Below are 72,089 nucleotides of genomic sequence, written 5' to 3'. Positions count from 1 at the left end.
ATACTTTGTATTTCTCTATGCTGCTTTGCAACATAATTTTCTGCAAAGCCAACGTTAATTAGGTATTCGTCTTCCTTCATGTTACTTAATATTTGTAGTGACCTATCTGGTTGAAAATATTGAAATGGCGCCTTTTATAATAGCTGAACATTTTCTCGTTTAGTTTTCGGCAAAGTGCTGCTACAGTACCTGTTTGTATACCTTTAATTGTAAGTTGTATTTGTTTACTTTCACCCTTAATTTGTCTCTCCTCTTTAGATGCTATCCACTCAGGCCATTTCACTTCTGAATCTGGGTCTTCTATTATCATGGGTTTTTCTTTTTTTGGAACATTTGTCGCACGAACTATACATGCAGCTCTTGTTTTCAGTATTACAAGCGGTATGTTTTACCAAACTTTCAAGTTTACTTGTTCCTATTACGGCCCTTTTCTCTAAGACCTCTGCCATCATCTTGACATTCTCGCACTTCTTACACAAGCAGGTATCTCGGTCAGTATCCTTTGGTTGTTTCACCCAAAAAGGAGGCGCTCTTGTAAAGCTGGTATAGCTTATTTTGATGTTTGTTTATGACATGTATCTAACGTGTAAATTTTCTAACGAATCCAATCTAACCTTTTCTGATGTTTGTATTTCTGCTGTGTAACTGTATTTTTGTAACAGTTGACTATTCTAGACACATCATCTCTTTCATAGAAATCTTGAATACTTTTCTTTTTCTCAACCTAAGTATCATAGACCATTTCCTTTTTCTATCCTGTTTTGTTGCGGGCCGAACTGCTTAATGGCAATCGTTTTTAGCTTGTACTTTCTAAGTATGCTTTCGCAACAAATTTCAATAACTGTTTTCTTATGTGCAGTTTTCTGTCTGTATTTGCGCTTTATTTGGTCAATAAGACAGTTGTGAAACATCAAGTTTTTTTGACCTCCATTGATGACAGCGAAAAAATCTGTAGAAGTTTTTTGTTCTAGATCTTGGTGTTATATACTGGCTGACACTGACTTTCTTTGATCTTTCTCTTTCCCTTCTCTTCCTGTTCATTTCTGTTTTCTTTTGAGCTGTATCCAGCTGCCTTTGCATATGACTTAATTCTACCGTCTGCTTGTATTTCAGCTTTGACAATGATTTTCTGCGCTTAGAGCCTGTATCTGTGTACGTTGACGCGACATTGTGGTGGTCTGTAGAACTGGCGGGTGTTTGTAAACATTGAGCATTAATTTCTGCTGATCGCTTTCTTGCAGGGTTTTGACGTTGCCTCCATTTCTTTCTTTGTAACCGCTCTCCAAGCTCGTTTAAGTCACCTATCAATTTCTTCTTGCCAACAGCTTTATCTGCAATATATTTTTGATTTTATATCTGTAAATAAGCCTGGTCCCTTTATTTATCCTCGTCCCGACTTTGCCGATATCGCCTTTGCTTTTCTGCTGCTGATAGGGCCATATTTTCTGAAATGAAAATTTGACAGTGTTATTATTTTCATATCATTACGATCAATAGAAGTGTAACGGTCATTCAACACTGAATAGAAGTGTAAAGGTTATGTAACGATAAATAGATCATGTAATGATCATGCAATGATCAATATAAGTGTACAAGTCAAGGAACGATCAATATATATGTAAAGGTCAAGCAACGATCAATAGATGTGTAAATATCATGCAACGACAGATAGAGGTTTAAAGGTCAAGCAAGGATTAATAGAAGTACAAAGGTCAATTAGAGGTGTAAATATCACGTAAGGACCAATAGAGGTGTAAAGGTCATGTAACGATCAATACATATTTAAAGGTCATACATCGATCATATTATCATATGTAATTTGATGTGTCATCATTTATAATTGATTTAGTGGACATAGCTAATAGCAGCATATTGGTCAGTGATCAGAGCCTCGAGATATGGCAAAATTAATAATGCGATCTTTTCAAAACAGAGGAAATGTCGCAATATCCAATAGTTCATTTTCATTACAAAGACACTTGCGGGTTCAGAGTAATGAATAATTTTCTATATCCATTTTCCATATCACCTCTTTAATTCCTTCCAACATTATTTGTTTTTCACAAATTATTAAATAACGTCAGCAATATTCAGGCCTACGACCTCCTTATCGTTTGCTTCCATTCGCTGCTTCTCTTTCTTTTGCCAATCAAAAACGTGTTACATCAACCATCGATGGATGAAGCATTCAGGATCACTAGGGTGAATTGACTGATAGGGGATTTGTGTATAAGGCCATAAGAAAACATTGCCTAGGGGCTTATCTCCAATGGCGGATAAAATAGCGCTAATCCACTTTTGAGGGGAAGTGTACTGTGGGCCCCTTCATTAGAGAAACATTGCAGTTGGTCCATTAATAAAAACAATCCTAACTTGACAGCCAGTGGGGGTTGGGGGCGGGCCCCATGCCACCCCCCACTGCGTAAGGACCTGTTGTTAACTGTGCCAAAACGATACCGTCGGCGACAATTGCACGCCAAGAACAAAACAACAAACACTAATTTATATACAAAATAATGCTGCATCCTTCGTAACTCAAATACATGAAGAAGAACACACCAAACTAATGTGATGAGTGAAATAATGAAAACTTCTGTTATCTTGATACGAATAGATACATACTAATAATGTGGAGCCGCCGATGTCGCGCAATGTTTCATGTGCATCACTCAATTATGATATAATTTGATTTTTAAATGCACGGACAGACATTTTTCTGTCTTCACACGCACAGTCATATTCGGAACTCCGGACAGGTGCGTGTTTCTCCGGGTGCTCCGGCTTCCCCCAACAAATAGCCAAATATTGCAGCTATAATTCAAATTTCGTCCAAACTTTCGTGACTCAAGTAAGTTACTGGAACACACTGCTGGTCCACTCATAATTTAGCCTCATGCTCGGATGGACTAAATACAGTTCGAAGAACGAGTGGACTCAAGGCTGAATGGAGCCCACTTCCTTATACCTTATACGTCTCCTAAAATTTGAGCGATATTTCCAATAACAATTGAGATTGATATGATTTGACCAACAAAACAGGCTACTTTTCTCACAGAAAGAGATCTAAATAATGTAGATTCTTCAATCAATGAAGAGCATGTGCATAATGCCTTAATTTTCCTTTGCTCGGCAATCTGAATCTCACCCTTGAAAGAATCAAGCACAGCTCCCAAAAGCTGAACGACTTGAACTGGTATCCAAATGCATTTGTCTGCTTTTGGAATAAATCTGAACTGAGTATGAATCTGAACAACCAAATCCGTCATCAAGAAACATAAGGACGGATTTACCCTCGCTGCGGTTAACGTTTCCGCTATTAATTCTCGACAATAGCCAGTTTTTCCGTGTTCAATGCTCCAGTCAATTTGTTTTAGATTGTCTGCAATGTCCTCATTGAACTCGAATTGTACTCGGTTCTCTTTGAAACGCCACGTAACGTCCCTTTTCACACGTAAATTTGAATTGATTACAATTACCTGTGTATTTGGGAAACATGGCGGATGAAAATTTAAACGATGATATTCACGCCAAATTAAATTTACTGTTTAGTGAATTTAAAAACATGAAGGAAGAGATTCGGGGGTCGGCATTTAGTGCACAAGAAGAGGTCAAACGTTTCAAGAAGTGATTGTAATCAATTCAAATTTACGTGTTCTCTGGTTTGTATCGCAAAGCCGAATGGCTATTCCACGAGTATATTTAACCGCCAAAACAATACACTGAGCGACCCCTACATGGGACTTTCTTATGCAAAGGAAAATAATTTTCCTCTAATTCGCTGAGCTCAAACTAGGAAAATTATATTTCTGGAATAAATGGTGAAGCTCGTTTGAACGTCACGTGGTGGCTTATTTACCGTTACACGGGCTGTTATGCTCTTATTCCCATGGACTCCTTGTTGGATGTTTTGTGTTTTTTTTTGTTCAAATTAATATGGACATTCTGACGGACAGATTGACGGCATGAGCAACTTTATTGACTTGCTTGTATCGTTCTTCAACAAGGTGGCATTCTTAAAGATCAAAACACGATAACAAATTCACTTTGAAGTGAAACAACGGCATGCATTAAAGTCCACAAAATGCACACGTCACATAGTAGCGCTCGATTGCATATTGTCAGCTTGGGTACTACTTACCGGTAAATGTACCCCGGGTACTCTTAAGAATACTCAAATGTACCCAGGGTACGGAAAATATACTTGAATCTACACGGGAATTCTATAGTTAAATTGGTCATTGTCGGCTATTTAAAGGGGCCTTTTCACAGATTTTGACATGTTTTGAAGTTTGTCATTAAATGCTTTATATTTATAAATGTAAACATTGGCTATAAAATGCTCCAATAAAAAATCAAGAATACAATTAAAAAAAAAGGTAACCGTCAGCAAGACTCGAACCACTGACCCCTGGACTCCTGGGGTAAAAAGTCTGCGACTTAGACCACTCGGCCATCCTTCCGAATGCACCACTACATGTATTTTATACTTTATATAAGCAATCCTTGTAGTTTAACAAAATATAACGGCAACAACAGAACTCTCCAAATTATTAATTCGTTTCGCGTTGCAACGCTTTATAATTTTTGGGTTTTTAAATAGTCAAAAGATGCATTTAATGGCTATTTTAGAGCATGGTTAATGTTCAGTATTACTTTTTCCTCACACATATCATAACTAAAACGAAAATTTGCGAATCTGAAACAACTTTTTCATTTTTGTCAATTTACTCAAACGTGAAAAGGCCCCTTTAAAAAATATGTCCATTTATCTGTCATTTTTTTGTGAAATGGCCTCTGTCTAAGCGAAACTCTTTCTAAATATAGCATATTGAGGCAGGTTTTTTTTTCAAAGGGAATTTTGCTTCGTATTCCGTAGCGCGATTTACGAAATCGATTTTTTTGGTGGGAATACAACTCAGATACAGTCTAAAATGACAATGTAAATTAAAGTGTATTTTCCGTACCATGATTTGAACGATTTAAATGCGTGTTTTTATATATACATTTCGATATAAGATGTCCATTCGTATCCGTTTTTACAAACTTTCTTTTTACAAGTGTTAGTGGACTAGAAAGTTAAATTTGAACTATTGATACACCAAGTAACATTGGAATTATATACAAGGTCCCTTTAAGCCAATTCATAAAGTAGTGTTTCTTCTAAAGAATACACTATTAATCACCATCTAAAAGGGACCTTTTCACAGATTTTTGCATTATTGAAGTTTGTTATCAAATATTTTGTATTGATAAATGTAAACATGGGATCTAAAAAGATCCAGTAAAAACATGCATAAAATTAAAGAAAGAAAAAAGTAAACCTCAACTGGGCTCTAACCACTGACCTCAGGAGAAAAGTCTAACGCGCAGACCACTCGACCATCCATGCTTATACATAGAATGATTTATTTTATTCTTTATATAAGCACTCCTCGTTTTATTAGTGTCACAAAATATAACGACAACATAACTCTCCAAATTATTTAATCGATTCGTGTTGCAACGCTTTATAATTTGCATGTTTTTAAATCGTTAAAAGATGCATATGATGGATATTTTAGAGCACAAATATCATAACAACAACGAACATTTGCGAATCTGAAACATTTTTTTTTCGATTTACTTAAACGTTAAAAGGTCCCTTAAATGGAACATCAGTTAAAGCTCAAACACCATTGAAGGTTCTACTCGTTTATTAACATCCTTACTCGTCATTCAAACAAATCAGACTCCCGCTGTACATACTCTCAAAGAGGCCTTCATGCCTGAGGCGTGTCCTGCAAGTCGGCGTGTCCAATGCAAGCTTCAACACACACTATGGGAAAGACATGAAGCGATATTTGCTGTTCTCGTTCAGCAAATTAAGTTAAACGTCTTTGCTTTTCTTATTCTTCTATTTTTATTGCCATTATGTCAAAATAATTTTCAAAATCTTCTGTACTGAATGGTTTAACTTGTTCACAGCATGTTTTGTGCTAACTTCCCAATCCCTAACATGTGGGATCGAGTGTGCCAGTACAGCATTTCAATTGATAATTTGATTAAAGTAACATTGATTGTGAGTATTTATGGGCTTTTAAATAGAAAGCGTAGAAATGTAAGCTTGAACATATCTTCCTTGAAAATAAATAAATTAATTAGGCTGTTTATCACTGTCGCATCAGAAACACTCTTGGATTTACTCTCAGTTTGTGACACAACACGTACCACTAATTTTAAACTGAAATATCTTTTAAATGTCAGCACATGTTTCTATATTTATTTATATATTTATATCTCTATATTTATGACATGACCCTTTATTGTCTAGTAGATAATCATGAATACGGGTACATGAAATGCATGCATGTATACTGCTATTACAACTTTAACTTCGTTGAAGGTTCTGTCAATTAATAAAGATCGGCATGTCGATGTTATATTATCAAGAAGAACGAAATTTAATATTGTTATTTTTACAATTATTATTTTTTTTTTTTTTAACTTTTAATAATGAAATTCATATATACCCACTCGCTTACAACAAATGAAACTAGAAGGAAAACCATCCTTGATTTTGGAGGAAATAATAAGTCCCCATGTACTGCAGCCTTATAGGTGAAAGGGGCTGTACTCTCAGGAAGATTAATACAAACAAGATTATCTTTAAACAAGAAATATCTTAAAAAATATATATACGGCGTTGATTGTGGTTGGAGTTGGTCAAAGGTAAAGAGTTCAATGAATGAGATCAAAGAAAGCGAATGTCTTTTTCTGTGCAGTTCTTAGCTGCATCACACGCAGTACGGGATGTTACTCGGAGTTTTCGCGGCTTATTTTACATTATTACATATTGCTGGTCATAAACCTATAGATACAAAACAGAAAACCAAAAGACGATTGAAAGTAAATTAAAAACACATGAGTCAACCGGCCACACGCAAAGTATCCGTACATATGTTAAATATTTATACGCGCGTTCTTCGAACAAACTTGTTTTAGTGGTTTGTCGCCAAATTGTCGGGCATTGCTATTTGATTCGATTATTAACAGTACCGAGAATCATCGCGCTCATGCTTAATACATAAGTCAATACGATGGAATAATTCTTGTTAAATTAATCAAAAATAATATGTATCATGTTATTGTTGAAAACACATTAAGAATCTATTATTGACATACCATAATTATATCGCTGAATATCTTCATTTAACATATTTCTGGTCTAAAGAAAATTCAAGTTCACCTAGTTCACGCGATAGCGTCAATATTAAATAACGATTATTTTACTGGCCGCGAACTGACCCTGATACCTTGCGGGTTGGAATGCAATGCATTAAAGTTAGGCCACGCTTCCACTGCTGGAACGACGGCTTGTTTAAAACTTTATACTTTTACATGTTAAATGTTCAATTTCGAAAACAATTTAAAATGGTTTGGCCAAAACGAATATCAGGATAGGTAAAAACGGTACTTATATGAACTTAAATATACCAGCTCAGTTGAATTATCCGAAGGGATATTAAAAAATTATAACTCTCTGATTATACTCCTTTAATTGACGTTTCGGCATAATGCCTTTATCAAAACATTGGAAATTATATGTTAACTACATTTTTACGTCTTTTGACTGCACAATTTAAATAACAAAGAAAAACACCTATTATTTGTTATTTAAATTGTGCAGTCAAAAGACGTAAAAATGTAGTTAACATATAATTTCCAATGTTTTGATAAAGGCATTATGCCGAAACGTCAATTAAAGGAGTATAATCAGAGAGTTAAATATACCAGTTCACAGACAGGAATATGGAAGTAATTACTAAATATGAGAACATAGCCTTTAAGTACAAACGCCCAGGCGCTGGCAATCCTCTGAAAATAAAAGGTGCGCGCACAAACTGTATTGATGTCAGGGTTGAGTGTAAAACTTTTCTATCTATCCAGCCTTTTCGGAAGAGATAAAATTGTTTCATGCTGAACACGCAGTAAAACAGTGTTACAAAGACGCGGTCATGTTTCCAATGATCTGGTGTTATGCTCAAATCAGACAATGGAATAAATGAAGTGTGTTCATTCGTGTCTAGCCGCGGGAAATTTTATTTGAATTTTATTGGACACTTACAAAGGTCAGGTAAGGTCAACAGTGACGTTAAACAGCTATGCCGAAAAAGATATTCGGCGTAAAATTTAACGTATCCTTATTATTACTCCGTCGGTTTTTGAAATGTAATGGAAAAACACTTATGCACTCAAAAATCCAATATATACTAAATAGAAATCTCCTCTTATAAGCATGTACAAACACAATTTATTTTTTCTTAAAGCGCAAATGCATTTTAATGTGGTAAAACGCTTGATATTTCAATCATTATCAGCCGCCCTATACTCCTGCCGATTTTCCTTTCTGATAAACATCTTCTCTTGAAAGGCAAACTGTATTATTGGGAATGCCTAAGGTAGGACGATATCTCAGTCTGGCTTTTAAAGAATGATTATGACAAACCACACCAGATAACCTCGCTCATCTTGGATGCCAGACAGATGGAATGGTCTTCGCTAAACGGGAGTGAACATACATGTAATAATAAACATCTCTTGAAAGGCAAAATGTTTTACCGGCAATGTGTAAGGTAGGACGGTATCCCAGTCTTGTTTTTAATGGATGGTTATTGCAAACCGCACTAGATAACCTCAATGACCGCGAACGTTTAAAACGCCGTTCTTTTTTCAACTTGACCAGACGATATTGACCTATATACATGGCAGAGAAATATATACTGGCCAAGACTTCGAGAAGAGGTTACTGGGAAATCGTATCACACAATGCCTATTCATTTCGAAAAGATGTGTGGCCAATATTTCAGGGTGCTTTTTCAATTAATGACCAGATGATTCTTTGATTTTATTAATTCTGACATACTGGCGGGAACGTTCTTTTAAATGACATTGGCTTTCAGAGAAGGTCGTGAAAGGTCAGATTTGACGTTAAACAGCTATGCCGGAAAATAAACTTTAAAATATCAGCACGGGATCTTACAAAAAGAAGGAAAGGATGTTTAATGCAAACTGTAAACGTATTTAGCTAGCCTGCACAAGGCCATAGGCAGCGACACATCTATCAAAACCACGCGTGCTGTTTGAGCCAAGCGATTAACGATAATTTTAAATAATAGATGGAAATAACATTATTTCAAATTAAAACTTAATAATGATTAATGTTCCCGAGAGTTTCCGAAGCAGTAAATATAAAAAAATCATTGCTCGCAAAAGAATATTGTTATATTGCAAACAGAAAATGACATGACAGTCGTTTCATGATGCTTGTCGCGCACAGAAAATCATCTGTTAGTAATTTCCTGATGTTCTTTTGATGACAAAAATTGGCACTCGTAATCTATCCAAACAAGTGGTTACCGTATGCATCAAAGCACATATTCCATTAACCCTCCCCAAGTAAGTTAATACAGAACTAATATCATCAAAATGTGTATGGCAGAATATAGGGATTACCCCCATTCCCACCGCCTGATTTATGTATCACTTACAGTCGAGTATTGATCGATCGAGTGCTTGTGTTTACATGTGCATACATCAAGAAGTGAAAATTGATAATATATCTAAAGGTGGTAACTATAACCAGAAATTTATAAATAATATATGCATGTATTATCCTGCTTTAAGAAATATATGGCGTTTGAAAATCGTTTTTGACTGATTTAAAACACATCGATGACATCTCGGCTCTTTCGCTTCAAATACAACTGAGAAATTTGGAAAGCGCAATCCACCAAACAGTATAAGTTATTTTCATCGAAGGCTCAGGAAGGTTCAGAGTGGGATAACTATCGGTTCTCTTATTTTTAACATTTGTTTTCACAATCAATTTCTTCGATCATAATCACACCAGCAATATGCTTTTTCTTAATACATTGTCTCAAAATATTTTAGCAATGTTGGTTCCGATCATACATATAAACTTGTTTAAACTCGAATGATTATTCAAATGATTTGTGTTTAGAATGCAAATACCGCCACTATGTTTTGTAAATATACCATTGAGGAAAGGAACCCTACTAGCCTAGCTATCGTTCCAATCCTATAAACTTTAGATGCTTGTACATTATGTTGTAAAACACATTATTGAATAAATATGTTTAAACCAAACAGTATAAGTTAACACCGAAATATGAAATATCAATTTGATAGTGATGCCATTTTATTTACCAAATTAATTTCTCGATATTTTTTGCCCCGTCCTCGTAAGTTTTACGTATGTTTAAATATTCTTAATTATGCATCTGGTAACTGTTTCATGCTCCATACGTTTTTATACTAAACAATCATTTTGTCTAAGCAAATATCATGGACCAGAATCTGATTGACACATCCGACTAATCAGAAACACATTGGAGAATAGGTGGATGCGTGATTTTGGCCTCTTATACAGAGATAAATATCGCAGAAAGCGAGTTTTAACTGGAATTAATTGCAAATAATCTCTAGAATAAAGCCTTTATCACGCCATTTGATACAATTGCAAAACATAGTTTTTGCAAAAGAGACATGTATTGATTGTCTCAGAAATCGCCCCATTGGTGCAAAAAGGTAACATGTGACATTGATAATAGATTACACAAGGTACCTTTTTGCACCAATACGGCGAAATTTACTCCATGTGTGAAAGCTCAAAACCAACGAAAATATTTCCATGCATTTGAACAGGGCATTAATTATACTGAAGGAAAATTACGTTTATTTCATCGACTCCATTACTTTTTAAGAAATGCTTTCAAATAGAGGATCTGTGTTTGTTTCTGGAGTAAAACCGTTTAATATTTTTGGAGAAATACATATTTCGGGAAAATATGTAATGTCTCTTAATTAACTGAGAAAATATTTCACTATTTTTCCCGAAAGCAAACACCTCGAAATAGAAATATATGATAAGTGACGTCATCTGCTTGACCCGTCTTGACCCGAGCAGAAAATTAATAATTATTTTCTTCTCTGTTTATTGCGAAAAGTCAACGTAACTTTATAGGAATGGAAACATTATTACGGACATCTTAATTATTATTCAAAATAGATTTGAAATAAATAAATCTGCATTAAAAACAATGAGTCACAGCTTATTTTCTCCTTCAAATACATTAATCACTATTGGATCTCGAGACATTTTCTAATACACAACTAAGCGCGCATGAGGGAGAACAAAAGGTACGTGAAGACATTTTAAAGGGGCCTTTTCCTGGCTTAGAAAATTGACAAAAAAAAATGTTTCAAACGGGCAATCACAACATTAAACAATATTTTAACATTTTTTTTACATATTTTTTATCCATATTATTAATAAATATACTTTAAATGTTAGTTAATACATAATGACCACATAATATCCAACATAGTTTTATAATTGCATCAATATCACAATATCATGAGCCTTCTTTTTTTTGCAAGAGAAATATTATAATTGTACACTATATCTTATAATTAAAATAAAACATGATCAGTGCATGGAGAATAAATATATGCTCCTTGCGTCTCTGTTGAATTAAATAAAATGGAGCAAAGCTCGTGTGAAATTACAACAGAAAAAAACAGCTAGAAAATCAGTCGTAGTTATAAATGTTTATACATTGTATATATTAAGAGTTGGGAACTATTCATTGTGTTAAGGAGGTATCATAAAAATATTTGCTCCATCTATGTTACACATCGTTAAAGATTAAGTTTTATGTTTAGTATTAACCCTTTGTTGACCACCTATGCAAAAAGCGAAAATATAGTTGATCATAGGGATTTGTTTCCTTAACGAATATGAAATAATCTCATAATATTTAGAAAGATATTGTTAAGGTCTTAATGTAGTATCTGCATATATATCTCTAAATATACAAATACCTATGTACATATATACACACACATACACACGTACACATATACGTACACATAAACAAATGTACACACACACACATACATATATATATATATACTAGTATTCATCATATCCCACAGTCGACTACCTGAAAAATTAAATTATAGATGATCTATGGGGATACATTTGCTCGTGAGTGATTTTTTAAAAATCGTACTATTTAGACAAGAAATATGACATAGTTACTGGAGCAACACATCAAACAATATAGCTAAAGAAACTTCAGCGTACAGTTTATATAGTATTTACAGACCTGTACGCTGAAGCTAACCCCATATCGAACGTCAACCAGAGTCATAACATATTTATGTCACGCTATAAATAAAAGAAAGCTCATTTTCTTGGATACATTTCTACATATATTGGTGAATGAATATAAATTACTGCATCGGGGATTATTTTAAGGTTCAAATGTTTCAAATGCATCTTACAATATATGAAAATAACTCTCATCAGTCTAAAATTCACAATTTTGACGCCATTGTCGCTTTGTCACGTGACGAGTTTTCATTTGGATACTTTCGGATCGGCCTTGACATATTTTGCTGAAATTGTAAACATTACTTTCGTTTTCTGAAATCTATTATTTGTGATAAACAACTTATGTCTGGTGGATTATAAGACTGATTTCAGTGTGAATCAGGTTGTTTTATATAATTTTTACTTTGAGTTTGTATTTAAACTACAATTTGTTTACAAAACAAGCCAGAATAATCTAAACTACCGGGAAATGTCATTTTGAATTTGAAAACACTTGAGCACATGGTATGTTACTAAAAAGAGAAATAACGTCATATGACCGTGAAATCTCAAGAGATTCGCATTTCAAGTAAGTCTGTCACATCGCTGTTTTTCTCGATATGTAAAAGCAGAATAGATACATTTTAAATGTTTAAGATAGTATTTTGTGAAAGAATATATCAGTTAAATGTGAACAATGTCAATCTTTCCGATCAAGTGGTTGATTTGGGCCAATAACTGCATTTAAAAGCTGTTTTGGACCGGTCTTTGTTAACTGTCAACTTTTCGGGAATTACTGGTTAACTTTCCTAATGGGGTTGATCCATAACTATAAAGTCGCGCCAGTCAAAAATCATAAAAAGCGACATTTAAAGTTATGGTAGCCAGAACTACAAACAATATAGCAATATAGCATGTATCAAATAAATAAGTGATACAAGAATGTTTATACGAACGGCCATTACAATAAAGATAGGAAGTTGTACAGCTAACGGATTATCAAATATCTCACTGAATACAAATGTAGACGGTTCCTATCGGTCAAAATAGAAGTGTAATTGTTCAACGTGCACTCATGGTATCGTGCTAATTGACTAGGATAATTACGAAAAACATTGTGTTTGCACTTTTTCAAGTTTTGAATTTTGTTGGCAGTTTTACTTTGCGCTGCTGGTAAGCATTATACCAATACCAGGTGGACATGCGCATGTGTACAAACATATCTCTGATTATTGAACATAATAATTATATATATTTTTTTATTTTTTCATAAAGAAATTCATATATACCCACTCGCTTACAAGAAATGAAACTAGAAGGAAAACCATCCTTGTTTTTGGAGGAAATAATAAGTCCCCATGTACTGCAGCCTTATAGATGGAAAGGGCTGTACTCTCAGGAAGATAAATACAAACAAGATTATCTTCAAACAAGAAATATCTTTTAAAAAAGATATACGGCGTTGATTGTGGTTGGAGTTGGTGAAAGGTAAAGAGTTCAATGAATGAGATCAAAGACAGCGAATGTCTTTTTCTGTGCAGTTCTTAGCTGCATCACACGCAGTACGGGATGTTACTCGGAGTTTTCGCGGCTTATTTTACATTATTACATATTGCTGGTCATAAACCTATAGATACAAAACAGAAAACCAAAAGACGAATGGAAGTGAATTTAAAACATATGAGTCAACCGGCCACACGTGAATTATCCGTACAAATGTTAAATATTTATACGCGCGTTCGTCGAACAAACTTGTTTTAGTGGTTTGTCGTCAAATTGTCGGGCATTGCTATTTGATTCGTTTATATACAGTATCGAGAATCATCGCGCTCATGCTTAATACATTAGTCAATACGGTGGAATAATTCTTGTTAAATAATCAAAAATAATATTTATCATGGTATTGTTGAAAACACATAAAGAATCTATTATTATTATTGACATACCATATCGCTGAATATCTTCATTTAACAGACAGACAGACAGACAGACAGACAGACAGACAGACAGACAGACAGACAGACAGACAGACAGACAGACAGACAGACAGACAGACAGACAGACAGACAGACAGACAGACAGACAGACAGACAGACAGACAGACAGACAGACAGACAGACAGACAGACAGACAGACAGACAGACAGACAGACAGACAGACAGACAGACAGACAGACAGACAGACAGACAGACAGACAGACAGACAGACAGAAAGACAGACAGACAGACAGACAGACAGACATAGTTTATTCAGACTTATACAATAGTACATCGTCTTAATACTAAAAATACACATCATATTCTGTCACGTGAATGCGAATAATAACATAACATTATATAACATAAAATCAATACAAATAAACATAATATATGGTAAGAACACATAAGTTCTAACGAGGGGTGGTAAAATCTATTCAACAGTATTATTTAGGATTGTATTTCTTACAACTAGAGCTTCTTTTATATATTTGCATACATTGGAAATTACTAATCTATCACAAGAAACTAATAATTTGTGAAATTTATACACAGATGGATTAATATAATATGTATTACTTATATATTTTTTTCTTAAATCGATGTAACATCGGCATATACATATAAAATGATATTCGTCTTCTAAATCAGTGTCATTACAACATAAACAATAACGTTAATTGCGTGGAATATTGTGTTGGGCATATCTGCCAGTTTGAATTATCAACGGGTGTGCAGAGACTCTTATTCTTACAAAAAATAAACGCAGACGTCTAGGAAGTAAGTCCAAATATTCTTCATATTCAAAAGAGGTTTTAAAAAACTTTATACATATCTAATACAGGACTGCTATTCAGTTTACCATACCACTCTTGTCTAAAATTGTCAACAAGACTACATTTGAATTCTCTAATAAAACTATTTATTTGCACAACATTTGGATTTTCAAATACATAACCAAATCCATAATTATTTAACATGTTTTTTACATGTGAGACCCAATTTGTAAAACCTTTATTACAATCGTTTAAAGCTTTTTTGTAAACAATTTGCATAATAATATTTTCACTGGTTAAAATTTTAAACCAATATTTAATAATTTTTACAAACCTGTTTACATACAATGGATATCTACCTAATTCTCCATAAACAGCAACATTACATGTATTTATTTTAACTTGAAGTAATCGTTTGCAAAATTTTAAATGTATGCGTTCAATGCCATCTGACTTGTTAAACCCCATACTTCTGCGGAATAATTTAATATGGAACCCACAAAGGAGTCAAACAACTGACATAATATTTTTAGTTTAATATCGAAGTCATGACATTTTATCAACAATGTATTCATGGCTTTAAGGGCTTTACCAATCAAATGTTCTTGGTTTGATTTAAAACTTCCAGTATAATTTAGTACTGTGCCTAAATAATTAAAGTTATCAACAACTTCAATATCAATACCATTGTATGCCCATTTTTCATTTTGTTTTAAACCTCCTCTCTTCCGAAACACCATAATTTTTGTTTTAGCAGTGTTTACATTTAAACCCCAAGAATTGCAGTATAAATACAATCTATCTAAATGTGACTGGACTTCAGCAGTTGACTTGCCTAAAATGGCCATGTCATCAGCAAATAATAGTAAAATCATCGTAATATCATCTATACTCAAACCAGAATTAATGTTGTCTTGTAGGTACAATTCAAGATCTTCAACAAATAAAGAAAACAAAATCGGCGACATAACTTCACCTTGCCTCAGTCCAACCGCATAACTAAAATAATCTGAATAAGATGAACATGATTTAACACGCGATTTAACATTTGCATACATATCCTTCACTATTCTAAGCAATTTACCTTGTATACCAGACTTAAACATTTTCAACCATAATGCATTGCGGTATATACTATCAAAACATTTTAACATATCGACGTATATAACATACAAACGTTTATTTTCATTTAAATAATTTTGAACAATCGACATCAAGATATAAATAGCATCAACAGTTGAATATCCTTTCCTAAATCCGAACTGAGCATCCGAAATAATAGTGTTTTCGTTGCAAAACGTTTCAATGCGTTTGTTTAGGATAGTAGTAAATAATTTTGAAAAGCAACTAACTAAAGTAATGCCTCTATAGTTATTTACATCATTAACAGCACCTTTTTTATGCAAAGGGATTATAACACCTTCTGTCCATTTATCGGGAAAAAAGCCCGATACAAGAATACCGTTACAAACATCGCACAAATGTGCTGACAATATATCACTGCATTCAAGAAAATATTCATTCAAAATACAATCAATACCTGACGATTTATTTATTTATTTATTAACATAGTTCTGGTCTGAAGAAAATTCCAGTTCACCTGTTGACCTTGCGGGTTGTATTATTGGGAATGCCTAAGGTAGGACGATATCTCAGTCTGGCTTTTAAAGAATGCTTATGACAAACCACACCAGATGACCTCGCTCATCTCGGATGCCAGACAGATGGAATGGTCTTCGCTAAACGGGTGTGTACATTCATGTAATAAGAAACATCTCTTGAAAGGCAAAATGTTTTACTGGCAATGTGTAAGGTAGGACGGTATCCCAGTCTTGTTTTTAATGGATGGTTATTGCAAACCGCACTAGATAACCTCAATGAACTCGAACGTTTAAAACGAAGTTCTTTTTGTTAGCGTCCAATAGAATTCAAATAAAACTTTCCGCGGCTAAATACAAATAAATACACTTCATTGGCTGATTTGAGCATTTTACACAGAACATTGGCAACACAACCGCGTTCTTGTATTAAAGCATGTAACACTGTTCATTGAAGGGGATGCGGACTTCAAATTGGAAAGAACAATTTGGAATTAATGCCATGTTTTTCCTTAGTTTACGAAGCATTTTAAAGGGTAAAGGGGCGGTCACTAAAACGCATACGTGAAAACGCAGACACGATCAAGATAAGGTTGGAGGGTACATTACGCTAATTCCGATCTGGGTCAAAAGCTTTATTCAAGCCACGTTTTCAACGAAACATCGATATTTAAGAATCAATTATTTATTTTCAACATCAAACATTAAAATTCAAACAACGAAACAATAATAAACACCATAACGGACACCAATCACTGTCTGCATGTACCTTCTTTGTTCATATCGTATGCATTTTTCAATGTTACCAACCGTTATAATGTAAATTGTCTGCGTTTCCCGTATGCGTTTTAGAGAGACTCCGAAACTTTGCAGTCTTTAGCGAGACCCTCTAAATTTGTAAACAGCGTAGTAATACTCGTCAACGTCTTAAGTAAAAAAATGTAATAATGTATACTAGTGTTTGTCTATTGCAATATTTTTGTTACCGATATGTTAATTTAACGTGTAATTACTATTAATCGCTACAAGTGGCATCATAATCATAATTGTTATGGAACTATATTTCCTCACATTTAATTAATGCCGGTGTACTGCTGTTGTGTATTGCGTATCAAACCCAAGAAAGAATCGACGATTGCTGACGAATTTTTCATTTCAAGATGGTAAGAAAAATTAATTGAAGATTTCACCAAGCGCATATTATATCTACTTCTCCGGGTTTTCAATGTACAGCAATATATATGGCTGCCATTATGTTTATCGGTTGCAATTTAATTCAAACACCCGATTGATTGACGATGTTGACCTAATTTTTGATTATTTGCTATATTCCAGTTGGTATTCAGAGGTTTCGTAAAACTGCAGTTTCGTCCCACTGAATTTACTGTAGAAAACGGGTAGAGGGTTCGTCACAATGGTAATATAAAGGTGTGAATAATACCGGGAAACTTTAGCGCCTTTGATTGACACCTTTCTTCCATGTTAAAACAACAGTTTTTTTGTATGCTGAATTAAATACATTTAAACTCAATAAACGGTATAATAATATTATACTCATATATTTACATTCCACAACACATCCATTTATTTGCAAACAATATTACACCAAACATAAATATTTACATATAAAACATAAAGACATAATCAAATACAACACAAATTCACAATACATTAAAATACAACTGGGCTAGATTGCACTTTACCGGTACACAGTTGTTTACCATTATCCACAAAGCGGTGGTTTGGGGGCGGTAGCCCCCGATACTAAGAAAATATAAAGAATAAAAAGGATTAATAAGTGTTGCGTGAGGTGTTAGGTATTAGATGTTGCGTACCGGTAGAGTGCAATTGCCCCTACAACTCTACTCAATAACACTACATACACAGAAATCATTTCATATATTATGTACACAACAAACAGTACAGTCAGACTTCTATCTGTTATATGTCTTTGTTCCTTTTCAGATATCTTCGTCGTGGATTTGGTCGTATGTTGAATAGGGCCAAAGCCCTGCGATGTGTCTGCATCTCCTCGGTAGTTGTGTGGTGAGGATTTCATCGTCCTCATATTTGTCCCAGGTGTCGAATAGTTTTCAGTGGATTTCTTTGTATTTCCTTCTATGCCCACGGGCAAGCGCGTGCTCAGACACTAATTGAATCCTCAAGTCCACTGTCACCGCCTTACCTCGTAGAAAGGGGATGAGAATGTAGAAGCCTAGTTCAGCACGCCCTGCTTGCGTATTGATTCTTCGATGCCACCCTGAAATCTTATTGTCTGTTTTCGCATTGCGTATCAATCATAAATTAATTCTATCATAAAAAACTTACCATTTTCATATCTGCCATGTTTGTCAAAACGTTTTGAACATGTATTATTTACATAATACCCATGTTCATGTAAATTGTTGACATGTTTTACATATGAAGATTGTTATCAAAATATCTCTTGCATATATGTTTTTTTATATGTTATGCAGCCTTCATATTGTGTACATATATTTGCTATGATTAAATTGAAAGTCCATGTGTTCCTTAAAGGGGCCTTTTCACAGATTTTGGCATTTTTTAACTTATTCATTAAATGCTTTATATTGATAAATGTAAACATTGGATCGTAAAAGCTCCAGGTATGGAAAAGAACATTGCCCGGAGCAGGTTTCGAACCAGTGACCTGGAGTCCTGCCAGAGTCCTGTCAAAACGCTTTAGCCTACTGAGCTATTCGAGTACGCGAGGTATTTTATACCTAAGCAATCTTCGTAGTTTCACAAAATTTAACGACAGACAGAACTCTCCTATTCAATCGTTTCGCGTTGCAACGCTTTATATTTTTAGGTTTTAAAATCGTCAAAAGATGCATATAATGGCTATATTAGATCATGGTAAATGTTCAGTATTACTGTGACTATTTGCGAATCTGCAATTTTGTCAATTTGTGAAAAGATCCCTTTAATATTACATTTTTTTATGGCCACGGTAGGGTGGACCAGTTGAACTGTCCGTCAGTCAGTCCGTCTGTCCGTCCGTCCGAAAACTTTAACATTGGCCATAAGTTTTGCAATATTGAAGATAGCAACTTGATATTTGGCATGCATGTGTATCTAATGAAGCTGCACATTTGAGTGGTGAAAGGTCAAGGTCATCCTTCAAGGTCAAAATTTAACAAATACAATCCAAGGGAATTAAAAAGCTTTAAAAGGGAGATAATTTCTCAACATGTCAAATGATGTATGAAATTTTTATTTCAAAGCGGCGCAATAGGGGGCATTGTGTTTCTGACAAACACATCTCTTGTTTTTCATATGCTTGCAATGCTTATTTTGATTTTGCATGTGTTTTTCATTTAAACATCGCAAATGTGTTGTCCTACTCCTTTCCATTATGACTTACTTGTATTTCATCTATTATTAATGTCGGATTGTCCAACATTATGCAAATAAATCTTTACAATTTCCTTCAGTAAATACTTAAGTTTAATGTGACAGTACAGTTTCTTTACACTGTTTTGTTACCATTTCATTTACATTAGTTTCGTGTTGCATACTTTCTAAAAAGCTGATTACACCATCACTTTACATTATTGTGCCTTTTTCCTCTAATGCAATAAACACCACATTGATGTCTTTTGCAACATCCATAATCCTTACATAACATAATGTTTATTTTAATTTAATATCCTTGTGTATTTCTCTCAAACTATTATATAGAACATATTTACTTCCTTAATGCTAACTAGGATTTCTAGCTTATTTAACGTCCTGCACTATAAATCTCTGGATTGCACTTTCGATTCCCTGTCCAGCCAAAACAAAATGTGTGATTATGTACAGGAATAATCTTTTTTTTTTAATTCATGTTACATTTGGCAATATTGTTGTTCGAATTCCAAGATTTTTCACTTGTTTCTATCCTAATCTGTCTTAGATTTATTCTTATTCATATTTGCGTTAATTGGTGTAAATATGTTTCTTTGTACTTTGTTTTGTTCATTTTGTTATAATGTTCTGTGTTTCTGCAAAAAATTCATATCACTATGATGCTTGCAATATTGAGTCTTTTATGTTTACATTCTACTGACATCTTAATACATTATCTTTTATTTCACTCCAACATTACGTTCATAGTAGTTCTCATTATCTCCTCCATAGACACCAAGTACTGGTTTTTCTCAGGAAACGGACTCAACAGTGTCCATATCTGCCTATAATAGGCCATCCTGTAATAGTCAGCAATTGACTGTAGGAACTACGAAGTAGAAGTATTTCAGTAGCAAATATGTTTTCTTTTCCCTTTGAAAGTAATGTATTACTCATTCAATTATGAAATCTAGTCATTACAATACTTATTGACAATAAAACATACAATTAATTTCACCTGTTCTTGTTCTTCGTTTCTTATTTGTATATACAGTAAAATATATTATCTTATTATCACTCACTACATTCATTAAAAAACACAGTCGCTTCATTACGTCTCTTTTCACTGGTGGCAAACATAACAACATCAACGCCGTATATCTTTTTAAAGATATTTCTTGTTTCAACTTGACCAGACGATGTTGACCTATATACATGGCAGAGAAATACTGGCCAAGACTTTGAGCAGAGGTTACTGGGAAATCGTATCACATAATGTCTATTTATTTCGAAAAGATGTGTGGCCAATATTTTTAGGGTGCTTTTTCAATTAATCACCAGAGGATTGTTTGATTTTTTTCATTTTGACATACTGGCGGGAACGTTCTTTTAAATTACATTGGCTTTCAGAGAAGGTCGTGAAAGGTCAAATTTAACGTTAAACAGCTACGCCAACAAATAAACTTTAAATCATCAGCACGGGATCTTACAAAAAGAAGGAAGTGATGTGTAATGCAAACTGTAAACGTATTTAGCTGAGCTGCACATGGCCATAGGCAGCGACACATCTATTAAAACCACGCGTGCTGTTTGAGACAAGCGATTAACGATAATTTCAAATAGAGGGAAATAACATTATTTTCAATTAAAACTTAATAATGATTAATGTTCCCGAGAGTTTCCGAAGCAGTAAATATAAAAAATCATTGCTCGCAAAAGAATAGTGTTATATTGCAAAAACAGAAAAATGGCATGACAGTCGTTTCATGATGCTTGTCGCGCACAGAAAATCATCTGTCAGTAATTTCCTGATGTACTTTTGATGACAAAAATTGGCACTCGTCATCTATCCAAACAAGTGGTTACCGTATGCATCAAAGCACATATTCCATTAACCCTCCCCAAGTAAGTTAATACAGAAATAATATCATCAAAATGTATATGGCAGAATATAGGGATTACCCCATTCCCACCGCCTGATTTATGTATCACTTACGGACGAGTATTGATCGATCGAGTGCTTGTGTTTACATGTGCATACATCAATAAGTGAAAATTGATAACATATCTAAAGGTGGTAACTATAACCAGAAAATTCTAAATAATATATGCATGTATTATCCTGCTTTAAGAAATATATGGCGTTTGAAAATCGTTTTTGACTGATTTAAAACACATCGATGACATCTCGGCTCTGTCGCTTTAAATACAACTGAGAAATTTGGAGAGCGCAATCCACCAAACAGTATACGTTAACAACGAAATATGAAATAACAATTTGATAGTGATGCCATTTTATTTACCAAATGAATTTCTCGATATTTTTGCCTTGTTATCGCAAGTTTGCGTATGTTTAAATATTCTTAATTATGCATCTGGTAACTGTTTCATGCTATATACGTCTTTACTAAACAATCATTTTGTCAAAGCAACTGTCATGGCCCAGAATCTGATTGACACATCCGACAAATCATAAACATATTGGAGAATAAGTCAATGCGTGATGTTTGCCTCTTATACAGAGATAAATATCGCAGAAAGAGAGTTTTAACTGGAATTAATTGCAAATAATCTCTAGAATAAAGCCTTTATCACGCCATTTGAAACAATTGCAAAACATAGTTTTTGCAAAAGAGACATGTATTGATTGTCTCAGAAATCGCCCCATTGGTGCAAAAAGGTAACATGTGACATTGATAATAGATTACACAAGGTACCTTTTTGCACCAATATGGCGAAATTTACTCCATGTGTGAAAGCTCAAAAACAACGAAAATATGTCCATGCATTTGAACAGGGCATTAATTATACTGAAGGAAAATTACGTTTATTTCATCGACTCCATTTACTTTTTCAGAAATGCTTTCAAATAGAGGATATGTGTTTGTTTCTGGAGTTAAACCGTTTAATATTTTTGGAGAAATACATATTTCGGGAAAATATGTAATGTCTCTTAATTAACTGAGAAAATATTTCACTATTTTTCCCCGAAAGCAAACACCTCGAAATAGATATATATGATTAGTGACGTCATTTGGTTGACCCGTCTTGACCCGAGCAGAAAATTAATAATTATTTTCTTTTATGTTTATTGCGAAAAGTCAACGTAACTTTATAGGAATAGAAACATAACTACGGGCATCTTAATGATTATTCAAAATAGATTTGAAATAAATAAATCTGCATTCAAAACAAAGAGTCACAGCTAATTTTCTCCTTCAAATAAATTAATCACTATTGGATCTCGAGACATTTTCTAATACTCAACTAAGCGTGCATGAGGGAGAACAAAAGGTACGTGAAGACATTTTAAAGGGGCCTTTTCCTGGCTTAGAAAATTGACAAAAAAATGTTTCAAACGGGCAATCCCAACATTAAACAATATTTTAACAATTTAAAAAAAATATTTTTTATCCATATTATTAATAAATATACTTTTCAAATGTTAGTTAATACATAATGACCACATAATGTCCAACATAGTTTTATAATTGCATCAATATTACAATATCATGAGCCTTCGTTTTTTTGCAAGAGAAATATTATAATTGTATACTATATCTAATAATTAATATAAAACATGATAAGTGCATGGAGAATAAATATATGCTCCTTGCGATTCTGTTAAATTAAATAAAATGGAGCAAAGCTCGTGTGAAATTACAATAGAAAAAAACAGCTAGAAAATCAGTCGTAGTTAAAAATGTTTATACATTGTATATATATTTTATTTTGGAACTATTCGTTGTGTTAAGGAGGTATTATATAAATATTTGCTCCATCTATGTAACACATCGTTAAAGATTAAGTTTTATGTTTAGTATTAACCCTTTGTTGACCACCTATGCGAAAAGCGAAAATATAGTTGATCATAGGGATTTGTTTCCTTAACGAATATGAAATAATCTCATAATATTAAGAAAGATATTGTTAAGGTCTTAATGTAGTATCTGCATATATATCTCTAAATATACAAATACCTATGTACATATATACACACACACACACACACACACACACACGTACACATATACGTACACATAAACAAATGCACACATATATACATATATATTTATATATACTAGTATTCATCATACCCCACAGTCGACTACCTATGTGAAAAATTAAATTATAGATGATCGATGGGGATACATTTGTTCGTTAGTGATTTTTAAAAAATCGTACTATTTAGACAAGAAATATGACATAGTTACTGGAGCAACACATCAAACAATATAGCAATATAGCATGTATCAAATGAATAAGTGATACAAGAATGTTTATACGTACGGCCATTACAATAAAGATAGGAAGTTGTACAGCTAACGGATTATCTCATAGCTCACTGTATACAAATGTAGACGGTTCCTATCGGTCAAAATAGAAGTGCAATTGTTCAACGTGCACTCATGGTGTCGTGCTAATTGACTAGGATAATTACGAAAAACATTGTGTTTGCACTTTTTCAAGTTTTGAATTTCGTTGGCAGTTTTTCTTTTACGCTGCTGGTAAGCATTATACCAATACCAGGTGGACATGCGCATGTGTACAAACATATCTCTGATTATTGAACACAATAATTATATATATATTTTTTTGTTCATAATGAAATTCATATATACCCACTCGCTTACAACAAATGAAACTAGAAGGAAAACCATCCTTGTTTTAGCGGAAATAATAAGTCCCCATGTACTGCAGCCTTATAGGTGGAAAAGGCTGTACTCTCAGGAAGATAAATACAAACAAGATTATCTTTAAACAAGAAATATCTTTAAAAAAATATATACGGCGTTGATTGTGGTTGGAGTTGGTGAAAGGTAAAGAGTTCAATGAATGAGATCAAAGACAGCGAATGTCTTTTTCTGTGCAGTTCTTAGCTGCATCACACGCAGTACGGGATGTTACTCGGAGTTATCGCGGCTTATTTTACATTATTACATATTGCTGGTCATAAACCTATAGATACAAAACAGAAAACCAAAAGACGAATGGAAGTGAATTTAAAACATATGAGTCAACCTGCCACACGCGAAGTATCCGTACATATGTTAAATATTTATACGCGTGTTCTTCGAACAAACTTGTTTTAGTGGTTTGTCGTCAAATTGTCGGGCATTGCTATTTGATTCGTTTATGAACAGTATCAAGAATCATCGCGCTCATGCTTAATACATTAGTCAATACGGTGGAATAATTCTTGTTAAATAATCAAAAATAATATTTATCATGGTATTGTTGGAAAAACATTAAGAATCTATTATTATTATTGACATACCATAATTATATCGCTGAATATCTTCATTTAACATATGTCTGGTCTAAAGAAAATTCCAGTTCAACTGTTCACCTTGCGGGTTGTATTATTGGGTTTGCCTAAGGTAGGACGATATTTCAGTCTGGCTTTTAAAGAATGCTTATGACAAACCACACCAGATGACATCGCTCATCTCGGATGCCAGACAGAATGGAATGGTCTTCGCTAAACGGGAGTGTACATACATGTAATAATAAACATCTCTTTAATGGCAAAATGTTTTACCGGCAATGTGTAAGGTAGGACGGTATCCCAGTCTTGTTTTTAATGGATGGTTATTGCAAACCGCACTAGACAACCTCAATGACCTCGGACGTTAAAAACGCAGTTCTTTTTGTTAGCGTCCAATAGAATTCAAATAAAACTTTCCGCGGCTAAATACAAATAAATACACTTCATTGACTGCATTGGCTGATTTCAGCATTTTACACAGAACATTGGCAACACAACCGCGTTCTTGTATTAAAGCATGTAACACTGTTCATTGAAGGGGATGCGGACTTCTAATTGGAAAGAACAATTTGGAATAAATGTCATGTTTTTCCTTAGTTTACAAAGCATTTTAGCATTAATCACACGACTTTAAAATTGAAGAAAACTGACGTTTACATGCCGTAAAGGGGCGGTCACTAAAACGCATACGTGAAAACGCAGACGATCAAGATAAGGTTGGAGGGTACATTACGCTAATTCCGATCTGGGTCGAAAGCTCTTTCCAAGCCACGTTTTCAACAAAACATCGATATTTAAGAATCAATTATTTATTTTCAACATCAAACATTAAAATTCAAACAACGAAACAACAATAATCACCATAATAACGGACACCAATCACCGTCTGCATGTTCCTTCTTTGTTCATATCGTATGCATTTTTTAATGTTACCAACCGTTATAATGTAAATTGTCTGCGTTTCCCGTATGCGTTTTAGAGAGACTCCGAAACTTTGCTGTCTTTAGTGAGACCCTCTAAACTTGTAAACAGCGTAGTAATACTCGTCAACGTCTTAAGTAAAAAATGTAATAATGTATACTAGTGTTTGTCTATTGCAATATTTTTGTTACCGATATGTTAATTTAACGTGTAATTACTATTAATCGCTACAAGTGGCATCATAATTGTTATGGAACTATATTTCCTCACATTTAATTTATGCCGGTGTACTGCGGTTGTGTATTGCGTATCAAACCCAAGAAAGAATCGACGATTGCTGAAGAATTTTTCATTACAAGATGGTAAGAATAATTAATTGAAGATTTCACTAAGCGCATATTATATCTACTCTTCCGGGTTTTCAATGTACAGCAATAGATATGGCTGCCATTATGTTTATCGGTTGCAATTTAAATCTAACACCCGATTGATTGACGATGTTGACCTTATTCTTGATTATTTGCTATATTCCAGTTGGTTTACGGAGTTTTCGTTACACTGCAGTTTCGTCCCACTGAATTTACTGTAGAAAACGGGTAGAGGGTTCGTCACAATCACAATGGTAATATATAGGTGTGAATAATACCGGGAAACTTTAGCGCCTTTGATTGACACCTTTCTTCCATGTTAAAACAACAGTTTTTATGCTGAATTAAATACATTTAAACTAAATAAACGGTATAATAATATTATACTTATATATTTGCATTTCACAACACATCCATTTATTTGCAAACAATATTACACCAAACATAAATATTAACATATAAAACATAAAGACATAATCAAATACAACACAAATTCACAATACATTAAAATACAACTGGGCTAGATTGCACTTTACCGGTACACAGTTGTTTTCCACTATTCACAAAGCGGTGGTTTGGGGGCGGTAGCCCCCGATACTAAGAAAATATATAGGATAAAAAGGATTAATAAGTGTTGCGTGAGGTGTTAGGTATTAGGTGTTGCGTACCGGTAAAGTGCAATTGCCCCTACAACTCTACTCAATAACATTACATACACAGAAATCATTTCATATATTATATACACAACAAACAGTTCAGTCAGACTTCTATCTGTTATATGTCTATGTTCATTTTCAGATGTCTTCGTCGTGGATTGGGTCGTGTGTTGAATGGGGCCAAAGCCCTGCGATGTGTCTGCATCTCCTCGGGAGTTGTGTGGTGAGGATTTCATCGTCCTCATATTTGTCCCAGGTGTCGAATAGTTTTCAGTGGATTTCTTAAAATTTCTTTCTATGCCCACGGGCAAGCGCGTGCTCAGACACTAATGGAGTCCTCAAGTCCACTGTCACCGCCTTACCTCGTAGAAAGGGGATGAGCATGTAGAAGCCTAGTTCAGCACGCCCTGCTTGCGTATTGATTCTACGATGACACCCTGAAATCTTTTTTGTCTGTTTTCGCATTGCGTATCTATCATAAATTAATTCTATAGTAAAAAAACTTACCATTTTCATATCTGCCATGTTTGTCAAAACGTTTTGAACATGTATTATTTACATAACTCCCATGTTCATGTAAATTGTTGTCATGTTTTACATATGAAGATTGTTATCAAAATATCTCTTGCATATATCACTGTGAATGAACAAAAACTGTCACATGACCACAAAAGTCAACGTCAGTAGTCATTTTATGACAACAAACAGCCGCGCAAGGTAGGTTTATTCCAATATCTTTGCTGATCATCCTATGACTTTCATACGACCTAGTGCACGCAATATGGCATTCATATAGCTTTCGATCGGTATATCATGCGTTTTGTGTGTTGCTCTGGTTTTCGAGAACACTTCGGCGCAAATTTCAATTTAAGAAGCAAACGTCAGAAGTAAAATTACAAAGATTCAGTGTTCTCGAAAATAAACCATCACAGAACTGTCTATGCTTTACCGGACGAACATATACTACATATGTCTATGCATAAACAGACAACAATATCTACCAGATATTAAATAAACGTTTAAAGAGTGAAAACAAATATGAGAAACGTCAGTAGTACGTTTAGGAATGGCAAACGTCAGTAGCAAAAATATGCAAACGGCAAGTACTGGTTTTTCTCAGGAAACGGACTCAACAGTGTCCATATCTGCCTATAATAGGCCATCCTGTAATAGTCAGCAATTGACTGTAGGAACTACGAAGTATTTCAGTGGCAAATATGTTTTCTTTTCCCTTTGAAAGTAATTTATTACTCATTCAATTATGAAATCTAGTCATTACAATACTTATTGACAATAAAACATACCATTAATTTCACCTCTTCTTGTTCTTCATTTCTTATTTGTAAATACAGTAAAATATATTATCTTATTATCACTCACTACATTCATTTAAATACATGGTCGCTTCATTACGTCTCCTTTCACTGGTGGCAAACATAACAACATCAACGCCGTATATCTTTTTAAAGACGATGTTGACCTATATACATGGCAGAGAAATACTGGCCAAGACTTTGAGAAGAGGTTACTGGGAAATCGTATCCCATAATGCCTATTCTTTTCGAAAAGATGTGCGGCCAATATTACAGGGTGCTTTTTCAATTAATCACCAGAGGATTGTTTGATTTTATTCATTCTGACATACTGGCGGGAACGTTCTTTTAAATTACATTGGCTTTCAGAGAAGGTCGTGAAATGTCAAATTGTACGTTAAACAGCTATGTCGGAAAATAAACTTTAAAACATCAGCACGGGATCTTACAAAAAGAAGGAAGGGATGTTTAATGCAAACTGTAAACGTATTAAGCTGACCTGCACATGACCATAGGCAGCGACACATCTATCAAAACCACGCGTGCTGTTTGAGACAAGCGATTAATGATAATTTCAAATTATAGAGGGAAATAACATTGTTTCAAATTAAAACTTAATAATCATTAATGTTCCCGAGAGTTTCCGAAGCAGTAAATATAAAAAATCATTGCTCGCAAAAGAATAGTGTCATATTGCAAAAACAGAAAATGGCATGACAGTCGTTTCATGATGCTTGTCGCGCACAGAAATTCATCTGTCAGTAAATTTCCTGATGTTCTTTTGATGACAGAAATTGGCACTCGTCATCTATCCAAACAAGTGGTTACCGTATGCATCAGAGCACATATGCCATTAACCCTCCCCAAGTAAGTTAATACAGAACTAATATCATCAAAATGTATATGGCAGAATATAGGGATTACCCCATTCCCACCGCCTGATTTATGTATCACTTACGGACGAGTATTGATCGATCGAGTGCTTGTGTTTACATGTGCATACATTAGGAAATGAAAATTGATAACATATCTAAAGGTGGTAACTATAACCAGAAATTTATAAATAATATATGCATGTATTATCCTACTTTAAGAAATATATGGCGTTTGAAAATCGTTTTTGACTGATTTAAAACACATCGATGACATCTCGGCTCTGTCGCTTCAAATACAACTGAGAAATTTGGAGAGCGCAATCCACCAAACAGTTTAAGTTAACACCGAAATATGAAATAACAATTTGATAGTGATGCCATTTTATTTACCAAATTATTCTCGATATTTTTGCCCTGTCCTCGTAAGTTTGCGTATGTTTAAATATTTTTAATTATGCATCTGGTAACTGTTTCATGCTCCATACGTCTTTACTAAACAATCATTTTGTCAAAGCAAATGTCATGGCCCAGAATCTGATTGACACATACGACAAATTAGAAACACATTGGAGACTAAGTCAATGCGTGATTTTGGCCTCTTATACAGAGATAAATATCGCAGAAAGCGAGTGTAACTGGAATTAATTGCAAATAATCTCTAGAAAAAAGCCTTTATCACGCCATTTGAAACAATTGCAAAACATAGTTTTTGCTAAAGAGACATGTATTGATTGTCTCAGAAATCGCCCCATTGGTGCAAAAAGGTAACATGTGACATTGATAATAGATTACACAAGGTACCTTTTTGCACCAATATGGCGAAATTTACTCCATGTGTGAAAGCTCAAAAACAACGAAAATATGTCCATGCATTTGAACAGGGCATTAATTATACTGAAGGAAAATTACGTTTATTTCATCGACTCTATTTTCTTTCTAAGAAATGCTTTCAAATAGAGGATATTTGTTTGTTTCAGTAGTAAAACCGTTTAATATTTTTGGAGAAATGCATATTTCGGGAAAATATGTAATGTCTCTTAATTAACTGAGAAAATATTTCACTATTTTTCCCCGAAAGGAAACACCTCGAATTAGATATATGTGATTAGTGACGTCATTTGCTTGATCCGTCTTGACCCGAGCAGAAAATTAATAATAGTTTCTTTCTCTGTTTATTGCGAAAAGTCAACGTAACTTTATAGGAATGGAAAAATAATTACGGGCATCTTAATGATTATTCATTATATGCATCTTTTGACGATTTAAAAAACTGAAAATTATAAAGCGTTGCTACGGGAATCTTATTTGGAGAGTTCTGATGTTGTCGTTATATTTGGTGATACTATCGGGATTGCTTAAATGAAGTATACAATACATGTACATCATTCCTTGTATGAGCTCGAATGGCCTAGTGGTCTAAGCGCTGGACTTTTACTCCAGGGGTCAGTGGTTCGAGCCCAGTTAAAGGTTACTTTTTTTCTTTATTATTTTTTTTACTGGAGCGTTTTAGATCCATTGTTAACATGTATCAATATAAAGCATTTTATGACAAACTTCTATACATGTCTGTGAAAAGGCTTTTTTATAATTAAAAAAAGGGAATGCTCTCCAATTAATTCTTAGATTTTGCATTTAATCAGCATCTGTGAGCAAAAAAGAAGTACACACATTTACTGTTCAAGCCTATACAACGCTCAAAATCAAAGAAAATTTCGTAAAGTATTTCGTTAAATAAGATTAACACCTAAACAATCAGTGTTCCTTATAGCAATAGTCACAATTTCAACGCTAGATGTGGTGTGGTTTCATAGATTTGTGTAGGTACAACATTCTCATCTTAATGAGTTTGTTACGCAATTAATTCCATTTTAATTTCCCGCAAATATATCTATTCATACGATACACGGACACTAAAATGGTATCATGTTAGTGTTCATGTGTCGTATGAATAGATAACGTTGCGGGAAATTTAAAATGTAATTAAATATGCAAAACAATAATTACAACAAGCATTTTTTAACTACAAACATCTATTTTACCAGACCACATCTGGCGTTGAAATTAAATTGTTTAACTTTATTTTACGAAATATTGTACGAAATTTTCGTTGATTTTGAGTAGTAATGGGGCTTTAATTATATACACTACTTTTTTAATGATTTATAATTATGAATGGTGACAGGACATACGGGCAATCACAACATTAAACTATATTTTAACAATTTTTATATATTTTTATCCATATTATTAATAAATATACTTTTCAAATGTTAATTTATACATAATGACCACATAATGTCCAACATAGTTTTATAATTGCAATAAATGTTACAATATCATGAGCCTACGTTTTTTTTGCAAGAGAAATATTATAATTGTATACTATATCTAATAATAAATACAAAACATGATCAGTGCATGGAGAATAAATATATGCTCCTTGCGTTGAGCAAAGCTCGTGTGAAATAACAATAGAAAAAAACAGCTAGAAAATCAGTCGTAGTTAAAAATGTTTATACATTGTATATATTAAGAGTTGGGAACTATTCAGTGTGTTAAGGAGGTATCATATAAATATTTGCTCCATCTATGTTACACATCGTTAAAGAGTAAGTTTTATGTTTTGTATTAACCCTTTGTTGACCACCTATGCGAAAAGCGAAAATATAGTTGATCATAGGGATTTGTTTCCTTAACGAATATGAAATAATCTCATAATATTAAGAAAGATATTGTTAAGGTCTTAATGTAGTATCTGCATATATATCTCTAAATATACAAATATCTATGTACATATATACACACACATACAAACGTACACATATACGTACACATAAACAAATGCACACATATATACATATATATTTATATATACTAGTATTCATCATACCCCACAGTCGACTACCTATGTGAAAAATTAAATTATAGATGATCGATGGGGATACATTTGTTCGTTAGTGATTAAAAAAAAATCGTACTATTTAGTCAAGAAAAATGACATAGTTACTGGAGCAACACATCAAACAATATAGCAATATAGAATGTTTCAAATGAATAAGTGATACAAGAAAATTTATTTGCGTCGCACTGAAGTGCGGCGACTAGTATGTAATACGTTTTTTTTTCGCTTATGGGAGGAGAAGTTATTTTACGGATGAATGTATATATTTTTGTTGTCAGAATATCTTGCATAGTGGTTATTTTTTTTGTAAATTAGTGTAAATAAGTACTGCATTTGTGCCTATTCCATTTTCTACAACATGTATTGCCAATAATGCAAAGCTAATTCTTTTCATTAATAACTGATCACAGGGACTGGGCAATAATAAAAGATCACAAGGACTGGGCAAATACGCGAACCGGTTAAACTTTCTGGTTTTGTATAAAAACAAAACTTCTTTGTTCTTCTATCCTAGCAACCACCTAGTTACTAATAAAGGCGCTATAGAGCGCGAAGCGCGACACGTATTATTAATTGTTATAATGAGTCTTGATAAAGGAAGCAGCCGCTTATCAATGAGGAGCACCATCACATCACCCCAGTCTGATTACTATCAAGTCCTCCTACAGGTTCTTTTTAAGAACCACATATAGAAGGTCGCAGACCTGACCCGTTTTGCCAGTGGTATGGACCCTTTGGTACGGACCTTTAACCCCGCTCACTATCCAGCGTTTAAACTTCCGGTTTTACATTTAAACCGACTATTAATAACTTATTAATATCTTAGTTAGAAGGTGATTTTTCAAGCGGTTCCGTAGTGTAGTGGTGACACGCTCGCTTCACACGTGAGAGGCCCAAGGTTCGAGCCCCAGTAGAATCAAATTATTTTATTTGTGTTCTATCTTAACTTTTTGTTTTGATGTAGATATTTTAGTTTAAATAAATATGTTGTTTTATTGTAACCATTTTTTGTTTTTATTATGCCCATGAAATATATGTGTGAGAGGGTGGGGGGGGGTCGTAAACACATTAAAACTTTTAAAGTGTTTTCATATCAATGAGTACTCAACACCTATCGTAAATGAGCAACGTAAGAATAAGGTCAGAATCATATCCCCTCGAAGTTGAGAAAAATATGAAATTACGCTTACAAGATGAAGCAAATTTTTTAAAACCTACACAATATTTGGGAGTTACAACACATAATCATAGATAATGGTTATTTGGGAGTTATAACACAACATCGTAGATAATGGTTATACCAGTATCTTTTTCTATTTTGTTTAAAATAATCGGCCACTATATCAATATTTACAGTAGAAAAAAATCGTTCTAGTAACTTCATTGAGTGCCTTTTACACTGAAATTTCCGACGCCATTTGATGCTTTGCATCAATACTTATCTTGTACGAACGGTCATTACAATAAAGATAGGCAGTTGTACAGCTAACGGATTATCAAATAGCTCACTGAATACAAATGTAGACGGTTCCTATCGGCCAAAATAGAAGTGCAATTGTTTAACGTGCACTCATGGTGTCGTGCTAATTGACTAGGATAATTACGAAAAACATTGTGTTTGCACTTTTGCAAGTTTTGAATTTTGTTGGCAGTTTTTATTTACGCTGCTTTTAGCATTATACCAATACCGGGAGGACATTCGTAGCCTGGAATTTACTGGGTTTAAGTGAGGTAAGTAGGAACTTGTTTCCAAGATGGCGTCGTGTTCGTGTTTTTCGTGAATGAGTAGCGGATATTTGTACACGGTAAGCCACTTTTTATTCATAGCCCTTTCGGCTTTACGGTGTTTGAGCTCCTTTCGCTTTTTTACATTTCAATACCGTAGACGTCGGAATATAATTGTTATTGAAGAAAAACCACCCACAAATTGTTGTTTAATTTCTTGACCCTAAAGAGTTTGGATGTTCGAATATTATTTTATCATATAATAAACAGTAGTTGTGCATGCTTACAGTAAATAAAACATAACATATATCACGATACTTTTATTAGTCTTGCACTTAATTTTATTCCGAACTTAATGGATTAACCCCCTTTGTTTGAACGTACTTTCATTTCAGCGTATATTTAGGGACCTGACTTTCAAACGACAAGCACAGCTCATATGCTAGAATGTTTGATACGGGGTAACTTTTTTAAAATGACTTTTTCTCATAAGAGGTAAAACGTTAACATTTTGTATTATTTTGCAGTTGAACCAGAACGTAACATATGAGGAGGTGTTCAGTAAGTCATTACCTCAAAGGTGACTTATGCATTTATTTGAATGCTTTCACATTTATTTGAATGCTTTCTCACATTTAACGCCAACATCTGACGTGCGTAATATAAGACATTGGACGGTACACATTATACCGTGTAATTTTTACATATTCATTTTAATTCATATGAACATACTTCTAGTTGAATATGCCTAAGTGTGTTATGAAGTGTGTGCCGCTCTAGAAATCGAAAGGTAACAACCCATAAAAAAGATTTAAGTCAAACTACCACGCCAGGTCAACACACAAAACAATGACATTTACGTTCAATATAAGTGTGACGAAAAACAAAAAAGGGTAAAGCCAGTTCGGTACTATTACAAGGTTGATGCGACACAAAATTACCATTATTGCAACTCGGAATACCTGACACGAGCTTAGATGATTCAAATCAGTGGATAGATTTTTATTTGCAAACTTAAATATTAACTGTTGTTGAATACAATGACATTTTACGCGTTTTTCCCACAACGATACTGATATATGTGTGTAACTCATTTGTTTCCGGTTCCGGTGGCGGACATATTGGTTGTTTTGTTTCTAATCGTCCGTGTTTTTTTGCTATTTTTCCTAATGTTCTAACGTTTCTTAGTACAAGTAGTGTTGGGTGTGATGTATATCAGTGTGAAACATAGAAATAGACATAAAGCCGTAAATCTGCCATTGAACTATGAGTTTATATGCATTTGAAAACGTCTTATTTTTAGAATAAAATATGAGCTATTTTTAGCAGCAATCGATGTGCAAATTGTTTACCGCGTATTTTCATCTGGCGGTATTTACTGTTATTTTCTGCTGTTATCGTCACGCTCCTCGACTGTGCAATCTATACTGAACAAATAAGTGTCTGATAAGTGTCTCAACATGGGCTTTGAAGCATCTACACCTAATACAGGTAATACAGGTGCTTAAACCAAAAGGACAACATCCGTCTTGTCAACTCCTGAGCAGGGTGGTGATCTCAAGAAAAAAAGGTTGGCAAGTGGTTCTAGAGTTGACTTTAATTAACCTTTGAAAGTATGGATGATGCAGAGAAGGTGGATTTCAAACTTGACGACAAAGCCATACTGGCGATAGTTAAGGCTGTGGAAGATTCTATTGGATCGTCATTTTCTATGAAAATGAAAAGTATGGTTGAATCGATCGTTTCAGGGGTTGTTGACGGACTATCTAAGGAGGCAGTCTACAGTTTTTTTAGCCTTATCTGCGCATTGGCCCCGGTCAATTTCCTGAATTTAAGGTGTATGGCCTAAAAGAAATTGTTTTTTGACTCCAGGAGCTGAAATGTAAGTATAAATGGTCAATATTCTAGTAATTTCACATGTTTTTAGTAATTCGAAACTAAATGACATGAATTTTAGTCAACAACAACAACATGCTGAGTGAGAAGTAAACACATGTACTTTCTGCTTGAAACTGCCGGCATTTGACAGATTTCAACGGTGGGTTTAAATAAGTTAGCAGTGCAAAAAAGTTCAATGGTAATGACCCATTTTGTTTGGGTTAGTTTGAAAGCATTTGCTTTGATAGTGCAAAGCATGTTGTCTACTGTGTGCGTATTCTTACCCATAAAGTTAAATGTGATTGCCGGGTTTATGTAAAAATGGGGTTTTTATGGGCAATTTCCGAGACCCCCGAAAAGGTCTATTTTACCCCAGATATAAATTTAAAGTGCATTTTCTGCATTGTTTTGTGCTTTATTTTCAAGCTGTTTTCGGGCCGCAATGAATATGGTCTGAATATATTTTCAGGTTGTGACTGAAGGCCTTGTTTTGAGGGTGTTTTGCAGACCAGTGCTTGTCGGCCTGGGGATTTTCCAGAAAAACTGTAGACTGCCCCCTTAAGGTAAAAAATGCCAAATTTCACATCCAAGGCAGCATAGTCAAATGTGACATTTTTTTTATAAAATATAATCATCAACACCTGAAAACAGTTTTCCCATTCAATTCTGACCAATTTGAGCAGAGATATTAACATTTCAGTAGGGGGAGGTAAGCCTGATTTTTGAATAAAACCCTACTTTGCATGACAGTTTAACCACTATACTTATCATAGGTGATTTAAATTTACTTTTCAGAGAGTGAAATCTTCTAAATAGGCATAATAGAATGTGATGCTACAAAATTAAGAGTATTTACTTCACTTTTCTTCAGATTCATCTGTGCTTAAGACCCTGTGACTCATGGCCGCTGCTTTTTTTTCGAGTTTTCCCCCGGATCAGCTTGTAGTGAAACTGGAAGCTGTTCTGGGTGAAAAGAGTGAGTTGGTTGGTCTGTGTTGCCTGTGGACTGGTGAAACAGATAGGTAAGGCTATGGTGTGCACCGTGTTGTTGTATCGGGCAAGCGCATCAAGCTAAAAGTCCACCGTCTCAAGTACTATCTGTGTGATCCCGGACACAGTGCACTGCAGCGCAATTTCCATATCTCACACCTCTGCCACAATAAGCTTTGCATTAATATAGAGCATTTATCGTATGAGCCAGTAACTGTTAATAATTCCCGCAAAGTGTGCCTTACAAATGGTCAATGCTCGGGTCACAGGGGCTTCAGGGAATGCTGTCTGTGGTCTGCGGTAAATATACAAGTTAGGTTATTGTTATGTTGCCGTTCGCAGTTTGCATGTACTGTACATCACAAGGTTTTCTGTTTTACACTTTAAGTCCATAGCTATGGTCAGCAGCACTTGTAGATGGCATACTTTCAGAGGCATATAGACCGTCCCGGTACAGGGCTCTGTTTGCGTGCCGCTTTCTAAGGTAGAATCTGACTATTTTATACCGCACTGAGGCCTTCCTGCGGCTGTCATATTCCCTTCTGCGATCCTTGGCCTTCAGTTGGTTGTATATCATGCTATGTAAACAGATTTTTTTCCCTTTCACCTTTTCTGCCACCTTCATTGATGATTTGCTGGGCCCCAAAGACCTTGTATGAACTGCAGAATGACACAGAGCTGCAAAGTTTCTAGCATAGAATGAAGTTTTGGGGGCATAATGAAACACAGATGCATTTAAGCTCTCACAAGCATTTGTGTTAAAGAGCTTTGCCACTTCTTTAAACCCCGTGGCATCAAATGTTTTATTAATGTTTCCTAAAATAATTTTCTTGTCACTCTCCTGGAGTGCTAGTGGCTCTCCATAGGGCAAATGTTTGTACGAGCTGGTTACTCGATAGGTGCACACTCGTGAGCGTTCCTTGCACATCTTGTGATCTCCGGAGAAGCAATGCATGATGTTTTCTATAGCAAATTTGGCCGATCGAAGAAAAAGCTCATCACTGCAGCTCTGTTTTCGCAGTCTTTTCAGTTCAATGCGCACTCGGCAGCGGAGGCAGCTGGCCAGCTTACGCATGTATTCGTCTTTGTTGTACTTTTTTGGAATGGATTTGATGTCTGACTTTGCGGCACGCACATGTCTTTCGAGAGCTCTCAGCTTGTGAACAAAGCACTTGTAGTGGGTGGCCGTCTGCTTTTTTAAGTGATTTGTTTGCTTTTTAAGCTCATAGTAATCCCGTATAGCCTTTGCCGATTGCGTACCAGAGTCGGTGGTTATTGACCTTACTGCAAAAGGACCATCTTTCACTTTATCCAATGACCTGTGAAGTAATACTCGCTCACTGCTTGCAATGGAGGCCTCAGCTGCAAAGGTTTTTGAGCAGTTATCATGCCTGCAGTACCTTTTTCTGCAATGCTTGTTTGCCATGGCTATGGCAAGTGGGAGTTTTTGACCTGTATTGTGTTCTACCAGGGCCCCAAAGCTTTGTTTAGACTTTTCGCATCCCCCCTGGGGTCGACATGTGTAGGCGACGTCAAATTGGATGTCAACTTCAGGTTCGAAGCCGGCTTTTTTCATGACATTTGCGACATAGTCCTGATTTAGTTCCAATTGTTTGTCGCTCAGTTCTGTTTGTGCTTGTCCCAAGTCATTAAACTTTTTTTGAAATGTTTGCTTGCATGGCGCCTTAATATTAAGCCATGTTAATACAGTAGCTACATCATCCATTCCAATTTTAGATTTTAGCACTGGCATTGCTACTAAATAGTTCAAAAATCCTGCAGGGGGGCCTCTTGCGGTCTGGATTGTGTCCGACATTGGCAATGTTTGCGAATTAAATCCACAGTAACTACATTTTACACAGATGTAGACACACAGACCAGCACGTGTAACTTTCATTTTCATGTTTGGCTTCTTACAAACACTTGCATGTACATCTTTAATAAGTGCCAGCATTTTCTTATTATTCACAATGAAATTTTCATTGCGGTCACACTCACAATCTGTTTTTTCTTCCTTTTCAGGTTTAGGTCTGAGAGTGTATGCCAGAGAGTCTGCCTGTGCTAACCCTGCTGTGGTTCTGACGCATTGACTGTCCCTGGCTTCCTTGTCTGTCAGCCGTACCAGTCGTTTAGAAGCTTTCGGCGCCTCGGAACTTGCACTGGAAACTCCAGGTTGGTGTATTTCAGTGGATGTAGTCCATTTTGGCTTGTGTCCCAGCTTAAACTGGGTGGCTTTCTTGCCTCTACTCCTGCGTGTGCTAATATTCCCCGCGCTTTTTCTGTAATTAAAAGGCATTTTCACACTAAGTACAAATGTATGTCCAAAGTAGAAAAATAGATGTTGACTGAATAGCAACTTTCACAAAAATGATACCCTGGCCTATAAAGATTCCCACAAATGAAGGTTTTATCTGCAAAATATCACCAGGTCATTGTATTGGGGCTCTAATCTTGCTTCAATGGCATCATATTACCATAAGACAAATATTTAGACCAAAAAATGTGAGTGTATTAAGACTTGGAACTTCATGGTCAAATATGGCTATAGAAATTACCTCCCTTGCATTGTAAGCACATCTGCTTTAGAGCTGCAGTCTCTGTTTCTGTGTGCCATAGGCTTAGTTATTTATGCAAGTAATACCAAGTTGACTTAAATCAACTATTTATACAACATTTAGTGCCTTTCAAACCATTTAAACCCCTAAATGTGCATCAACTTTGATGAAAAGTGAGTAAAACACACTGATTTTATGGAAAAAATCATCAAAATTCATTTTATTTTTTAACTTTGTTGTGAACAATTTTTTACTCAGGATCAAAGATGAAATTCATTAGGAGTCATTTGTGGCAATATGTTTATACCTACATTTCATATCTGTGCAAACTGAGTGATTTTTAGACTTGGGTAGAAAACCAAAAAAATGACAAAAAAGTTGCGTGAAAATGCCGCCGCTGATATGCTCACTAAAATAGTATGCAATTGTACATTGTAGTTATTTCACAAAGAAAACCACCCAGTTTCATCCAGAATTGACTGAAGTATACAAATAATTCAAATTTAGATGGGTTTAAAACTTTTGACTGCTATCTTAAGGAGGCACTCTACAGTTTTTTAGCCTTATCTGCGCATTGGCCCCGGTCAATTTCCTGAATTTAAGGTGTATGGCCTAAAAGAAATTGTTTTTTGACTCCAGGAGCTGAAATGTAAGTATAAATGGTCAATATTCTAGTAATTTCACATGTTTTTAGTAATTCGAAACTAAATGACATGAATTTTAGTCAACAACAACAACATGCTGAGTGAGAAGTAAACACATGTACTTTCTGCTTGAAACTGCCGGCATTTGACAGATTTCAACGGTGGGTTTAAATAAGTTAGCAGTGCAAAAAAGTTCAATGGTAATGACCCATTTTGTTTGGGTTAGTTTGAAAGCATTTGCTTTGATAGTGCAAAGCATGTTGTCTACTGTGTGCGTATTCTTACCCATAAAGTTAAATGTGATTGCCGGGTTTATGTAAAAATGGGGTTTTTATGGGCAATTTCCGAGACCCCCGAAAAGGTCTATTTTACCCCAGATATAAATTTAAAGTGCATTTTCTGCATTGTTTTGTGCTTTATTTTCAAGCTGTTTTCGGGCCGCAATGAATATGGTCTGAATATATTTTCAGGTTGTGACTGAAGGCCTTGTTTTGAGGGTGTTTTGCAGACCAGTGCTTGTCGGCCTGGGGATTTTCCAGAAAAACTGTAGACTGCCCCCTTAAGGTAAAAAATGCCAAATTTCACATCCAAGGCAGCATAGTCAAATGTGACATTTTTTTATAAAATATAATCATCAACACCTGAAAACAGTTTTCCCATTCAATTCTGACCAATTTGAGCAGAGATATTAACATTTCAGTAGGGGGAGGTAAGCCTGATTTTTGAATAAAACCCTACTTTGCATGACAGTTTAACCACTATACTTATCATAGGTGATTTAAATTTACTTTTCAGAGAGTGAAATCTTCTAAATAGGCATAATAGAATGTGATGCTACAAAATTAAGAGTATTTACTTCACTTTTCTTCAGATTCATCTGTGCTTAAGACCCTGTGACTCATGGCCGCTGCTTTTTTTTCGAGTTTTCCCCCGGATCAGCTTGTAGTGAAACTGGAAGCTGTTCTGGGTGAAAAGAGTGAGTTGGTTGGTCTGTGTTGCCTGTGGACTGGTGAAACAGATAGGTAAGGCTATGGTGTGCACCGTGTTGTTGTATCGGGCAAGCGCATCAAGCTAAAAGTCCACCGTCTCAAGTACTATCTGTGTGATCCCGGACACAGTGCACTGCAGCGCAATTTCCATATCTCACACCTCTGCCACAATAAGCTTTGCATTAATATAGAGCATTTATCGTATGAGCCAGTAACTGTTAATAATTCCCGCAAAGTGTGCCTTACAAATGGTCAATGCTCGGGTCACAGGGGCTTCAGGGAATGCTGTCTGTGGTCTGCGGTAAATATACAAGTTAGGTTATTGTTATGTTGCCGTTCGCAGTTTGCATGTACTGTACATCACAAGGTTTTCTGTTTTACACTTTAAGTCCATAGCTATGGTCAGCAGCACTTGTAGATGGCATACTTTCAGAGGCATATAGACCGTCCCGGTACAGGGCTCTGTTTGCGTGCCGCTTTCTAAGGTAGAATCTGACTATTTTATACCGCACTGAGGCCTTCCTGCGGCTGTCATATTCCCTTCTGCGATCCTTGGCCTTCAGTTGGTTGTATATCATGCTATGTAAACATGATTTTTTTCCCTTTCACCTTTTCTGCCACCTTCATTGATGATTTGCTGGGCCCCAAAGACCTTGTATGAACTGCAGAATGACACAGAGCTGCAAAGTTTCTAGCATAGAATGAAGTTTTGGGGGCATAATGAAACACAGATGCATTTAAGCTCTCACAAGCATTTGTGTTAAAGAGCTTTGCCACTTCTTTAAACCCCGTGGCATCAAATGTTTTATTAATGTTTCCTAAAATAATTTTCTTGTCACTCTCCTGGAGTGCTAGTGGCTCTCCATAGGGCAAATGTTTGTACGAGCTGGTTACTCGATAGGTGCACACTCGTGAGCGTTCCTTGCACATCTTGTGATCTCCGGAGAAGCAATGCATGATGTTTTCTATAGCAAATTTGGCCGATCGAAGAAAAAGCTCATCACTGCAGCTCTGTTTTCGCAGTCTTTTCAGTTCAATGCGCACTCGGCAGCGGAGGCAGCTGGCCAGCTTACGCATGTATTCGTCTTTGTTGTACTTTTTTGGAATGGATTTGATGTCTGACTTTGCGGCACGCACATGTCTTTCGAGAGCTCTCAGCTTGTGAACAAAGCACTTGTAGTGGGTGGCCGTCTGCTTTTTTAAGTGATTTGTTTGCTTTTTAAGCTCATAGTAATCCCGTATAGCCTTTGCCGATTGCGTACCAGAGTCGGTGGTTATTGACCTTACTGCAAAAGGACCATCTTTCACTTTATCCAATGACCTGTGAAGTAATACTCGCTCACTGCTTGCAATGGAGGCCTCAGCTGCAAAGGTTTTTGAGCAGTTATCATGCCTGCAGTACCTTTTTCTGCAATGCTTGTTTGCCATGGCTATGGCAAGTGGGAGTTTTTGACCTGTATTGTGTTCTACCAGGGCCCCAAAGCTTTGTTTAGACTTTTCGCATCCCCCCTGGGGTCGACATGTGTAGGCGACGTCAAATTGGATGTCAACTTCAGGTTCGAAGCCGGCTTTTTTCATGACATTTGCGACATAGTCCTGATTTAGTTCCAATTGTTTGTCGCTCAGTTCTGTTTGTGCTTGTCCCAAGTCATTAAACTTTTTTTGAAATGTTTGCTTGCATGGCGCCTTAATATTAAGCCATGTTAATACAGTAGCTACATCATCCATTCCAATTTTAGATTTTAGCACTGGCATTGCTACTAAATAGTTCAAAAATCCTGCAGGGGGGCCTCTTGCGGTCTGGATTGTGTCCGACATTGGCAATGTTTGCGAATTAAATCCACAGTAACTACATTTTACACAGATGTAGACACACAGACCAGCACGTGTAACTTTCATTTTCATGTTTGGCTTTCTTACAAACACTTGCATGTACATCTTTAATAAGTGCCAGCATTTTCTATTATTCACAATGAAATTTTCATTGCGGTCACACTCACAATCTGTTTTTTCTTCCTTTTCAGGTTTAGGTCTGAGAGTGTATGCCAGAGAGTCTGCCTGTGCTAACCCTGCTGTGGTTCTGACGCATTGACTGTCCCTGGCTTCCTTGTCTGTCAGCCGTACCAGTCGTTTAGAAGCTTTCGGCGCCTCGGAACTTGCACTGGAAACTCCAGGTTGGTGTATTTCAGTGGATGTAGTCCATTTTGGCTTGTGTCCCAGCTTAAACTGGGTGGCTTTCTTGCCTCTACTCCTGCGTGTGCTAATATTCCCCGCGCTTTTTCTGTAATTAAAAGGCATTTTCACACTAAGTACAAATGTATGTCCAAAGTAGAAAAATAGATGTTGACTGAATAGCAACTTTCACAAAAATGATACCCTGGCCTATAAAGATTCCCACAAATGAAGGTTTTATCTGCAAAATATCACCAGGTCATTGTATTGGGGCTCTAATCTTGCTTCAATGGCATCATATTACCATAAGACAAATATTTAGACCAAAAAATGTGAGTGTATTAAGACTTGGAACTTCATGGTCAAATATGGCTATAGGAAATTACCTCCCTTGCATTGTAAGCACATCTGCTTTAGAGCTGCAGTCTCTGTTTCTGTGTGCCATAGGCTTAGATTATTTATGCAAGTAATACCAAGTTGACTTAAATCAACTATTTATACAACATTTAGTGCCTTTCAAACCATTTAAACCCCTATATGTGCATCAACTTTGATGAAAAGTGAGTAAAACACACTGATTTTATCGAAAAAATCATCAAAATTCATTTTATTTTTTAACTTGGACCAGTGTTGTGAACAATTTTTTACTCAGGATCAAAGATGAAACTCATTAGGAGTCATTTGTGGCAATATGATTATACCTACATTTCATATCTGTGCAAACTGAGTGATTTTTAGACTTGGGTAGAAAACCAAAAAAATGACCAAAAAGTTGCGTGAAAATGCCGCCTCTGATATGCTCACTAAAATAGTATGCAATTGTACATTGTAGTTATTTCACAAAGAAAACCACCCAGTTTCATCCAGAATTGACTGAAGTATACAAATAATTCAAATTTAGATGGGTTTAAAACTTTTGACTGCTATCTTAAGGAGGCAGTCTACAGTTTTTTAGCCTTATCTGCGCATTGGCCCCGGTCAATTTCCTGAATTTAAGGTGTATGGCCTAAAAGAAATTGTTTTTTGACTCCAGGAGCTGAAATGTAAGTATAAATGGTCAATATTCTAGTAATTTCACATGTTTTTAGTAATTCGAAACTAAATGACATGAATTTTAGTCAACAACAACAACATGCTGAGTGAGAAGTAAACACATGTACTTTCTGCTTGAAACATGCCGGCATTTGACAGATTTCAACGGTGGGTTTAAATAAGTTAGCAGTGCAAAAAAGTTCAATGGTAATGACCCATTTTGTTTGGGTTAGTTTGAAAGCATTTGCTTTGATAGTGCGAAGCATGTTGTCTACTGTGTGCGTATTCTTACCCAGAAAGTTAAATGTGATTGCCGGGTTTATGTAAAAATGGGGTTTTTATGGGCAATTTCCGAGACCCCCGAAAAGGTCTATTTTACCCCAGATATAAATTTAAAGTGCATTTTCTGCATTGTTTTGTGCTTTATTTTCAAGCTGTTTTACGGGCCGCAATGAATATGGTCTGAATATATTTTCAGGTTGTGACTGAAGGCCTTGTTTTGAGGGTGTTTTGCAGACCAGTGCTTGTCGGCCTGGGGATTTTCCAGAAAAACTGTAGACTGCCCCCTTAAGGTAAAAAATGCCAAATTTCACATCCAAGGCAGCATAGTCAAATGTGACATTTTTTTATAAAATATAATCATCAACACCTGAAAACAGTTTTCCCATTCAATTCTGACCAATTTGAGCAGAGATATTAACATTTCAGTAGGGGGAGGTAAGCCTGATTTTTGAATAAAACCCTACTTTGCATGACAGTTTAACCACTATACTTATCGTAGGTGATTTAAATTTACATTTCAGAGAGTGAAATCTTCTAAATAGGCATAATAGAATGTGATGCTACAAAATTAAGAGTATTTACTTCACTTTTCTTCAGATTCATCTGTGCTTAAGACCCTGTGACTCATGGCCGCTGCTTTTTTTTCGAGTTTTCCCCCGGATCAGCTTGTAGTGAAACTGGAAGCTGTTCTGGGTGAAAAGAGTGAGTTGGTTGGTCTGTGTTGCCTGTGGACTGGTGAAACAGATAGGTACGGCTATGGTGTGCACCGTGTTGTTGTATCGGGCAAGCGCATCAAGCTAAAAGTCCACCGTCTCAAGTACTATCTGTGTGATCCCGGACACAGTGCACTGCAGCGCAATTTCCATATCTCACACCTCTGCCACAATAAGCTTTGCATTAATATAGAGCATTTATCGTATGAGCCAGTAACTGTTAATAATTCCCGCAAAGTGTGCCTTACAAATGGTCAATGCTCGGGTCACAGGGGCTTCAGGGAATGCTGTCTGTGGTCTGCGGTAAATATACAAGTTAGGTTATTGTTATGTTGCCGTTCGCAGTTTGCATGTACTGTACATCACAAGGTTTTCTGCTTTTACACTTTAAGTCCATAGCTATGGTCAGCAGCACTTGTAGATGGCATACTTTCAGAGGCATATAGACCGTCCCGGTACAGGGCTCTGCTTGCGTGCCGCTTTCTAAGGTAGAATCTGACTATTTTGTACCGCACTGAGGCCTTCCTGCGGCTGTCATATTCCCGTCTGCGATCCTTGGCCTTCAGTTGGTTGTATATCATGCTATGTAAACTGATTTTTTTCCCTGTCACCTTTTCTGCCACCTTCATTGATGATTTGCTGGGCCCCATAGACCTTGTATGAACTGCAGAATGACACAGAGCTGCAAAGTTTCTAGCATAGAATGAAGTTTTGGGGGCATAATGAAACACAGATGCATTTAAGCTCTCACAAGCATTTGTGTTAAAGAGCTTTGCCACTTCTTTCAACCCCGTGGCATCAAATGTTTTATTAATGTTTCCTAAAATAATTTTCTTGTCACTCTCCTGGAGTGCTAGTGGCTCTCCATAGGGCAAATGTTTGTACGAGCTGGTCACTCGATAGGTGCACACTCGTGAGCGTTCCTTGCACATCTTGTGATCTCCGGAGAAGCAATGCATGATGTTTTCTATAGCAAATTTGGCCGATCGAAGAAAAAGCTCATCACTGCAGCTCTGTTTTCGCAGTCTTTTCCAGTTCAATGCGCACTCGGCAGCGGAGGCAGCTGGCCAGCTTACGCATGTATTCGTCTTTGTTGTACTTTTTTGGAATGGATTTGATGTCTGACTTTGCGGCACGCACATGTCTTTCGAGAGCTCTCAGCTTGTGAACAAAGCACTTGTAGTGGGTGGCCGTCTGCTTTTTTAAGTGATTTGTTTGCTTTTTAAGCTCATAGTAATCCCGTATAGCCTTTGCCGATTGCGTACCAGAGTCGGTGGTTATTGACCTTACTGCCAAAGGACCATCTTTCACTTTATCCAATGACCTGTGAAGTAATACTCGCTCACTGCTTGCAATCGAGGCCTCAGCTGCAAAGGTTTTTGAGCAGTTATCATGCCTGCAGTACCTTTTTCTGCAATGCTTGTTGGCCATGGCTATGGCAAGTGGGAGTTTTTGACCTGTATTGTGTTCTACCAGGGCCCCAAAGCTTTGTGTAGACTTTTCGCATCCCCCCTGGGGTCGACATGTGTAGGCGACGTCAAATTGGATGTCAACTTCAGGTTCGAAGCCGGCTTTTTTCATGACATTTGCGACATAGTCCTGATTTAGTTCCAATTGTTTGTCGCTCAGTTCTGTTTGTGCTTGTCCCAAGTCATTAAACTTTTTTTGAAATGTTTGCTTGCATGGCGCCTTAATATTAAGCCATGTTAATACAGTAGCTACATCATCCATTCCAATTTTAGATTTTAGCACTGGCATTGCTACTAAATAGTTCAAAAATCCTGCAGGGGGGCCTCTTGCGGTCTGGATTGTGTCCGACATTGGCAATGTTTGCGAATTAAATCCACAGTAACTACATTTTACACAGATGTAGACACACAGACCAGCACGTGTAACTTTCATTTTCATGTTTGGCTTCTTACAACCACTTGCATGTACATCTTTAATAAGTGCCAGCATTTTCTCATTATTCACAATGAAATTTTCATTGCGGTCACACTCACAATCTGTTTTTTCTTCCTTTTCAGGTTTAGGTCTGAGAGTGTATGCCAGAGTGTCTGCCTGTGCTAACCCTGCTGTGGTTCTGACGAATTGACTGTCCCTGGCTTCCTTGTCTGTCAGCCGTACCAGTCGTTTAGAAGCTTTCGGCGCCTCGGAACTTGCACTGGAAACTCCAGGTTGGTGTATTTCAGTGGATGTAGTCCATTTTGGCTTGTGTCCCAGCTTAAACTGGGTGGCTTTCTTGCCTCTACTCCTGCGTGTGCTAATATTCCCCGCGCTTTTTCTGTAATTAAAAGGCATTTTCACACTAAGTACAAATGTATGTCCAAAGTAGAAAAATAGATGTTGACTGAATAGCAACTTTCACAAAAATGATACCCTGGCCTATAAAGACTCCCACAAATGAAGGTTTTATCTGCAAAATATCACCAGGTCATTGTATTGGGGCTCTAATCTTGCTTCAATGGCATCATATTACCATAAGACAAATATTTAGACTAAAAAATGTGAGTGTATTAAGACTTGGAACTTCATGGTCAAATATGGCTATAGGAATTACCTCCCTTGCATTGTAAGCACATCTGCTTTAGAGCTGTAGTCTCTGTTTCTGTGTGCCATAGGCTTAGATATTTATGCAAGTAATACCAAGTTGACTTAAATCAACTATTTATACAACATTTAGTGCCTTTCAAACCATTTAAACCCCTATATGTGCATCAACTTTGATGAAAAGTGAGTAAAACACACTGATTTTATCGAAAAAATCATCAAAATTCATTTTATTTTTTAACTTGGACCAGTGTTGTGAACAATTTTTTACTCAGGATCAAAGATGAAACTCATTAGGAGTCATTTGTGGCAATATGATTATACCTACATTTCATATCTGTGCAAACTGAGTGATTTTTAGACTTGGGTAGAAAACCAAAAAAATGACCAAAAAGTTGCGTGAAAATGCCGCCTCTGATATGCTCACTAAAATAGTATGCAATTGTACATTGTAGTTATTTCACAAAGAAAACCACCCAGTTTCATCCAGAATTGACTGAAGTATACAAATAATTCAAATTTAGATGGGTTTAAAACTTTTGACTGCTATCTTAAGGAGGCACTCTACAGTTTTTTAGCCTTATCTGCGCATTGGCCCCGGTCAATTTCCTGAATTTAAGGTGTATGGTCCTAAAAGAAATTGTTTTTTGACTCCAGGAGCTGAAATGTAAGTATAAATGGTCAATATTCTAGTAATTTCACATGTTTTGAGTAATTCGAAACTAAATGACATGAATTTTAGTCAACAACAACAACATGCTGAGTGAGAAGTAAACACATGTACTTTCTGCTTGAAACATGCCGGCATTTGACAGATTTCAACGGTGGGTTTAAATAAGTTAGCAGTGCAAAAAAGTTCAATGGTAATGACCCATTTTGTTTGGGTTAGTTTGAAAGCATTTGCTTTGATAGTGCGAAGCATGTTGTCTACTGTGTGCGTATTCTTACCCATAAAGTTAAATGTGATTGCCGGGTTTATGTAAAAATGGGGTTTTTATGGGCAATTTCCGAGACCCCCGAAAAGGTCTATTTTACCCCAGATATAAATTTAAAGAGCATTTTCTGCATTGTTTTGTGCTTTATTTTCAAGCTGTTTACGGGCCGCAATGAATATGGTCTGAATATATTTTCAGGTTGTGACTGAAGGCCTTGTTTTGAGGGTGTTTTGCAGACCAGTGCTTGTCGGCCTGGGGATTTTCCAGAAAAACTGTAGACTGCCCCCTTAAGGTAAAAAATGCCAAATTTCACATCCAAGGCAGCATAGTCAAATGTGACATTTTTTTTATAAAATATAATCATCAACACCTGAAAACAGTTTTCCCATTCAATTCTGACCAATTTGAGCAGAGATATTAACATTTCAGTAGGGGGAGGTAAGCCTGATTTTTGAATAAAACCCTACTTTGCATGACAGTTTAACCACTATACTTATCATAGGTGATTTAAATTTACATTTTCAGAGAGTGAAATCTTCTAAATAGGCATAATAGAATGTGATGCTACAAAATTAAGAGTATTTACTTCACTTTTCTTCAGATTCATCTGTGCTTAAGACCCTGTGACTCATGGCCGCTGCTTTTTTTTCGAGTTTTCCCCCGGATCAGCTTGTAGTGAAACTGGAAGCTGTTCTGGGTGAAAAGAGTGAGTTGGTTGGTCTGTGTTGCCTGTGGACTGGTGAAACAGATAGGTAAGGCTATGGTGTGCACCGTGTTGTTGTATCGGGCAAGCGCATCAAGCTAAAAGTCCACCGTCTCAAGTACTATCTGTGTGATCCCGGACACAGTGCACTGCAGCGCAATTTCCATATCTCACACCTCTGCCACAATAAGCTTTGCATTAATATAGAGCATTTATCGTATGAGCCAGTAACTGTTAATAATTCCCGCAAAGTGTGCCTTACAAATGGTCAATGCTCGGGTCACAGGGGCTTCAGGGAATGCTGTCTGTGGTCTGCGGTAAATATACAAGTTAGGTTATTGTTATGTTGCCGTTCGCAGTTTGCATGTACTGTACATCACAAGGTTTTCTGCTTTACACTTTAAGTCCATAGCTATGGTCAGCAGCACTTGTAGATGGCATACTTTCAGAGGCATATAGACCGTCCCGGTACAGGGCTCTGCTTGCGTGCCGCTTTCTAAGGTAGAATCTGACTATTTTAGTACCGCACTGAGGCCTTCCTGCGGCTGTCATATTCCCTTCTGCGATCCTTGGCCTTCAGTTGGTTGTATATCATGCTATGTAAACTGATTTTTTTCCCTGTCACCTTTTCTGCCACCTTCATTGATGATTTGCTGGGCCCCAATAGACCTTGTATGAACTGCAGAATGACACAGAGCTGCAAAGTTTCTAGCATAGAATGAAGTTTTGGGGGCATAATGAAACACAGATGCATTTAAGCTCTCACAAGCATTTGTGTTAAAGAGCTTTGCCACTTCTTTAAACCCCGTGGCATCAAATGTTTTATTAATGTTTCCTAAAATAATTTTCTTGTCACTCTCCTGGAGTGCTAGTGGCTCTCCATAGGGCAAATGTTTGTACGAGCTGGTTCACTCGATAGGTGCACACTCGTGAGCGTTCCTTGCACATCTTGTGATCTCCGGAGAAGCAATGCATGATGTTTTCTATAGCAAATTTGGCCGATCGAAGAAAAAGCTCATCACTGCAGCTCTGTTTTCGCAGTCTTTTCAGTTCAATGCGCACTCGGCAGCGGAGGCAGCTGGCCAGCTTACGCATGTATTCGTCTTTGTTGTACTTTTTTGGAATGGATTTGATGTCTGACTTTGCGGCACGCACATGTCTTTCGAGAGCTCTCAGCTTGTGAACAAAGCACTTGTAGTGGGTGGCCGTCTGCTTTTTTAAGTGATTTGTTTGCTTTTTAAGCTCATAGTAATCCCGTATAGCCTTTGCCGATTGCGTACCAGAGTCGGTGGTTATTGACCTTACTGCAAAAGGACCATCTTTCACTTTATCCAATGACCTGTGAAGTAATACTCGCTCACTGCTTGCAATCGAGGCCTCAGCTGCAAAGGTTTTTGAGCAGTTATCATGCCTGCAGTACCTTTTTCTGCAATGCTTGTTGGCCATGGCTATGGCAAGTGGGAGTTTTTGACCTGTATTGTGTTCTACCAGGGCCCCAAAGCTTTGTGTAGACTTTTCGCATCCCCCCTGGGGTCGACATGTGTAGGCGACGTCAAATTGGATGTCAACTTCAGGTTCGAAGCCGGCTTTTTTCATGACATTTGCGACATAGTCCTGATTTAGTTCCAATTGTTTGTCGCTCAGTTCTGTTTGTGCTTGTCCCAAGTCATTAAACTTTTTTTGAAATGTTTGCTTGCATGGCGCCTTAATATTAAGCCATGTTAATACAGTAGCTACATCATCCATTCCAATTTTAGATTTTAGCACTGGCATTGCTACTAAATAGTTCAAAAATCCTGCAGGGGGGCCTCTTGCGGTCTGGATTGTGTCCGACATTGGCAATGTTTGCGAATTAAATCCACAGTAACTACATTTTACACAGATGTAGACACACAGACCAGCACGTGTAACTTTCATTTTCATGTTTGGCTTCTTACAAACACTTGCATGTACATCTTTAATAAGTGCCAGCATTTTCTTATTATTCACAATGAAATTTTCATTGCGGTCACACTCACAATCTGTTTTTTCTTCCTTTTCAGGTTTAGGTCTGAGAGTGTATGCCAGAGAGTCTGCCTGTGCTAACCCTGCTGTGGTTCTGACGAATTGACTGTCCCTGGCTTCCTTGTCTGTCAGCCGTACCAGTCGTTTAGAAGCTTTCGGCGCCTCGGAACTTGCACTGGAAACTCCAGGTTGGTGTATTTCAGTGGATGTAGTCCATTTTGGCTTGTGTCCCAGCTTAAACTGGGTGGCTTTCTTGCCTCTACTCCTGCGTGTGCTAATATTCCCCGCGCTTTTTCTGTAATTAAAAGGCATTTTCACACTAAGTACAAATGTATGTCCAAAGTAGAAAAATAGATGTTGACTGAATAGCAACTTTCACAAAAATGATACCCTGGCCTATAAAGACTCCCACAAATGAAGGTTTTATCTGCAAAATATCACCAGGTCATTGTATTGGGGCTCTAATCTTGCTTCAATGGCATCATATTACCATAAGACAAATATTTAGACTAAAAAATGTGAGTGTATTAAGACTTGGAACTTCATGGTCAAATATGGCTATAGAATTACCTCCCTTGCATTGTAAGCACATCTGCTTTAGAGCTGCAGTCTCTGTTTCTGTGTGCCATAGGCTTAGATATTTATGCAAGTAATACCAAGTTGACTTAAATCAACTATTTATACAACATTTAGTGCCTTTCAAACCATTTAAACCCCTAATGTGCATCAACTTTGATGAAAAGTGAGTAAAACACACTGATTTTATGGAAAAAATCATCAAAATTCATTTTATTTTTTAACTTTGTTGTGAACAATTTTTTACTCAGGATCAAAGATGAAATTCATTAGGAGTCATTTGTGGCAATATGTTTATACCTACATTTCATATCTGTGCAAACTGAGTGATTTTTAGACTTGGGTAGAAAACCAAAAAAATGACAAAAAAGTTGCGTGAAAATGCCGCCGCTGATATGCTCACTAAAATAGTATGCAATTGTACATTGTAGTTATTTCACAAAGAAAACCACCCAGTTTCATCCAGAATTGACTGAAGTATACAAATAATTCAAATTTAGATGGGTTTAAAACTTTTGACTGCTATCTTAAGGAGGCACTCTACAGTTTTTTAGCCTTATCTGCGCATTGGCCCCGGTCAATTTCCTGAATTTAAGGTGTATGGTCTAAAAGAAATTGTTTTTTGACTCCAGGAGCTGAAATGTAAGTATAAATGGTCAATATTCTAGTAATTTCACATGTTTTTAGTAATTCGAAACTAAATGACATGAATTTTAGTCAACAACAACAACATGCTGAGTGAGAAGTAAACACATGTACTTTCTGCTTGAAACTGCCGGCATTTGACAGATTTCAACGGTGGGTTTAAATAAGTTAGCAGTGCAAAAAAGTTCAATGGTAATGACCCATTTTGTTTGGGTTAGTTTGAAAGCATTTGCTTTGATAGTGCGAAGCATGTTGTCTACTGTGTGCGTATTCTTACCCATAAAGTTAAATGTGATTGCCGGGTTTATGTAAAAATGGGGTTTTTATGGGCAATTTCCGAGACCCCCGAAAAGGTCTATTTTACCCCAGATATAAATTTAAAGTGCATTTTCTGCATTGTTTTGTGCTTTATTTTCAAGCTGTTTTCGGGCCGCAATGAATATGGTCTGAATATATTTTCAGGTTGTGACTGAAGGCCTTGTTTTGAGGGTGTTTTGCAGACCAGTGCTTGTCGGCCTGGGGATTTTCCAGAAAAACTGTAGACTGCCCCCTTAAGGTAAAAAATGCCAAATTTCACATCCAAGGCAGCATAGTCAAATGTGACATTTTTTTATAAAATATAATCATCAACACCTGAAAACAGTTTTCCCATTCAATTCTGACCAATTTGAGCAGAGATATTAACATTTCAGTAGGGGGAGGTAAGCCTGATTTTTGAATAAAACCCTACTTTGCATGACAGTTTAACCACTATACTTATCATAGGTGATTTAAATTTACTTTTCAGAGAGTGAAATCTTCTAAATAGGCATAATAGAATGTGATGCTACAAAATTAAGAGTATTTACTTCACTTTTCTTCAGATTCATCTGTGCTTAAGACCCTGTGACTCATGGCCGCTGCTTTTTTTTCGAGTTTTCCCCCGGATCAGCTTGTAGTGAAACTGGAAGCTGTTCTGGGTGAAAAGAGTGAGTTGGTTGGTCTGTGTTGCCTGTGGACTGGTGAAACAGATAGGTAAGGCTATGGTGTGCACCGTGTTGTTGTATCGGGCAAGCGCATCAAGCTAAAAGTCCACCGTCTCAAGTACTATCTGTGTGATCCCGGACACAGTGCACTGCAGCGCAATTTCCATATCTCACACCTCTGCCACAATAAGCTTTGCATTAATATAGAGCATTTATCGTATGAGCCAGTAACTGTTAATAATTCCCGCAAAGTGTGCCTTACAAATGGTCAATGCTCGGGTCACAGGGGCTTCAGGGAATGCTGTCTGTGGTCTGCGGTAAATATACAAGTTAGGTTATTGTTATGTTGCCGTTCGCAGTTTGCATGTACTGTACATCACAAGGTTTTCTGTTTTACACTTTAAGTCCATAGCTATGGTCAGCAGCACTTGTAGATGGCATACTTTCAGAGGCATATAGACCGTCCCGGTACAGGGCTCTGTTTGCGTGCCGCTTTCTAAGGTAGAATCTGACTATTTTATACCGCACTGAGGCCTTCCTGCGGCTGTCATATTCCCTTCTGCGATCCTTGGCCTTCAGTTGGTTGTATATCATGCTATGTAAACAGATTTTTTTCCCTTTCACCTTTTCTGCCACCTTCATTGATGATTTGCTGGGCCCCAAAGACCTTGTATGAACTGCAGAATGACACAGAGCTGCAAAGTTTCTAGCATAGAATGAAGTTTTGGGGGCATAATGAAACACAGATGCATTTAAGCTCTCACAAGCATTTGTGTTAAAGAGCTTTGCCACTTCTTTAAACCCCGTGGCATCAAATGTTTTATTAATGTTTCCTAAAATAATTTTCTTGTCACTCTCCTGGAGTGCTAGTGGCTCTCCATAGGGCAAATGTTTGTACGAGCTGGTTACTCGATAGGTGCACACTCGTGAGCGTTCCTTGCACATCTTGTGATCTCCGGAGAAGCAATGCATGATGTTTTCTATAGCAAATTTGGCCGATCGAAGAAAAAGCTCATCACTGCAGCTCTGTTTTCGCAGTCTTTTCAGTTCAATGCGCACTCGGCAGCGGAGGCAGCTGGCCAGCTTACGCATGTATTCGTCTTTGTTGTACTTTTTTGGAATGGATTTGATGTCTGACTTTGCGGCACGCACATGTCTTTCGAGAGCTCTCAGCTTGTGAACAAAGCACTTGTAGTGGGTGGCCGTCTGCTTTTTTAAGTGATTTGTTTGCTTTTTAAGCTCATAGTAATCCCGTATAGCCTTTGCCGATTGCGTACCAGAGTCGGTGGTTATTGACCTTACTGCAAAAGGACCATCTTTCACTTTATCCAATGACCTGTGAAGTAATACTCGCTCACTGCTTGCAATGGAGGCCTCAGCTGCAAAGGTTTTTGAGCAGTTATCATGCCTGCAGTACCTTTTTCTGCAATGCTTGTTTGCCATGGCTATGGCAAGTGGGAGTTTTTGACCTGTATTGTGTTCTACCAGGGCCCCAAAGCTTTGTTTAGACTTTTCGCATCCCCCCTGGGGTCGACATGTGTAGGCGACGTCAAATTGGATGTCAACTTCAGGTTCGAAGCCGGCTTTTTTCATGACATTTGCGACATAGTCCTGATTTAGTTCCAATTGTTTGTCGCTCAGTTCTGTTTGTGCTTGTCCCAAGTCATTAAACTTTTTTTGAAATGTTTGCTTGCATGGCGCCTTAATATTAAGCCATGTTAATACAGTAGCTACATCATCCATTCCAATTTTAGATTTTAGCACTGGCATTGCTACTAAATAGTTCAAAAATCCTGCAGGGGGGCCTCTTGCGGTCTGGATTGTGTCCGACATTGGCAATGTTTGCGAATTAAATCCACAGTAACTACATTTTACACAGATGTAGACACACAGACCAGCACGTGTAACTTTCATTTTCATGTTTGGCTTCTTACAAACACTTGCATGTACATCTTTAATAAGTGCCAGCATTTTCTTATTATTCACAATGAAATTTTCATTGCGGTCACACTCACAATCTGTTTTTTCTTCCTTTTCAGGTTTAGGTCTGAGAGTGTATGCCAGAGAGTCTGCCTGTGCTAACCCTGCTGTGGTTCTGACGAATTGACTGTCCCTGGCTTCCTTGTCTGTCAGCCGTACCAGTCGTTTAGAAGCTTTCGGCGCCTCGGAACTTGCACTGGAAACTCCAGGTTGGTGTATTTCAGTGGATGTAGTCCATTTTGGCTTGTGTCCCAGCTTAAACTGGGTGGCTTTCTTGCCTCTACTCCTGCGTGTGCTAATATTCCCCGCGCTTTTTCTGTAATTAAAAGGCATTTTCACACTAAGTACAAATGTATGTCCAAAGTAGAAAAATAGATGTTGACTGAATAGCAACTTTCACAAAAATGATACCCTGGCCTATAAAGACTCCCACAAATGAAGGTTTTATCTGCAAAATATCACCAGGTCATTGTATTGGGGCTCTAATCTTGCTTCAATGGCATCATATTACCATAAGACAAATAATTAGACCAAAAAATGTGAGTGTATTAAGACTTGGAACTTCATGGTCAAATATGGCTATAGAAATTACCTCCCTTGCATTGTAAGCACATCTGCTTTAGAGCTGCAGTCTCTGTTTCTGTGTGCCATAGGCTTAGTTATTTATGCAAGTAATACCAAGTTGACTTAAATCAACTATTTATACAACATTTAGTGCCTTTCAAACCATTTAAACCCCTAAATGTGCATCAACTTTGATGAAAAGTGAGTAAAACACACTGATTTTATGGAAAAAATCATCAAAATTCATTTTATTTTTTAACTTTGTTGTGAACAATTTTTTACTCAGGATCAAAGATGAAATTCATTAGGAGTCATTTGTGGCAATATGTTTATACCTACATTTCATATCTGTGCAAACTGAGTGATTTTTAGACTTGGGTAGAAAACCAAAAAAATGACAAAAAAGTTGCGTGAAAATGCCGCCGCTGATATGCTCACTAAAATAGTATGCAATTGTACATTGTAGTTATTTCACAAAGAAAACCACCCAGTTTCATCCAGAATTGACTGAAGTATACAAATAATTCAAATTTAGATGGGTTTAAAACTTTTGACTGCTATCTTAAGGAGGCACTCTACAGTTTTTTAGCCTTATCTGCGCATTGGCCCCGGTCAATTTCCTGAATTTAAGGTGTATGGCCTAAAATAAATTGTTTTTTGACTCCAGGAGCTGAAATGTAAGTATAAATGGTCAATATTCTAGTAATTTCACATGTTTTTTAGTAATTCGAAACTGAATGACCTGAATTTTAGTCAACAACAACAACATGCTGAGTGAGAAGTAAACACATGTACTTTCTGCTTGAAACTGCCGGCATTTGACAGATTTCAACGGTGGGTTTAAATAAGTTAGCAGTGCAAAAAAGTTCAATGGTAATGACCCATTTTGTTTGGGATAGTTTGAAAGCATTTGCTTTGATAGTGCAAAGCATGTTGTCGACTGTGTGCGTATTCTTACCCGGAAAGTTAAATGTGATTGCCGGGTTTATGTAAAAATGGGGTTTTTATGGGCAATTTCCGATACCCCCGAAAAGGTCTATTTTACCCCGGATATTAATTTAAAGAGCATTTTCTGCATTGTTTTGTGCTTTATTTTCAAGCTGTTGACGGGCCGCAATGAATATGGTCTGAATATATTTTCAGGTTGTGACTGAAGGCCTTGTTTTGAGGGTGTTTTGCAGACCAGTGCTTGTCGGCCTGGGGATTTTCCAGAAAAAACTGTAGACTGCCCCCTAAACGCTTAGAATGCCTCGAGATAGACAACCAGTCGCTGCGCCATGATAACAAAATGCTACGTGATCGCGTTATAGATCTGGAATGTGCAATGGATGCCAGTGAACAATACAGCAGGCGAAACAACGTCCGCATCTTTGGCATCCCGGAAAGTCCTGAATCAAACGAAAGTACAGACGACATAGTAATTAAGTTGTGCAACACCCTGAATGTCGATGTGTCTGTCAATGAAATAGACCGTCTCACCGGACTGGAAAACGTGGCGGACGTAACCCCGGCCTATAATCGTCAAGTTCACTAGCTACAGGGCCAGGCAAAAGCTTTACACTACAAGACGTGAACTGAAAGCATGCTGTGGACACGAAAACATCTTCATAAAATATGATCTGACCCAATATCGTGCGCAGCTGTTGTATGCTGCCCATGGTCTAGTTAAATCGAAACAAATTGAAAGTGCGTGGTCATCAGATGGCAACATATTGATCAGGGCAACTGAAAATGGCGTAACAGCCATCAAACGCATCAGCTGCGAATCTGCTATTGAAAAATACAAAATGATATTAATAAAAACTACATATCTTTTTTATCAGTATACCTGTTTTGATCAGCTTATATCCAATTCGAAATTAACCTACTGAGATAAAAGTAGATTACTATACCGTACTGCCTATTGTGCTTTTTCAGTGAGCATTTAATTATCTGAATACAATAGCAAATCCCGTTATCTTTTGACATTTTTTACTTGAAAAAAATATATAAAAAACTAAAACACAATAAATTAATATGCGTCCAAAGCAGATTAACCGGCTTTTTTATTTTAATATATATTATGCAAACGTGTTAAGATTATCTATAGAGTGCAAAAGTAAGCTAAACAAAATACTTGTGATACGTACATTTCAGTAAAATAAGTGTACCGAATAAATACCAAAATGCTCAATTTGTCTATCGCAGTTGACCTTCTTATACGCACGAAGATCACGATATCCTAGTGTTAGCAGTGTTTTTTTTATATATAAACTAATCCTCATGCTAATGTAACCTATATTGCAAATATCGTGATCTCCTGACTATTTGCAAACATCTAAACACAACTGATAGTACGTCTTTGTTTTTGTATACTTGTTAAAAAGTTTTAACTTGAACTCATATGACGTACATCTCAATGAAGTGAATAATTCGTTTGTTGTTACAAACATAATCTAACAAAGATAGCATGCCGTTTTTGTTCCTGTATTTCTAAGTGAATAAAACGTAAGTGCACACACATTGCATACAGTCCTTAACTTGCTCCTTCTTAGTCACAATTACTCTCCCTATTCTATTCTGACACACCAAACTATAAAACAATAATTATGTGAATGTCAAATAAATTGGATTCTCCCTAAATGTGTATAACCTATATTGTATTGTTGATAAATCAATATGGAGTAATACAAATCATATATAATGTGTTACTGTATTTACTAAAATGTTTCAACAATGTGGATAAACATCCTTGCCACTGCTCCCTATGATCATATGAAAAAACCTTGAATTTGTTTATTGTTTACATATAAAACATAATAATATGTTTGCAATTCAAAGTACTGTTTATAAATCAATATGTATTAATGTAAATGTCAATTGTTATTTTAAATACGATATAGTATGTTTTTATCATCTCATAGCCTATGTGCGGCCCAGTCTCCTTAAGTGACAACTCTCATTGCCTGAGCTCACGATAACGTAATATTCCTTTAAATTAGGTATGTTCTATTGTCAGAAAAATGCTAAATACACTCTGAGACTCTAACCTTTCGTTTTCCAGTTAGACTCTCAATATAGTGTAATAATCTTAGTTAAACAATCAGTACAATGTATGTCGAATGTTTAATAAATATTACCGGGTACTGCATCGTACAAGTCTAAATCCAATAGACTTGTGCAATTATGCATCTTCAGTGGTGTAAACTTGTAGTGTATGTGTGTGTACATATAGGTGTGATATAGTAATCCTGACTGCGTGATGCTTGCGCTTGTTCATAAATTTTATTGTAAAATTACATGTTAACAAAACGGCGTTTAAATATTCTTTGGCCTGCCTCTATGTGTAGACCAAATGTTACCTGATGGTACTTTTGCTTGTAACACAATGCGGTTGAAGCTGTCCGATTTTATTAAAACAAAATGCGATAAAAGGATAATAATGCACCAGTATTAAAGTATAGCATTCAATGCTCAATTATTGTAAATTTCAAAATATAATTTGCGTTGTGTTTTGTTTTAGCTGATGTCATTATAATTACTATTACTGTAACACTGTATGCAATCTTATATTGAATTATTTTATTGTATCAATATATTGCTAAATTCTGCGTAATGCCTTCACAATATTACATGTGTAAGTGTACCTTTTCGTAAACTATCATCGTCATGTTGACGCTTACTATAATCAATTGCAAACACTTACTGTAACACTGTATATATTGTATTATTTTATAGTATCACTATATTGCTGCATTCTGCGAAATACTTTCACATTATTATATTTGTAAGTGTACCTTTTCGTAAACTATCATCGTAATGTTGACGTTTACTATAATCATTTGCAAACACTTACTGTAACCCAGTATACAATTTTATATCGCATTTTTTATTGTATCATTATATTGCTTCATTCTGCGTAATGCTTTCACATTATTATATTTGCAAGTGTACCTTTTCGAAAACTAGCATCGTTATGTTGACCTTACTATAGTCATTTGCAGACACTTATTCTTCTTATGTTCACGTGTATTATTTATAATTGTAACATTTGGTTCACATTTGTATTGTCAATCCTTGGTGACTATTCATTTGCACATTTATACACCCAACACAGCTTCAAATATCATAAAAATGATACCAAACTTATCAACATCCTCTATCGTTTTCTTCCTTCTTTTCCTATCTTCTTATCCCTCTCATACCTCAAGCTCCTATTCGAAGCAGTTCTATAGCAAAAGGCTTTTTCAAATCTTTTCGTTAACCCTGTCGCATTATTGCATTACTGTGAAATGCAACCAATGTTTTATGTCAGCGTTTCTGGCTTATCTCGTATCTATTGGAGCATATTATTATGTCGTACATTAAATAGAGACCAGTAAACGCTGTCATGGTTGCATATAGATCACATGCTATTTTCGCACTATTCGTACACATGTTATACATTATGCCAATTATGGCTAAATGTAACAAGCCTTTTTTCACAAATTAATGTACGCATGTGTACAAACATATCTCTGATTATTAAACACCCATGCAAACGTGTCATGATAGGAAAAAACATACATAATGACATTCTTGTTCTCAAAACGCTCCTAAATTGTTTCTTGTGTCACTTTAACTGGATACCTAAATTACATAAGACGCCATATAAAAGTCGTTTTATCGCTAATTCAGTGTCTTGTACCACCAAACAATTATCAGTGTATCTTACATCTGCTTTGAGTGCTATTAGATATCATACAGCTAAATTTTGTAATCAAGTTTATGAAAATAGTAATATTAACCTATTTTGGTCAATAAAAAACACCTTAGAAGTTATTGATAAAATTGAAAATAAAAAATTTAAGGTGTCACATGTAAGTACTTATGATTTTTCTACACTATATAAAACGCTTCCTCACGCTTTAATAAAATCCAAACTTGTTTCTTTGATTGAAAAAACCTTTGCTAGAGAGAAGTGTTTGTATCAAGCTTTAAACACTAAAACAGCTTTTTTTTTTAAATAATCATTTATTAGATAATTACATAATTTGGACTTGTCTTGACTTTTGTGCAGCACTTACTTTTCTTCTGGATAACTTGTTTGTTGAATTTAATGGTAAAATATTTTAACAAATTATTGGCGTTCCTATGGGTACTCATTGTGCGCCACTTATAACTGACCTTTTTTTTATATTGTTATGAAAGCGAATTTATGTTAGAATTATCTAAAACTAAGCAAGTAGATATGATTAATTGTTTTAACCTTACTAGTAGGTACATTGATGACATACTTAATTTAGATAATCCATTATTTGAACAATATATTAATAAAATCTACCCAACAGAACTAGTCTTAAATAGATCGTGTATATCAAATACAGACGCTGCGTATTTAGACTTACATTTAACTATTAATAATAATTTGATCAAAACTAGTTTATACGACAAACGGGACGATTTTAACTTTGAAATTGTGAATTTTCCGTTCCTAGATGGCAACATCTCTAAAGGACCTTCCTAAGGTATTTACATTTCGCAGTTGGTACGTTATGCCAGAGCATGTTCATGTATTAAAGATTTTAATGATCGTAATCAAATATTAACAAAAAAATTGCTAAAATAAGGCTTTTTGTATCATAACCTAAGAAGTAAATTAGCTAAATTTTACTCTAAGTATGGTGATTTAATTTCAAAATATAATGTTTCTTTAAAATGGCATTTAAATAATGGAATCTCCCATCCATCATTTTACGGAGATGTTTTGAAGCGTGTCCGCAAATTAAAATATGTTAAACCAAATGTTCATATTAAACTTTTCAATTTAATTAACTTGTTTTTATCAAAAGGATACGATGATTATGCACTTAAAAACACATGTTTGATGGTTTTCCATTCACTATATCTTTCTTCTCTTAAAATTTGGAATCATTAGTGATATTACAGGCATTTTTCACTGTTGAACAAAATTGTGTCTTGTTGTCGTATGAACAAATCTGCATGAAAACTACATTTGGACTCAAATCGTACATCAAATCATTTCTGTCGTCAGTTGTCAAAACACCTATATACTGTTTGATTCCAATAATGTCGTTTTAATGGAATTACTATTTTTATATATTTGATTCTTAACATTTAATCGACTAAAATTGTTTTATTAGGGCATTTTTCACTGTTGAACAAAATTGTGTCTGTGTGTCGTATGAACAAATCTGCATGAAAACTACATTTGGACTCAAATCGTACATCAAATCATTTCTGTCGTCAGTTGTCAAAACACCTATATACTGTTTGATTCCAATAATGTCGTTTTAATGGAATTACTATTTTTATATATTTGATTCTTAATATTTAATCAACTTAACTTGTTTTATTAGTAGTACAATTTTGCAGTAGCCCCCCATTAATAGTTTTATTATTACTTCACAGTACCGCCCTTGGATTTTTTTCACGTCATTGTGTCTTCGCCTGTCAATTACGTCATAACTCTTCCTCTGTTCCAGTTGTAAGCTACATGCATAGGTCATTGGGTTTATAACGTTCAATTTTATTTATATTTTCTCTCTGAAAGGCGTTTCTTTTTTGATTTAATTATTATTAATTTAATTTTTAGCAGTCACATAAACAACCAAGCAATGTAATATGGAATGTTTACACCCATTATTGCTGCTTCTTCCTGTATTTGCGCGATGATTATCTGAAATATTAACTTAATGACGCTATATTTTTAAATCTTTTTCTATAAAGAAGGAATGTAGTTGTCACTTGTTTGTAGTTTCATTTTATCGCTCGTCAAAAAGTTGTAACTCTGTTGCTCTGGTATCTTCAATACCATTGAGTTATTAAATTGTAATTAAATTGAATGCGTTTTAATTCCCTTTTATTATTGTTTGATTTGAGTTACAATGCTATGACGTTAAATTTTATTTACACTTAAATGTATTATGAATATTGTTGGGCCAAGTGTGAGGTTGAGCGCTCTATAACCGGTTTAAACCCCCAATGCTTTGCATTGACCGTTCCAAGGCGGTGACCCCAGTTTTATTCATATTTTGTGTTTATGTTGGTTTGTATTGTGCTGTATTGTGCTGTTTTGTATTGTTTGGGCAATCGGTCACTTGCCTTAAATAAAGGACCAACTAATTGTTTTTAATGAGAATTCAATACTGCTCCTGCAGCTGGAGTTTCACTTTTTTATATTGTGTGTCGTTCTTTGTTGTTTGATCGTCAAATATGCTTTCCATTGAAGATTCTATGGGGCTAGCCAGATATACACAAATAAATGATATTATTATTACAGGTGATTTTAAAATAAACGCTCTGGCAGACTCGTCGGCACAAAAAATAAATGATTTATGTCAACAACATGACTTAACGCAACTTATTGACGAACCAACACATTTTACTGAACACACATCGTCTATAATCGACTTAATTTTTGTAAGCTATCAGAATAATGTACTTATTTCTGGAACAGGCGAACCCTTTTTAGATCAAACTGTTCGGTACCACTGCTCTGTTTTTATTACATTAGCATTTACAAAACCCAGATGTAAACGTTTTATCGACACATCTGGCGTTACGATATTGGAGATTTTCCAAAACTACGACAATTAATGACTGATACTAATTGGGGTCTTTTAAAATGCGAAAGTGTAGATATCTACGCAGAAAATATTACTTAAACAGTATTACACATTTCAAGCACATGTATTCCGAACAAAAATGTTTGTATCCGTTCTCTTTATATTCCATGGATAAATAATAACATAAAGAAACAAAATCGAAACCAGAAACGCTTATACCAAAAAGCAAAACAATCCAAATAGTGATATACACTGGTCTAATTTCCGTCATGTAAGGAATGAATTACTTTTACGCAATTCGAAATAAGAATATTTTAACAATATTTCACAGAAAATGAAGTCATCCGACCTTTGCGCTAAAGACTGGTGGAAAAGTCTTCGAACATTTATTCCTACGAAATCAAATTACACAATTCCACCTCTTTACGATAACCAAACTAATATCTTTGTAGTGGATATCATTAGCAAAGCTGATATGCTAAACCAGTACTTTGCGAGCCAGTGTTCCATTGATGAAAGCAACCACGAACTTCCAACTATGCAACATACAAACGTTAACAGTCTTCAATCTATCCATGTAACACAGGAGGAGATCATTGACTCAATTAAATGTCTTAAGATGGGAAAAGCGTCCGGTCCTGATGAAATAGATAATCGAATCCTCAAAGAGGCAATGCATCAATTAAGTAACCCCTTGTTTGATTTGTTTCACTCTTGTCTTTTTTCTTGCAAAATGCCTTCTTGTTGGAAAATCGCAAATGTGTGTCCGATTTAAAAAAAGGCGACCCATCCTTAACGTCTAATTATCGACCCATATCACTCCTTAACACTATCGAGAAGGTCTTTGAGAGGATATTACAAAAACACATATTTAACTTTCTTCGTTCAAACTCATTCTTTGCACCAACTCAATCTGTATTTTTGCCAGGTGAATCGACTGTCAATCAGCTAACTTATATTTATAACACATTTTGCAGAGCCTTAGACAATGGCCTTGAGGTCAGAGTTGTATCTTTTGATATTAGTAAAGCTTTCGATAAAGTATGGCATATAGGTGTATCATTCAAACTACAACAAGCAGGAATTCGAGGAAATCTATTATCTTTTCTGTCTAATTATCTTTCTGATCGTAAACAAACAGTAATATTACCGGGAGCGCATTCAACCCCTATCGAAATTCTGGCCGGTGTGCCTCAAGGTTCTATTCTAGGGCCACTTATATTTATAGTTTAAATTAATGACATTATCGCCGACATACAAGCACACATTCATTTGTTCACTGATGATACCAGCCTATTAATTCGCCAAACGAAACTGCAACCGTACTGCAGTCAGACATTGATAAAATATCTAGCTGGGCTGACAAATGGTTGGTATGTTTTAACCCATCAAAATCCGAATCAATGCTTATATCCCGCAAAATAAATAAAACATCCCATCCCCCATTGACTATGCAGAACGTTAATATACCCACTGCTGATGTCCATAAACATTAAGGTGTCTTTATATCAAATGACTGTACTTGGCATGTGCATATACCTTTCATAAAGGAAAAGGCATGGGCACGAATTAATGTAATGCGTAAATTAAAAATAATGCTTGATGGAAAGACTCTCGAGAAAATATATGTTTCGTTTATAAGAACAATCCTGGAGTACTCAGACGCTGTATTCGATAATTGTACGCAATATGAAAAAGATGAACTTGACAAAATCCAAATCGAAGCAGCGCGAATAGCATCGGGATGTACTCGTTTAGTCTCACTTGAGGATCTGTATAATAAGCTAGGATGGGAAACTATCAGTCAACGAAGACGCAAACATAAATTAATCTTAATGTATAAAATGCACTCTGGCAATGTACCAAACTACTTACAATCTCTTTTACCCGCAACAGTTGGATCGCGTAGCAATTATTAAGAAATGCGTCTAATCTCCAAACAATTCAAGCACGAACATCACTGTATTCGAATTCGTTCTTACCATCAACTGTATCTGAATGGAATAATCTCTCCGATGACGTAAAAAACGCTGAATCGATCTATTCCTTCAAAAAGCTTATTAACACAGATCGACCGATTCCAAATCCATTATTTTACCTACGGCGAAAGACGACCTCAAACGTTGCACACGCGCCTAAGAACAAAATGAAGCGCCTTAAATGACCTTCTCTTCAGACGCAATATTATCTCCTCTCCGTTATGTATATGCGGACTTCACGAAACGACGTCACATTGTCTTGAATGCACTCGGTATGAACATATTAGCGGTTCACTTATAAACTCAATATCAATGTATTCTTTCCCCTGCATTGAAACTATTTTATATGGAGACACCACTCGTGACTACTTAATCAATACTAAAATAGTTGATGCAGTTCTAAAATTTATTACCAAGAGTAAACGATTTGATTCGTAATTTGCTACTAAACGACTCTTAGTCCCTTTTTCTCCCCCCTTCACTCAACAAGCCTTAAAAAACCTCTCTTTTTCTTCCCAAACCTCTGCTCTCTCTCTCCTTCATTGCTCACATGTCAATCCGGTGTTTGTGTTTTCACACATGAAACTCTATTCACGGAGTTTCTTTTTCTTTTACCATTAAATTGTTTACATCCAATTATGTTCGTTTGACAACATGAAACTATTATTGTATAGGGAAAAGAACTCTATAAGACCGTGTCTTTCGTTCCTATCCCATTCGAACATGTACGTATTATAAACTTTGTTGTAATTTAATTTGTAATAAATATGTTTAAACTAACTTTGATGTGACATATTTTGGACGACATACTGTTTAACAAGTACTGTAGTTTGTGAATATATCATACCCGCAAAAAGGAAATCGTAGTGGATATAAAGATTTGTGCAAATGTAATACACGATATGATTTCATTAGACGTGCTCAATATATACAAGCATTTTATTGTAGAGGCCAAGAACTAAACCCAAACTGCCACCTAGCATTACATGGGAAAGCCTATTTGAAAACTCTGATGAATAACCCTTTTCACACAGTAAATATAAACTCAACTACATTTTTACTTTTTTTTAAAGGACCTTATAACATAAAATAATAAAAAAAATGGAACGGACACATTAAAGTGTGTCAGAACAATACTTTGAAATAACAAACTACATGGCTTACTGGTCTTGACTTTTGTGCAGCACTTACTTTTCTTTTGGATAACTTGTTTGTTGAATTTAATGGTAAAATATTTAAACAAATTATTGGCGTTCCTATAGGTACTAATTGTGCGCCACTTATAGCTGACCTTTTTTTATATTGTTATGAAAGCGAATTTATTATAGAATTATCTAAAACTAAGCAAGTAGATTTGATTAATTGTTTTAACCTTACTAGTAGGTACATTGATGACATACTTAATTTAGATAATCCATTATTTGAACAATATATTCACAAAATCTACCCAAAAGAACTAGTCTTAAATAGATCGTGTATATCCAATACAGACGCTGCGTATTTAGACTTACATTTAACTATTAATAATAATTTGATCAAAACTAGTTTATACGACAAACGGGACGATTTTAACTTTGAAATTGTGAATTTTCCGTTTCTAGATGGCAACATCCCTAAAGGACCTTCATATGGTATTTACATTTCGCAGTTGGTACGTTATGCCAGAGCATGTTCGTGTATTAAAGATTTTAATGATCGTAATCTAATATTAACTAAAAAATTGCTAAAACAAGGCTTTTTGTATCATAACTTAAGAAATAAATTTGCTAGATTTTACTCTAAGTATGGTGATTTAATTTCAAAATATAATGTTTCTTTAAAATGGCATTTAAATAATGGAATCTCCCATCAATCATTTTACAGAGATGTTTTGAAGCGTGTCCGCAAATTAAAATATGTTAAACCAAATGTTCATATTAAACTTTTCAATTTAATTAACTTGTTTTTATCAAAAGGATACGATGCTTATGTACTTAAAAACACGTGTTTGATGGTTTTCGATTCACTATATCTTTCTTCCCTTAAAATTTGGAATCATTAGTGATATTATAGGCATTTTTCACTGTTGAATAAAATTGTGTCATTGTGTCGTATGAACAAATCTGCATGAATACTACATTATAGGCATTTGTCACTGTTTAATAAAATTGTGTCATTGTGTCGTATGAACAAATCTGCATATAAACTACATTTGGACTCAAATCGTACATTAAATCATTTCTGTCTTCAGTTGTCAAAACACCTATATACTGTTTGATTCCAATAATGTCGCTTTAATGGAATTACCATTTGTATTAATTTGCTTCTTAATATTAAATCACGTAAACTTGTTTTATTAGTATCACAGCCCGATTAATATTTTTATTTAGTACTGCCCTTGGAATTTGTTCACGTCATTATGTCATTATGGATTTTTGTGACGTCATACGACCGACTTTCCCAGTTGTAATCTACATGCATAGGTCATTGGGTTTATAACGTTCCATTTTATTTATATTTTCTCTCTGATAGGCGTTTCTTGTTTGATTTAATTATTTTTAATTTGTTTAGCAGTCACATAAACAACCAAGCTATGTAATATGGAATTTTTACACCCATTATTGCTGCTTCTTCTTGTATTTGCGCGATGATTATCTGAGATATTAACTCTATGATTCTACATTCTCAAATCTTTTCTATAAAGAAGGAATGTAGTTGACAATTGTTAATAGTTTTATTTGATCGTTCGTCAAAAAGTTGTAATTCTGTTACTCTTGTATCTTCAATGCAATTGAGTAATTAAATAGTAATTAAATTGAATGCGTTTTAATTCCCTTTTATTAATGTTTAATTTGAGTTACAATGCTATGACGTTAAATTTTATTTACACTTGAATGTATTATGAATATTGATGGGCCAAGTGTGAGGTTGAGCGCTCTATAACCAGGTTTAAACCCCCAATGCTTTGCATTGACCGTTCCAAGGCGGTGACCCCAGCTTTATTCATATTTTGTGTTTATGTTGGTTTGTATTGTGCTGTATTGTGCTGTTTTGTACTGTTTGGGCAATCGGTCACTTGCCTTAAATAAAGGACTAACTAATTGTTTTTAATGAAAATTCAATACTGCTCCAGCAGCTGGAGTTTCACTTCTTTATATTGGGTGGAAGGGGAGAAAATTTACAACCTTTTGTTTGTGTAGATAACGATGAGAAAGAAATTGTTATTTTGTAAAATTCGCTACTTCGGTTACAAAACATCAACAATAAGGAAACTGAAAGAAACAGCCCAGCAGTGACCCAACAATAAATAGGCCTATTATTTAGAAATAGACCATATTATTGTAGAGGCAAAGAACTAAACCCAAACTGCCACCTAGCATAACATGGGCAAGCCTATATGAAAACTCTGATATGACATTTTTACTTTTTATTAAAGGACCTTATAACATAAAATAATAAAAAATGGTTCTGGCATATAATGTCTCGACTCAAAGCAGCACGGGCCACCTGCGAACATGGCAAGCCGAAACTAACTGCAAATAACGAACTGCACAAATAAATTGTATATGAATGCTGACTCCGGGTGACGGCCATCAGTACTCCCAACAAAATCATATTTTTCCCCCAAAAAAGTGCCAGGTCAAAAGCGTCAATCCGGCACTGATTGCCATATGGCCACCCAACAACGCTGACCCAGCGGCCCATATGCCCTCACCTCGAAACTAGCTGGGCCTCACCCCGAAACCAGCTGGGCCAGAGATGATGGGTGGCCACTGCCATCTGGCCGGGCTGTTGGTTTGAAGACAATTGACCGAGTTGATGGCTGGGAGTTGGAGGTAGCTGGGCAGTCTGTTAGTTGGGAGGCAGCTGATCTGGCATTTGGGTGGAAGGCAGCTGACGGGGTTGTTGGCTGGTGCCAGGTAGGTTTTGGCTGGGATGCTGGTGTAGTTTTACCGACGGACGGCGCCTTTTCCGGTTTCGCGTTTCCATGTGTGCAATAAAATAAACAATAAAGATTTTTCTTTTTGAGATTTATTGCATATTAACTAAAACTTGACTTAACAAACTGTCTTGGTAATTATAAATAAATGCGCCATAAGACCACCTTTTAACTGCACCAAGTACTGACTATTTCCGCATTGTCACAATTAAGTTCCTTTTACTATTACTACAAAAACAACCAAAATTCATTTAAAGTTTTTTTTAATGATAAACCTGAACATAGTGCCTGACCTAATTGAATCTGAAGCAACCCACTCTCCAGTAGTTGAATAATACAGCTAAATATATTTTGAAATTTTTGTGCTGACCAAAAGGAATGTTTGTTTAACAAGCCACGGGAATTCATTTATTTCGATTGAAATTTACCCGCAAACTGCCACTGAGGCATTAGCGTATTTTCAGATAATAATTATAACATGGTTATTTCACTGAATACATGAATGCATATAAACTACGTTTTCTCATAGCGCTTGAAATTGATTTTTGCTCTTACTACTATTGCTTAGATCAGACGCCATGTGACCGATCCACTTTTTCTCAACCACTGTACAGAAAATCCATAAAATACAGCCCGTAAATTCAGCATCCATCATAAAGATCACAAGAATTGCTAAGAAACACCTTTTTACTACCGGCTTCTAACTTTATTTTACAGATTTAATAAACGTTTGCTTGAATAGATTAGAAATAATTAAAGGAGAACATTTACAACCTTTTGTTTGTGCAGATAACGACGAGAAAGAAATTTTAATTTTGTAAAATTCGCTACTTCGGTTACAAAACACCAACAATAAGGAAACTGAAAACAAACAGCCCAGCAGTTGCCCAACAATAAATAGGTATATTATTGAGAAATACACCATATTATTTATATTTTAAACTAATGTGAATACATATTATTTATGACTATTGTATTTAGGACATAAAGTATTGGTTCAACTAGACAGGTTTATTCGTTTGTTCCTAACAATGCTTGCTCATCTTAAGAAATGGTAATTTGTGAAATGCATGACGAATTCATTTCGACATAAAGAATTTGTTATCATGCATGCAAGTGCTAAGTTCCATTAAATTGTATGCAGTGACATCTTGGGAAGAAACGACGTACTACAGATAATGGCTTATTTTAATATGAAAAAACACGCACAAACAAGCATCATGACATATACGGACCGAAAAAGCTAATTTAGTAGCAGAATAAGCATTGTAATGCAAACTTGTCTATGGAGACTATTTAAACAAGGGCTGTTTGTAAAAGATGCATGCCCCCCGTATGGGCTGTCAATTGTAGTGGCAGCCATTGTGTGAATACGTTTTTTGTCACTGTGACCTTGACCTTTGACTTAGTGACCTGAAAATCAATAAAGGTCATCGGCCAGTTATGATCAATGTACCTATGAAGTTTCATGATCCTAGGCGTAAGCATTCTTGAGTAATCATCCCGTAACCATTTTACTATTTCGAGTCACTGTGACCTTGATCCTTTGACCTAGTGACCTGAAAATCAATAGGGGTCATCTGCCAGTCATGATCAATGTTCCTATAAAGTTTCATGATCCTAGGCGTAAGCATTCTTGAGTTATCATCTGGAAACCATTTTACTGTTTCGAGTCACTGTGACCTTAATCTTTGACCTAGTGACCTGATAATTAATAGGGGTCATCTGCCAGTCATGATCAAGGTACATATGAAGTTTCATGATCCTTGGCGCAAGCATTCGTGAGTTATCATCCGGAAACCATTTAACTGTTTCGAGTCACTGTGACCTTGACCTTTGACCTAGTGACCTGAAAATCAATAGGGGTCATCTGCCAGTGATCAATGTACCTATGAAGTTTCATGATCCTTGGCGTAAGTATTATTGAGTTATCATTCGGAAACTATTTTACTATTTCGAGTCACTGTGACCTTGACCTTTGAAGTAGTTACCCGAAAAGCAATAGGGGTCATCTGTCAGTCATGATCAATGTACCTATGAAGTTTCGTGATCCTAGACCTTAGCACTCTTGAGTTATCATCCGGAAACCATTTTACTATTTCGAGTCACTGTGACCATGACCTTTGACCTAGTGACCTGGAAATCAATAGGGGTCATCTGCCAGTCATGATCAATGTACCTATGAAGTTTCATGATCCTAGGCATAAGCGTTCTTGAGTTATCATCCAGAAACCATCTGGTGGACGGACCGACCGACCGACCGACCGACGGACCGACCGACATGTGCAAAACAGTATACCTCCTCTTCTTCGAAGGGGGGCATAAAAACAATACAAACGTAATTTGTCCATGTTTTTGTTAGGTTCATATATTTAAATCTGCTGCGTTAGTAAGGCTCTGTTAAAGGATTTTTTCTGCCATATGATACATTTAAACTCTGTGGTCCATAAACGGGGAAGGGTAGCTCCAAGGGGGGGGGGGCATACGTATACGGGAGCTTACCGGCTTTAAGTGATGCTAGTTGGAACTTACTTCCAAGATGGCGTCTTTTTGTGTTTTTTTTGTGAAGGAGTAGCG

General features: G+C 35.8%; 2 protein-coding genes and 2 long non-coding RNA genes across 5 annotated transcripts; 2 read left to right on the top strand and 2 right to left on the bottom strand.

Annotated features, from left to right (window-relative positions):
- The first annotated feature begins 35,829 nt into the window (after positions 1 to 35,829).
- Positions 35,830 to 45,873, top strand: LOC127871506 (uncharacterized). Its single transcript, XR_008045428.1, has 6 exons — positions 35,830 to 35,928; positions 36,238 to 36,331; positions 38,781 to 38,930; positions 40,428 to 40,521; positions 40,829 to 41,431; positions 45,634 to 45,873. It is a non-coding gene; the product is annotated as an uncharacterized LOC127871506 (long non-coding RNA).
- Positions 36,801 to 46,169, bottom strand: LOC127871505 (uncharacterized). Of its 2 annotated transcripts, none has more exons than XM_052414495.1 (2): positions 45,634 to 46,169; positions 36,801 to 37,242 (listed from the first exon to the last, which is right to left on the bottom strand). In XM_052414495.1, exons 1-2 carry the CDS (start codon positions 46,102 to 46,104, stop codon positions 37,135 to 37,137), a joined length of 579 nt encoding a protein of 192 aa, XP_052270455.1. In that variant the 5' UTR covers positions 46,105 to 46,169; the 3' UTR covers positions 36,801 to 37,134. The 2 variants fall into 2 exon arrangements, with proteins under 2 accessions (XP_052270455.1, XP_052270454.1); XM_052414494.1 differs by lacking the exon at positions 36,801 to 37,242 and adding an exon at positions 41,323 to 41,431.
- Positions 46,148 to 49,379, bottom strand: LOC127872596 (uncharacterized). Its single transcript, XM_052415924.1, has 2 exons — positions 49,217 to 49,379; positions 46,148 to 47,429 (listed from the first exon to the last, which is right to left on the bottom strand). Exon 2 carries the CDS (start codon positions 47,102 to 47,104, stop codon positions 46,148 to 46,150), a length of 957 nt encoding a protein of 318 aa, XP_052271884.1. The 5' UTR covers positions 47,105 to 47,429; positions 49,217 to 49,379.
- A 13,461-nt stretch (positions 49,380 to 62,840) lies between these two features.
- LOC127873671 (uncharacterized) lies at positions 62,841 to 68,678 on the top strand. Its single transcript, XR_008046319.1, has 2 exons — positions 62,841 to 63,017; positions 68,520 to 68,678. It is a non-coding gene; the product is annotated as an uncharacterized LOC127873671 (long non-coding RNA).
- Positions 68,679 to 72,089: the final 3,411 nt, after the last annotated feature.

Source organism: Dreissena polymorpha, chromosome 3 (genome assembly GCF_020536995.1).
Source record: "Dreissena polymorpha isolate Duluth1 chromosome 3, UMN_Dpol_1.0, whole genome shotgun sequence".
In the NCBI taxonomy this organism is placed as follows: Eukaryota; Metazoa; Mollusca; class Bivalvia; order Myida; family Dreissenidae; genus Dreissena; species Dreissena polymorpha.
Note: the sequence above shows the minus strand (reverse complement) of the source record. Positions and strands in the feature narration are given on the sequence as shown.

Bases quoted from the DNA above. Each gene is read 5' to 3' on its own strand.
- LOC127871505 (XM_052414495.1), bottom strand. From the start codon at position 46,104: ATGCATTGCTTCTCCGGAGATCACAAGATGTGCAAGGAACGCTCACGA. The intron at 37,243-45,633 runs CTTAGAAAGCGG...GTCAGATTCTAC, and splicing joins ACAAAATAGTCAGATTCTAC to CTTAGAAAGCGGCACGCAAA.
- LOC127872596 (XM_052415924.1), bottom strand. From the start codon at position 47,104: ATGCTGGCACTTATTAAAGATGTACATGCAAGTGGTTGTAAGAAGCCA.